Raw genomic sequence first — 72089 nt, 5'->3', positions numbered from 1 at the left:
CTGACTTCAGATGGACATGAGATCATTCTGCATTACACATGAAAGCAAACTCAAGAAAATCAACTGCCCGTGAGATGATGTTAGAAGGGGGAAAAAGACTCGGACCTTCCGAGCAAATTCTGTAAAAATTGACTGAAGACAGAGTTTCAGTATGATTTTGTAAGGGGGGCATATAAAACCTGCATGGGTTTAAAACAGTTCCGCCCTTTCCAATATGGCGGACGCGTTGACGTGTGGGTTTCTATATTAACAGGTGCACATGCGCCCCCTATTGTTTCCTAATAATATAAGTTGATATGGGCATAAATTCATCCATCCATTATCTGTAGCCGCTTTATCCTGTTCTACAGGGTCGCAGGCAAGCTGGAGCCTATCCCAGCTGACTACGGGCGAAAGGCGGGGTACACCCTGGACAAGTCACCAGGTCATCACAGGGCTGATACATAGACACACACAACCATTCACACTCACATTCACACCTACGGTCAATTTAGAGTCACCAGTTAACCTAACCTGCATGTCTTTGGGGGAAACCGGAGCACCCGGAGGAAACCCACGCGGACAGAGGGAGAACATGCAAACTCCACACAGAAAGGCCCTTGTCGGCCGCTGGGCTCGAACCCGGACCTTCTTGCTGTGAGGCAACAGTGCTAACCACTACACCACCGGCATAAATTTTATTTATTGATCTTTTTATTACCACAAGAACTTTATTTAAACATTATTCATTTTTATGTTATTTAATACATATAAAGTATACAAAATATACAGCACCATGTTGTTGCTATTGTTGTTGTTGTTTAAAGATGCAACGTCATGTTTTTAAAACGCGCCATAAATTCAGAACGCATCAGAAGTAAACATAGTGACGGCACCATCTGCACTGTGGATTTACTGCGAAGTATCTGAGTGACAAAAAGTGACTTTTTCATGGACAAAATGTTGGATTTTGCCAGATTTCTTCCGGCCCCGGGCAGCCGCGCTCACTTCGGCGTAGTGATGGGAATTTCGGCTCTTTTTCGGGAGCCGGCTCTTTTGGCTCTTCTTACTATAAGGAGCCGGCTCTTTCGGCTCCCAAACGGCTCCTGAGATTTTATTTTTGATTTAATTGCTGCAATTAACTAGTTAATTAATTACATTATTATTTATATTTTATCAATAGGATGTTTTCCATTTTATTTTTTAGTTTTTGTAGCCATTGTAAAGCTTTGTAAAGTATAGCAGTGTAACAATGTTCTAGCTATAGAAATAAAACTTACTTACCAATTAATAAATTATTTTCTCACAAACATAATGCAAAACTGTGTTATATTACCAGTATAAAATACACAGAAGACATCAACTGTTTATCCTTTATGGCTTTATTTCACACTCGACCTTGAACAAAATGCCACAAAATAAATTATGAAGCATAAATCAGGCCTAAGAAACTATGAAGCAAAGTTGGAAATTATTTTAACAAACACAGAACAATGTGCAACAAAATATTTTATTAAATAAAATATTAAATAAAATATTAAATAAGTATATAAAATAAGTATAAAAAAGTACACTAAGTAACTTTAAAAACGCACATTGATAAAACTTGCTGAATTCGTGCTGAGTTTATCTCAAGAAGAAAAGAAATATATCACAATGGAAAAATAACTTCGTTCCGCCCGAATAAGTTCCAAATCTGTGCTCAAATCAGAATTTAAGGGAGTTGTACTCAATAACGTACAATATGAAATATGACTCGGGTAGTCAATGACATGGACAGGCTTTAATTTTCAAACAAATTTTGCATACACTGTACACACACAATCTTGCCTATAAATACCCGGGGGAAATGATGGGAAAATTGTCATTATTGAAGATGCCACGCCTAAGCCAAAATCAACGTGAACAGGCCATCGGGATGTTGCGTGCCGGAAGTACACAGACAGAGGTCGCCCGGCACTTCGGTGTTCATCATTCGACCATTTCCCGTTTGAGTCAGCGTTACAGACAGACAGGGAGCACCAGGGATCGTCCACGCCCTGGTCAGCCTCGAGTCACGATGCCAGTTCAGGATCGGCACATCAGGCTAGCTCACCTCCGTGACAGATTCCTGACACCCTCAGTCACTGCTGCTGAGACCCCTGGACGACACAGACCCAGAATCTCCAGCATGACGGTCCGAACATGGACCAACTGTCACTTTTTGAATTTTTTTATTGTGAATTAATTCTTGAGTTTGACAATAAATGTCCTTTATCGATGTTTCAAGATGTGTGTGCATTACATACAATATCATAAATTTCAAATATATGCATGGATCTAAAGTGATATCGTGTTGAATTCCATTGTGCATTTTTAAAGTTACTTAGTATATAAAGTACAATGAACAAAGAAGTAAAAATTACAAAGAAGTGTCAATAACAAAAAACTATTTACATTAAGGCTGCACAAACTCCCAGAATAAGTCTTTAGTGGAGATTGGCATTGAGGAAAACCAAGTGTCTCAGCTTGGAAGGGCTGATTCTATTTCTCCTCTCAGTTATAATCTGTCCTGCTTTTGAAAAGATCCTCTCTGAGGGGACAGATGTTGCCACTATACACATCCTCCGTGCCATCACGTGTGTAAGCCGTGGATAGAGTGCAGCCTTGGTCTCCCACCAGCTTAGTGGGTCTGCGTTTCGCTGTAACAGGGGCTCCTCAAGATAGGACCGTACTTCCATTATTGAATCTGCCGTGGGATTCCTGCTTGCAGTGTCTCCACTGGCCCGCTCTTCAAAAAACCTCCACACAGCAGATGCTGGCTTCTCCGGCACATCCTCTGCTGCTTCTTCTCCCTCTTGGCCCCCTTGTAGTGACTGGCCAATTCTTGCAGCTGCTGTGGTTATTCTTTGAAGAGCTTCATCGAGTGCTCTGTTGTCGTTAAACGCCACTTTTTTGTAACGGGGGTCGAGGACGGTGGTTTCAGACAGAACAGTGTTATATTCCATTCTGTGGAACTTTCTGTCCATGGAAGCAGAGAGAGAGACTGCAATAGCTCCTTCACGATCTCTGTGGAAATCCGGGTCTGGTGCTCTGCTGTCACTCTCTGCAAACCCCTGCACAGTATTAACATCTTAGAGGCTGTAACAAACCTGAAATGAAAAAAGAGGTGTCAGGATATTTTTATTTCATTAGCAATATTATTTTCAGTCATTTCTAATCTGCATGTCATCCCAAGAATTATGTTACTCATTTACCAATATTATTCTCAGTCATTTGTAATCATCTTGTCATACTAATAATATACATTTGATTGGTAATAGACAACACAAGCCACTGAATGGTAATAGACAACACAAAGACACAATCGGACAGCAACTTTTTTTGTGAAAGTCTCTCTCTCTCAGGCACCTAAGGACAAAAAACTAATTCGGCTCCCCAACTCGGCTCCCACCGAAGAGCCGGCTCCCGTCGTTCACTTCAAAGAGCCGGCTCTTTGAACCAGATCGTTCGCGACCGACACATCACTACTTCGGCGGGATTTTAAACATATCACAGGCTGAAGAAGAGATGCGATCTTCACCCTGCTGACGGTGAGAAGAGCTCAGTTAGCACTTAGCCTGTGTGTTTCTAATCATCTTACACCTTACAAAGAGTGTGTGTCCGGAAGTGAATCCGAGTCCAGAAGACAAACAAAATAAAAGCCGCTGTGTGGTTTAGCTAACAGAGCTAGCCGTAGAGCTAAAGCACAAAGCCGAGCTAACATTAGCCCGCAATGCTACATGACTCATAACAAGAGGATTTAAAGTGTAAAAGTGATTGAGTGAGAAATAAAGCACTTCGAGTCACAACATAATGACTTTTAGACTTTAAATCCTCTTGTTATGAGCCATGTAGCATCGCGGGCTAACATTAGCTCAGCTACAGTGGTGCTTGAAAGTTTGTGAACCCTTTAGAATTTTCTATATTTCTGCATAAATATGACCAAAAACAACATCAGGTTTTCACACAAGTCCGAAAAGTAGATAAAGAGAACCCGGTTAAACAAATGAGACAAAAATATTATACTTAGTCATTTATTTATTGAGGAAAATGATCCAATATTACATGCCTGTGAGTGGCAAAAGTATGTGAACCTTTGCTTTCAGTATCTGGTGTGACCCCCTTGTGCAGCAATAACTGCAGCTAAACGTTTCCGGTAACTGTTGATCAGTCCTGCACACCGGCTTGGAGGAATTTTAGCCCATTCCTCCATACAGAACAGCTTCAACTCTGGGATGTTGGTGGGTTTCCTCACATGAACTGCTCGCTTCAGGTCCTTTCACAACATTTCAGTTGGATTAAGGTGAGGACTTTGACTTGGCCATTCCAAAACATTAACTTTATTCTTCTTTAACCATTCTTTGGTAGAACGACTTGTGTGCTTAGGGTCGTTGTCTTGCTGCATGACCCACCTTCTCTTGAGATTCAGTTCATGGACAGATGTCCTGACATTTTCCTTTAGAATTCGCTGGTATAATTCAGGATTCATTGTTCCATCAATGATGGCAAGCCGTCCTGGCCCAGATGCAGCAAAACAGGCCCAAACCATGATACTACCACCACCATGTTTCACAGATAGGATAAGGTTCTTATGCTGGAATGCAGTGTTTTCCTTTCTCCAAACATAACGCTTCTCATTTAAACCAAAAAGTTCTATTTTGGTCTGATCCGTCCACAAAACATTTTTCCAATAGCCTTCTGGCTTGTCCATGCGATCTTTAGCAAACTGCAAATGAGCAGCAATGTTCGTTTTGGAGAGCAGTGGCTTTCTCCTTGCAACCCTGCCATGCACACCATTGTTGTTCAGTGTTCTCCTGATGGTGGACTCATGAACATTAACATTAGCCAATGTGAGAGCGGTCTTCAGTTGCTTAGAAGTTACCCTGGGGTCCTTTGTGACCTCGCCGACTATTACGCGCCTTGCTCTTGGAGTGATCTTTGTTGGTCGGCCACTCCTGGGGAGGGTAACAATGGTCTTGAATTTCCTCCATTTGTATACAATCTGTCTGACTGTGGATTGGTGGAGTCCAAACTCTTTAGAGATGGTTTTGTAACCTTTTCCAGCCTGTTGAGCATCAACAACGCTTTTTCTGAGGTCCTCAGAAATCTCCTTTGTTCGTGCCATGATACACTTCCACAAACGTGTTGTGAAGATCAGACTTTGATAGATCCCTGTTCTTTAAATAAAACAGGGTGCCCACTCACACCTGATTGTCATTCCATTGATTGAAAACACCTGACTCTAATTTCACCTTCAAATTAACTGCTACACTGGTATGCAAAAGTTTGGGCACCCTTACTGAAAATGTCTGTTACTATGAATAGTTAAGTGAGCAGAAGATGAACTGATCACCAAAAGGCATAAAGGTAAAGATGATACATTTCTTTTCAGCATTTTCTGCAAGATTTGTGTATTATTTTTGTTTTGTACAATTGGAGAGTAAAAAAAAAAGGAACACCATGCGAAAGTTTGGGCACCCCAATACTTTTGAGTTCTCAGGTAACTTTTACCAAGGTTCCAGACCTTAATTAGCTTATTGAGCTGTGGCTTGTTCAAATTCTTCGTTAGGAAAGGTCAGATGATGCAGATTTCAAAGCTGTATAAATTCTCTGACTCCTCAAACTTGTCCCTAAAATCAACAGCCATGGGCTCCTCTAAGCAACTCCATCACATTCTGAATAATAAAATAATTGATGCTCACAAAGCAGGAGAAGGCTACAAGAATGTAGCAAAGTGTTTTCAGGTACCTGATTCCTCAGATTATAATGTTATTAAGAAATGGCAGTTAACAGAAACAGTGGAGATCAAGGTGAGGTCTGGAAGATGAAGAAAACTTTCTGAAAGAACTGCTCGTTGGATTGCTAGAAAGGCAAATAAAAAAAAACCTGTTTGACTGCAAAAGATCTTCAGAAAGATTTAGCAGACCCTGGAGTGGTGGTGCGTTGTTCTACTATGCAGCGACACCTGAACAAATATGACCTTCATGGGAGAGTCATCAGAAGAAAACCTTTCTTGCATCCTATAGCCACAAAATTCAGCATCTGAAGTTTGCAAATGAACATCTAAATAAGCCTGATGCATTCTGGAAACAAGTCCTGTGGACTGATGAAATCAAAATAGAACTTTTTGGCCACAATGTGCAAAGGTATGTTTGGAGAAAAAAGGGTGCCAAATTCCAGGAAAAGAACACCTCTCCAACTCTGAAGCATGGGTGTGGATCGATCATGCTTTGGGGTTGTGTTGCAGCCAGTGGCACAGGGCACATTTCATCGGTCAAGGGAAGCATGGATTCTAATAAATACCAGCAAACTCTGGAAGCAAACATCACACCATCTGTAAAAAAGTTGAAGTTAAAAAGAGGATGGGTCCTTCAATAAGACGATGATCCAAAACACACCTCAAAATCTACAATGGAATACCTCAAGAGGCAGAAGCTGAAGGTTTTGCCCTGGCCCTCACAGTCCCCTGACCTAAACATCATTGAAAATCTGTGGATAGATCTCAAAAGAGCAGTGCATGCAAGACAGCCCAAGAAACTTGTAGAACTAGAAGCCTTTTGCAAGGACGAATGTGTGAAAATCCCCCAGGTAAGAACTGAAAGATTATTAGCTGGCTACAAAAAGTGTTTACAAGCTGTGATACTTGCCAAAGGGGGTGTTACTAGGTACTAACCGTGCAGGGTGCCCAAACTTTTGCTTTGGGCCCTTTTCCTTTTTTGTCATTCTGAAAATGTAAAAGATGAAAATTAAAAAAATTGTTTTTGCTTAAAATATAAAGGGAATGAGTCATCTTTAACTTTATACCTTTTGGAGATCATTTCATCTTCAACTTGCTTAACTGTTCACAGTAACAGTAATTTTGACCAGGGGTGCCCAAACTTTTGCATACCACTGTAATCCATACTTTTGCCACTCACAGATATGTAATATTGGATCATTTTCCTCAATAAATACATAAATGACCAAGTATAATATTTTTGTCTCATTTGTTTAACTGGGTTCTCTTTATCTACTTTTAGTACTTGTGTGAAAATCTGATGTTGTTTTAGGTCATATTTATGCAGAAATATAGAAAATTCTAAAGGGTTCACAAACTTTCAAGCACCACTGTATGTCTCATCTCATCTCATTATCTCTAGCCGCTTTATCCTTCTACAGGGTCGCAGGCAAGCTGGAGCCTATCCCAGCTGACTACGGGCGAAAGGCGGGGTACACCCTGGACAAGTCGCCAGGTCATCACAGGGCTGACACATAGACACAGACAACCATTCACACTCACATTCACACCTACGGTCAATTTAGAGTCACCAGTTAACCTAACCTGCATGTCTTTGGACTGTGGGGGAAACCGGAGCACCCGGAGGAAACCCACACGGACACGGGGAGAACATGCAAACTCTGCACAGAAAGGCCCTCGCCGGCCCTGGGGCTCGAACCCAGGACCTTCTTGCTGTGAGGCGACAGCGCTAACCACTACACCACCGTGCCACCCCTTATTTAAGTTTTTGTGTTTAAAAAAATATTCGATGTGTTTGGATGAAACTGCTTTGATAAGAAGCAAATTTTAATCTTTGTGCTTTATTCAAGTCACTGAGACAAGCTTCCGGCTCCTTCCTACTGAACAAGACCCTCAGACACCAACTGACGTTCTGGTAATTTTATATTTGTTATTTTTCAGTGTAATGTTTCCCAACCTTTTTATCAGAAGCCTTTCTACCAAAATGATTTGGCTCGAGTCGCCTGGAGATGTTAAGCAGTTTAACATTAAGTGAATGTTTTGCTTCTTGCCAAAGTTTGTGTTAATCTTCTACTGCTGTTTTAATCTACACAGCCTCGCCTCACTTGGTTTTATGGCCAGGTTTCATGTTTTGTTTCCAAGTGTTGTTTGAAGAAGGCTTGATCCTTTCATTAGAAAGCTGCTTTAGACGTAATGTACCACACACTTTGGAAGGGGTTTGGCCTCGTCACTGTCCGTGCATGTCGATCCAAATCTGAAATATTCCTCACTGTACTTACAGCTTTCGCTATCTCGCTTGGATCTTCATCTTCATTGTAATTTTCTTTTACTGACAAACTGTCTGTAAAAGGAGATTTAAAGATGACGCTTGTATCCATGAAGAATGCTTTAGTAAGCTTCACATGCTATGAACTACAATCTCATGACATGAACCGTTCGATCAGCTTCTATCATTTTATCCTTCTGAGGGTCCAGTAGAATGTTATAGTATTTGTAAGTAAAAATAAATATCTCATTATCTCTAGCCGCTTTATCCTGTTCTACAGGGTCGCAGGCAAGCTGGAGCCTATCCCAGCTGACTATGGGTGAGAGGCGGGGTACACCCTGGACAAGTCGCCAGGTCATCACAGGGCTGACACATAGACACAGACAACCATTCACACTCACATTCACATCTACGGTCAATTTAGAGTCACCAGTTAACCTAACCTGCATGTCTTTGGACTGTGGGGGAAACCAGAGAACCCGGAGGAAACCCACGCGGACACAGGGAGAACATGCAAACTCCACACAGAAAGGCCCTCGCCAGCCACGGGGCTCGAACCTGGACCTTCTTGCTGTGAGACGACAGCGCTAACCACTACACCACCATGCCGCCCCAAAAATAAATATATTACAAGTAAATATAACTATATTGTTAATATTTAACTCCTGCAACATTAATAAGGAATTATTAGATGCGTTTATATCAGGCTGCTTTGATAAGAGTGGAATCGCAGTGTAATCTTTATGCTGTAGTTTTCACAGCTCAGTGGCCCATGTGATCTATACAGCACGTGGCAGAACATCCAGTTTCTCTCTGCCGAGTCTTACAGCTTCTTCTCCGAGGTATTTTACTAAATTCAGTGCAGCAGCAGAGACAAAAGCGTGTTTCTGTGGAGGTTCGGAGATATTTCCTGTGTGCAGTGAGAGGTCCAGAGGTGCAGCTGTGGTTTTTCACCACCACAAAGACCAGCCCTGATCATTTGGTAACGGCAGTCTTCATTACGCTTATTAAATGTTCATTATGAACAGATGAGTGTTTGAGTGATGTGTAATTTTCATTGTTGTGATTCGCAGGTCTTTTCCAACTGCACCAGATGTGAAGACAGTTTCACTGTCATACAGGTAAGAGCTGAATTGTTGTCGCACCACAAAGCTTTAGTAAGTACAGCGACTATTCATTCATTCATTCATTATCTCTAGCCGCTTTATCCTTCTACAGGGTCTCAGGCAAGCTGGAGCCTATCCCAGCTGACTACGGGCGAAAGGCGGGGTACACCCTGGACAAGTCACCAGGTCATCACAGGGCTGACACATAGACACAGACAACCATTCACACTCACATTCACACCTACGGTCAATTTAGAGTCACCAGTTAACCTAACCTGCATGTCTTTGGACTGTGGGGGAAACCGGAGCACCCGGAGGAAACCCACGCGGACACGGGGAGAACATGCAAACTCCGCACAGAAAGGCCCTCGCCGGCCCCGGGGCTCGAACCCAGGACCTTCTTGCTGTGAGGCGACAGCGCTAACCACTACACCACCGTGCCGCCCAGTACAGCGACTAAATTTGTAATTTTTCCTCTCTTCAGCGAGTCTCCGGGAGCCATCCTGCCATCGTGCCGAGACGGTCGTCTCCGTGCCACGTGAGAATTGCATGGTAAAGTCGTTACACTGCTCAGTTCGTTGTAAAGTTCACTTGTGGAGTTTGATCTCCGGTCCATTTGTGTGCACTGTCGATGTTTGTGTTCCATTCACAGATAACCATTTGTCAGGTGATCCGCTCTTTCTTGCACGTGGATGTGGACGATCAGGTGGACGCATCCTATCAGGAGGAAGAGACATATTTCACTTTTCCTCGAACTGACTCAGACATTCCGTCAGAATCTGAGGTAATTCAGCATCTCAGGTTTGAGGTCCAATATATCTCCATGTGCTTTGTGGTGTTTAATGATCTCGTGGTGTTTTCTGACTACAGGAAAGTGACTCTTTCTCCAGAGGAGAGGGAGGTGCTGTTTATCAGGTAAGGGCGTCTTCACGTTATAACGGTGTCTCATGTAAAATGAACAAAGACGACTCATTTTCAGTTTGTTTTTTAGCTGCCATCTTGCAGACAGTAGCGTCACAGGCGTTGTCCTGCCATCCGCGAGGCGTTGTCTGTGAGTTACTCCTCTAGTTTCTCTGAAGACCTGCTGTTACTGCATGAGTAGAGTCCACTGTGTTTTGACTCCCATTCTCTTGTGTTCAGAGACTGTTGGCGAGCGTCCAGAATCGGAGCTTCCTGTATGAGATCGGGAAGATGGTTCTGATCCATCTGGCAGCAACCAACAAACAGGTGAGATCTGATTCTCTCGGTTATGTCTCACACACACACTGTGTTAGCATGAGGAGACAAAGCAATAATAAGTTGTTTCCTTTCCAGACAGGAAGTGGTCGGTGTTCAGCTGGCCTACAATGCTGTGATTCTGTTCCTGATAAAACCATCCAATCAGGAACTGATCAGGGCGGAGTTAGCCGAGGTTCAGGTAAGCTTGGAGATAAGTGTGTAAAATTACACATCAATAACTATAAAGCGTGTGAGAGTTCGTCTTTAACGTGTAAATCTAATCGGAATTCTCCCCTCTGCAGCTGCACCATGTCAACTTCCTGGATGTGTTCTTTGAGCTGATCGTGTTCGGCTGCTTCATTCACAGCTCGCCTCCTGCAGCCGTAAGTGTCTCAGCAGCAGTTTGTAAATGGAAATCTTTATGACTCTGGCAGCAAAACTTGGTTCATTGTCGTTAATGTTTCTCTCATTCCTGTGGGAGAAAATAATGTCACGTAACTTCATGGTTCTTGTGTTTCTTCTCTAAAGGCGGATGGAGGATTCTTGCAGCGTCTGTTGGCGATGATCAGCGTGCAGGACGTGAACATCAGGGAGCCTGAAGCAGAGCAGTTCTGTTCACTGCTTTCTGTAAGTGAAGAACGTTTTCTAATACTATGATGCACGTTAAAGATTCTGCTTGAAATCTCAGTGTTTCTGTGATCCATCTCAGTAATTTAATGCTGTGTGTGTGTGTGTGTGTGTGCAGAATAAGCTTACAGTGCTACTTGAGGAACTGTTCTCGCAGCCTCTGGAGCTCTACAGCGACCCAGCAGCTTTAGCCACCATGGTGTTCCACCTCATGATGGAGATGATGGAGCACATCCAGGACTTACTGACAGCCATGGAGGGAGTCTGAGCAACATTTCTAACATACACACACACAACACACGTCTTTCCCAATTGTTTTAAAGAGTGACCAGGACATTTTAGGAAATCTATAGTTTGCTATTCAGTCCTCATTAATAGATTAAACTCTGCACATTTGGCCATTGGTTCTGTAGAGCTGCTTTTGCCTTCCATTCTGTTTTCTGATGGTTTACTCAGAATTAATTCATAACATTAAGCAACCGGCCAAAGTTTAATAAACCAATAAATGTCCTGGTCATACTTTAAACCCTTTAAGTCCCTTTTGCTCGAGCTCTCCACAGGTAATTAAATAAATAAATACTTATTTAAGTGTTTGCTTCTGTGCCGATTTATAATCTGTTTTGTGTTTCTTCCCCTCATGAGCAGCTGTAGACGTCATCGCCGGAGTACAAGTATGAAGAGCTGACCTCCAACAACAAGACCTTTTGGTGCCCTCTTACAGTGGCTGGGAAGTGCAAAACAAAATTACAAAACGTGAAACACTTTTACCAAGGACAAAACAGATTTACATCTTTTACGAGCACTGAGTCCTGAAACAAATTTACAAACGAAAATCTTCACGGAAAGGGAATGTACTAGTGCTGTCAAAAATGTCGCGTTATTAACGCGTTAACTTGACTCAATTTTAACGGCGATAATTTTTTTATCGCGAGATTAACCCTCTGTGACATGATGCCACGCCCCGCACAGCCAGAGTCCTCTGCCCTCCCCCGAAGAGCCACGGTGCTCGGCTTAGGTTTCGTTTTCCCATCAGCGGCTCCAGCCCCACTTTGCAGTGGCTGTGACAAGACGTGTTATGCTCTGCAATAAAAAAAAAAAATACAAAACATTGGTACAACCAGTGTTCAAACTATGCCGATATTTTCGGGGGGTCCCTTTTTTTCCCTTGGGGGGGTGCTTGCGCTTGTCTCAGAGCGCGGATCTCCATCGCGCGCTCACTTCGGATATGCAAATGCTTCCCGTTACACACGATTGCTATGTCAATAAACATCATTTTGCCAATATTTTAGAGACCCCCCAACATTTCCCAAATCATGTTTTCAAGGGATCTCATGTCTGTTTCAGGGGATCTCGGATCCCCAGAGTACCCCCGTAGCTCGAACGGTGAGCAAGCCCATTCACTTTTTTATGCTGATAAGAGAATTACAATGTTTTTTCATGTGACAAAAATGTGCGATTAAATTGCGATTAATCGCGAGTTAACTATGACAGTCGCGACATTAATCGCGATTAAATATTTTAATCGCTTGACAGCACTAGAATGTACTAAATGCCGCAAGCAACCCGGAAGTATGGTGGCCAGGAAGTGATAGTCAGTGGTCAATTTTGCTTGTTTTGTTCCCTGTGCGCTTGGTCCTTCTGTCTGGTCCGTGTCCTTTAAAGTGCATATTCTGGACCAATTTTGTGTTTTTTTTATATGAAAGTATGTCCCTTAACACACTCATCCAGAAGAGTAATTTTGCATAAGGCTATCTGTCTACAGCAGAAAAAAATAAAATAACAAAATGCGTCTGGAAAAATCCCAAGGGAGTCTGGAGTAGAGGTCTGCGCGGGTCGGATTTTTCAGTCCCGCTCCCGCCCGTGCCCGCAAAGAATTATGATTTTCAGTCCCGCTCCCGCCCGCGCCCACAAAAAAATTATGATTTTCAGTCCCGCTCCCGCCCGCGCCTGCCATATTTTGTCCCGATCCCGCCCGCAAATCCCACATGATGCAGACGTTCGCGTTATTTCTCAGGAAAGTTCTTGTCTTGACACAGCGTGATGGTGCCCCGCCCCCTACTTTGAGTGGATTTGAGCATAAATATCTACAGCTCACGTTCACGTTTGTTATTATTTACCTTGTTTCTGAATTCAGCATGTAGTGTCTCTAATAATAATTAGTGCTGTCAAGCGATTAAAATATTTAATCGCGAATCGCACATTTTTATCACATGAGAAACCATTGTAATTCTCTGATCAGCATAAAAAAGTGAATGGGCTTGCTTCGTACCAATGGTGTTTTTTTTTTTTATTGCAAAGCAGAGCTAGCAAGAGGAGTGAACTTCACTCTTTTTCCACTTCACTCAGTGAAGTGATTTACTGCTTGAGTTAGTCTACAACTTTAATCAGAGAGACAGGTTACACAGTGACGGTAGGCTTGACATGCTTGATTATAATATAAAGTACACTATTATATTAAGTTTAAGTTGTTCGTTGATAAATATTGCATTGAATCTGATCTTTACTGTTTCATCTCACTTAACACATTTCGTACTTTTACACTTTTTCTGCCTGTTGATGCGTCACGCTGTCCAATCAGAGGCGGCCAAATTTGCATATTACAGGAAGGATTTCTGGGATAGCATTGAGTTTACAGACGCTGTCTTCTTAAAACTGAATAAATATTTAAAAAGAGCCAAATGAGCCAGTCTTTTGAATGGCTCTTTTCAAAGAACGGATCACAAAGATGCGGATCCCATCAAAGAGCCATAAATCCCATCGCTACTAGTTTCAAAAGCTTATGAAAAACCTACATCATGTCACAGAGCGTTAATCTCGCGATAAAAAAAATTATCGCCGTTAAAATTGAGTCAAGTTAACGCAATAATAACGTCACATTTTTTACAGCACTAATAATAATAATAATAATAATAATAATAATAATAATAATAAAAGACAGGCGAGCACGTAATTCCAAGTGGAAATTTGGTATATTTATTGTTCAGCCATACAAAACATTAGGCTAACCCAGTTTACATTTGTTAAGCATTTCTAACTAGAATATCCTATAGAATACCCTATAAGCATAACATATATAAATGTTATAACAAAACACAGTCCTAGCCTACAATAAAAAAAAATCGACAGTATAGGCTACTGTAGACATTATAGGGCTATGGTTGCACATTTCTAAAACTATTTGGGCTTGAGCCTCCGTGCAAGTGTTAAACTCAATATAACATAGCTGACCTTGTTTGAATGTGAATAAGAAAAACGAGAAAATCAAACGCAGGTAAATGAAACAACTAAGCCTATTGCTTAGGATATCGGGTTCTTTGAACAGCTATGGAGAAACAGCAAATTGTTCACTGTTGAGGGCTTCAACATATTGCGCCTTTCCTCCAGTATGCGACCACATATGCGCTCGGATGGTGCGCTGGAACCTGGAATGGCCAGTACATGCCGTGCCAGTTTGGCAAGTGTGGGAAAGTCATAGCAGTGATTTTTCCACCACAGCAGGATATCTTTAGATTGGTGTGATTCGGATCCAATGAGTTTCACTTTCAGATAATCATCAATCTCAGAGTTTACAGACTTGGATTCAGCACCCGTAGCACCGACATCCTCCCATTCCTCAAACTCACGAAAATTGACCTTTTTAGGTGGAGGTGGCTCCGCGCTTTCATCAGTTTGGACATCAAACCCCAACTCCTCGGTCATCTCTTTCACAGCTTCTGTCACGTATTGTCTTTCATTTGCATTGATCATCCTAAGATGACGCAGCTTTGGAGTAAGGAAAGTTGCTACTTTATACAGCATGTCAATTCCATTTGGGACAAGGTGACTTGGTGACAGCAGTGCGTCTAGGCGTTGTGCACACGCAGATGCGATGACAGGTCTGATGTACCTGATTTATGGCCGTTGTATGTCAGAACCTTTTGGTTTTGGTTTTGAAGCACTGTGAGATTCAGTAAAGGAGCTCTGCTCTTCTGCCATGATCGGAGATCTCAAACACGGAAGAGGAAAAGAATCGAGAAACGAACGAGAGATATTTATCCTCTCCTGGATCAGAATCAGAATTCTGATGACCAGCTCATCTAAGGTGTCATTGAGGCATCATGTTAGTGTGGGTCACTGGAGGCTGGGTGTGAACGGCGAGTCATTAGAGTGATCAAAGGATTTCCCGTTAGGGTGATCAATGGCAAATTTAAGATGCCATTCCTCACTCAATCTGGCAATCTGACTCTCTCTGCAAATTTAGGCATCTTAAAATGTTTTTATTAATGCCAAATAAAATATCCAGCACAAATTATATATGATAGACATAAATTAATAATTTATAAATTTTATTTCAAACACGTTTTTAGTTAGCGGGACTGCAGCTTATCACCGCTCCCGCCCGCGCCGCATATGTGCACTCCCGCTCCTGCCCACACGCGCATATGTGCACTTCCGGTCCCGCCCGCGCCTGCAATGAGCTTTCAAAATTTGTCCTGCGCCGCACTGCTTTGCGGCGGGTCCCGCGGGACTCCCGCGGGAGTGCAGGGCTCTAGTCTGGAGCCAGATTCGTGACGTTACCTGCGGAAGCGCCAGCAGGCTGCGTGAGCTTTGCACGGTTTCAGTGCACAGCCTGTGTAGACCAAGAGCTCCCATTTCTCTCTCATTGTCCGGTCTTTTGGAAAACGATGAGTACTAATCTCATCAACTGGTGTTGCTACACCCTCCTACGATACATCTGTTAACCATTTTAATAATTACGTGATAACGTTGAAGAAATTTGCAGAAAACCACCAGGTCGTTTTCTCATAAACAAACCAGCACTGACTTAGGATTCAGAAGGAGGCGTCCCGCACACGACGTCACGAAAATCAATGTTTGCCGGGAAATCCAAATGCCAAGTTTTTTCAGAGGCGGACCAATTCGTCTCAAATGGCTTGATTTCAACTGAATTTTTCTGGTATTACGCAAGGTAAAAAAATTGCAGAGAATGCAGAATGTTACAGATATTTGACCAAAGTTTAATATAAAATAGGAGAATTACACTGATCTTGCTCCTGAATTTACCAATGATATGCACTTTAAAAATTCTAGAGACCGCAAAAGGGGCAAAACATCATTCGGTCACAGTCGACATTCCATCACCATAAACTCCATAGAAGATGACACGAATTGACTGCTCACTCTATCACTTCCGGGTCGCTTGCAGCATTTGGTACATTCCCCTTCCGTGATGATTTTCATTTGTAAATTTCTTTCAGGACTGGTAAAAGTGTTCCGCCACTTGTAAATTTGTCTCGGCGCTCGTAAAAGTGTTTCGCGTCTTGTCAATTTGTTTTCGAAGATCTAAATTTGTTTTGTCCTCGGTAAAAGTGTTTTGCTAATATTATTTTGTTTTATAAAATGTAAAAGTGTTTTTCATATTTTGTAATTTTGTTTTGCACTTCCCGGCCACCGTACCCTCTGACCCACAGACGACCTCAACATCTGTACCACCGTCAACATCACCTTCAGTTCGTCTATACAGCATTAGTCAAAATTACGTTAACACTAATGGAATATTTTTCTCCTGAATGCATGGTGCACCGTGACTGCTGCTGACGTAATCGGGCCCTACTTTTTTGACACCCCAACAGTAACATCAGATCTTTACTTACAGATGGTGCAGCAGCACGCCATTGATGAACTTCCACTACAGATCCGATAGGTTTCTACCGTTTGTGTTTACATAATTTTGACAAACTGTGCATATTGTACATATGTAATGTTTTATACATTTTTATAATAAGCTTAAATTCTTATGTAGTTAACTTTTTTTATTAGATATTTAACTTTTAAAATACAGTCAGTTTTGTATGAGAGGTTTATTGTATTATACTTTTAACAATTTATTAGATTTTCAAGTTGATTGGACTTTATTTATCATTTAACATTTTATTATATTGTTCATTATAATAAAAAATTTTGTACATAATGTTTTATTTTAGGGCGGCACGGTGGTGTAGTGGTTAGCGCTGTCGCCTCACAGCAAGAAGGTCCTGGGTTCGAGCCCCGGGGCCGGCGAGGGCCTTTCTGTGTGGAGTTTGCATGTTCTCCCCGTGTCCGCATGGGTTTCCTCCGGGTGCTCCGGTTTCCCCCACAGTCCAAAGACATGCAGGTTAGGTTAACTGGTGACTCTAAATTGACCGTAGGTGTGAATGGTTGTCTGTGTCTATGTGTCAGCCCTGTGATGACCTGGCGACTTGTCCAGGGTGTACCCCGCCTTTCGCCCGTAGTCAGCTGGGATAGGCTCCAGCTTGCCTGCGAGCCTGTAGAAGGATAAAGCGGCTAGAGATAATGAGATGAGATGACATAAATGTATACTTTTTAAGAAGAGGTCTGAAGTAGCTCGCAACAGAGGGAAAACAAGATGGCTAATGTGAACAACTCTTGCATATCATGTGAAAGAGTAGGTTTTTGTCACCACCGTCAGACGTCACCACCGTCAGGTTTTCTGTCTGATGGTGGTGATGCACAGTCTGATGGTGGTGACAAAAACCTCCAAATGGCCCTCAACGGAGGCTAGAACAGTAATTGTGCATGTGGACTTTTCTGAGGCATGGAAATGCAAGTATAGTTCTGAGGTACAGTCATGCCACTTTGGTCAGAACCTCCCACAGCTCAACCTGCACACTGGCATGTACAAAAGAACAAAAGACAGGCTTTTGCACAGTATCAGAATCCAAGCGACAAGATGCGTCTGCCATTTGGACTCACATGGAAGCCCTAACAGATATTCGTTTTGAAGTTTCCAAAAGTTGATACTATTCACTTTTGGTCAGATGGCCCCAGCAAGCAGTACAAGAACAAGAAGAACTTTTCTCTCCTTTGCAGTGTCCCTCCAAGTCTTGGTTTCAAGAGAACAACCTGGAACTTCTTCCCCACCTCACATGGGAAGGGAGCCCCAGACAGCATTGGAGGAACTGTGAAAAGGACTGCAGACAGCCTTATACTGCAGGGAAATGACATTGTGAATGGGAATATCTTCCATGAGATGGTTGGCAGAAGCCTCAGCAGCACTAAGCTCTACATCATTATGGAAGCTGACATGCAGCCATATGATGCACTCCTTTCTCAACCACTAAAACCTGTTCCTGCAACAAGGAAACTCCATCAGGTCATACCAACACACCGAAACGATTCTGAGATCTATTGCAGATCACTGTCCTGTTTCTGCAGTGAGCCACAGATGTGCGAGTGTTTCAGCCCAACAATATTCCAGTTGACTGCCAACACATCCAAGGTACAGGTTGAGAATGACTATCCTATACCAATGCAAAAGAGGAAGAGTCCTTTGGCAATGTTGATGGAGGAAATGGAACGGGAGGAAAGTGAGCAGGAGGAAATGGAATGGGAGGAAAGTGAGCATGAGCCAATGGAGCAAGAACCACTGACCAAGAGTGGTCCTGACAGGACTGTGACAGATCTATCTGCTGATGTAGTTCATCATGGAGATTGGCTTGTAGTCATTTATGACCAGAACTGGTGGTTAGCAAAGGCTGTCACTGTGGACACTGATCATCAGGATGCGGAAGTGGAATTTTTCCACCCTCATGGGCCCAACACACAATTTTATCCCAAAAAAGGTGGAAAGGATATGTGCTTCATACCATTTGACCATATTCTGCTCAAACTTGTGGAACCATCATCACCAGGTCGTGCAAGCAGGACGAGGGAGATATACAACCTGTCAGCTGAAGTCATGGACTTCATAGAGGAGAGACATATACACCATATGCTTCTTAATAAAGGCAAATGAGTGGTGGAGTGATGTAAAACAGTCAGGGAATACTCAAAGGAGTTCACATATGAATTATTATTTTTATTATTGTGCCAGATGTGTTTTGTGGTATTTACACAGAATTTTTTATTGAATGTTTGCTCACAATAATTTAGTTATTTTTTAGTTTTTAGTTAATAACAGATATAGTTTGTTTTGTTCTTGTTTTTGTTGTTTTGTTATCTGTTCACATCCAATACAGTTTACAGTCCAGTTTACAGAAGAATCTAATGTATTATTTTATGAGTAGGGGGCACTAGATGACAGTTTAAGATGTTAGTGATGCATTGTACATTATTCCCACTGGTAATAACATTATTTCTTACTATGATGATTTGATATTTGATAATATGGGGATGGAGTACTTTTAAAAATGATATTGCTTAATTGTACCTTAGGCCTATATTCCTTGAAAAAATGTTATTACATTGCTCAGGATTGTTATTTTTTTTGGACCAAATAGTTAAATAAAGTTGTTAAGCAAAAAGCCATTGACTTTGGAATTGAAATTTGGAATTATATGTTGTAATGAGGCCACTGTCACCACCGTCAGTTCTAAAGTCACCACCGTCAGAGGGAGTTTTATTTGTTTTAAATGAATATGCTTACAACATGTTTTTTCAGTGCTGTTGAGTTATGAAAGTAATAGTCTCTTTTAATGCAAAAATAAGTTTGTTAAATAGAAATTCATTACTTTGTCTCATTAGGCTGAAAGTAAATATTGTATAATATTAGATCTTTAAAAGAGTGCACGTGAAACTGTATAAAAATTGAATAAAAGTGAATATTCAACTTTTAACAGTGTATGTGTGCTAAGAATGCCAGATAATGATTTAAAAACTCTAAATACATATTAGACCAAACATACAGGGCTCGAAATTAACTTTTTTTCTTTGTGTCCCCCAGTGGTCCCGAATTCTGTGTTGTATTGTCCCGAATGGAAGCAATAGTGTCCCCATTTTTTTCCTCTCTGAAATAACCAGTGGTTAATATTATCATATGAAGTTACTATTATATTTGTAACTATGCGATTTTGAACCCTTTATATCATTTTTACAATAAATCACAAGACACAAGCGACACATGTCCAATACATCATCTACTTCAAAATTACAGTTATTGCATTTTCAGTTTATTAAACTTTGGCGATCTCACTGTATGAATAGATACCCGTTTATTTAAAGGGGCCAACTAGCTCATTCAGAAAATGTTTCAACTCCCTACATCTGCAGTACACTTTAGTTGAAAATAAGACCCCTTTTATGTTCATTTCATCTACTTATACCTTGAATATCTGTTGGCACTTATAAGGCCAACTTATCATTTTCACCATTACCGTTATCCATTTTTATGAACTTTCCGTTATCCATTTTATGAACTTTCGCTGCCGGGTGCAAATGTTAGCAACATCAGCATAGTGCCAGCAGGTCCGAGCCTAGTTGTGCTGCTGACTGACTAAACTTTCTGAACTAGAAAGACACCAAGAAAACTCACTTATTCTGTTGAACGGTATCTTCCGTCAATATCATCCACATCATTCCTGTTGTATTTTATAACGTGTCTAACAGTGTTCATTAAGTTCATTCAGTTGCTCGCGTTGCCTGCAGACCAGGCGATGACACTTTGGATCCTGAAGGTCCCGGAGACATTATGTCTGGGCTTTCAGTTTCTTCCCCGCGGTCGGTCCGCTTCAACCACTTCAGCGTTTTTGTTCTGGCAAGAGTCGGCGCAGCGTGTGCGGTAGCAATTCCATTCCAAGTCCATATAATGCGGACTCCGGCCGAAGATTCTAGAACAGAATGCGCTGCTCTGTAGCCTACGGATGCAGGTGCATCGAAAGTGTAGCTACTATGCATTTTTCGCTGTTAACGTTTTAAAATTAAAATTGACAAATTAGGTGAATGTCTACATATGTGTTACGGCTTTGTAAATAATATTAATGTAGAACATTTTTTCTAGATCTATTTTTTCCCATTGTCCCGGGATTGTCCCAGATATGATAATTTTGTGTCCCGATGACATATTTTATGGTCCCCGGGACGTCGGGACACCGTTGGTTTCATATACAAAAACATATACAAAATAAATTGCTTTTTATTGTGTCTGACGGTGTTGACAAAAACAAAGTAATAGCTGAAAAAATGCCTATTTTATGAAAAAAATACAAAATGAGGAGCTTGTACCGGTACATTGCTGAACAGCCAAGGCCTTGTCCTATAATGATATACCTTTAGATTTTGTAATTTAAGTAACTTTTTATTTTCAAAATTAAAACCTGTTTTATCCAAAATCCCAAGAATCAGTGATATACACATCACTTTTGTGCCTGCTTCTACGCAAGGCTCCATTTCCCAGAATTCATAGCAGCCTTCAAATACGGCCACCACAGACTAAAACAACCATCCTGCAACCTCATCACTCACGGTCTCCTGAGTCCTAATGACTCATACCTAAGCTCAATAATTTTACAGTCGTACAGCCACACTACAAAAGGGCATTCAGCCAACTCGCTCTTTGTGAAATATATGCTTTGTTCCTTGTAGTCGACTTTATCAAGCTGTTCATTTATTGCATTGCTTATCTGGTTAGATTTTGTTCATACTTTGGATTTTGCTCCTTTGCCTCTGTTACCCTGTAAATTCCCGACATCCTGCGTAGGGTTTCACATGTTCTCCTACTGTTCAAAAAGAAAAAAAATGCTAATTGGTGGATTGACATCATAAATAGCCTCTAAGTGTGGTGTGCTGCAATAAACTAGCGTACTATCCGAATTCCCCTGCCTGACTTGTAATTTGCAGATCTACCGTGACCGTGACCAGGATAAAGCAACTGCTGAATATGAATAAATGATATTAATCACTGGCTTTGTATCTATCCATATCTCACTTATCGTTCTCCAACTGTAGATCAGTGACGCAAACCTCGTATTAGGGCGTGTAAGTACATTACTCAGGTAGAGGAGGTAACAGATTACAGGTATTTGGAATGCAAGAAGGAAAGGTTTTAGAAATTTAGAGACATAGGGCGTTAAGAGACAGAAGACTACCTGAAGTCAGACGAGACGCAAGATCATGGAGATTTATTTGTGGAAAGTTGTGTGTGTTGTTTGTGCTCTACTACTTAATGCTACAGGTAGGTTCAAAGAAAACATTGGTTTTGATGAAGTTACCATTCATATATATATATATATATATATATATATATATATATATATATATATATATAATGAGTCAAAATTTGCTAATGGGTAATAATGGTGAGACACGTATAAAAAATCATCTCTATCCACTATTTTAAACATAAATTGGATATTTTTTGGTTTAAATAAAATAATATTGCTCTAAGAAATAATGTTGACAACTTCAGATATCACAAGCTATATTTTCCCAATAAAATCATGAATAAATTTTTTGAAGTTGGTGAATTTTAGACACCCGACCGAAACAGTTCTGACTAACCAACTTCGACAAGGTTTGATTGCTATACAACTTATTGTCGGAATTAAATCAACTACACTCCATAAAACAGGTTTACTGAAGTGTTTAAAAAACCACATACAATGGGCCTGCACATTTTCTAAACACGAAAAAATCATTTAAAAAAAAGACGCTTATGCACGTTACTGTGTCCGTCAGAAGTCAACATCAACTTGTGAATAAGAATATTCCAACTAAAAACATTAATATAGAACAATATATGTAATCAATCACTTTAATATAAAAGCACCAATTGATTTATAATTAATTCTCGCCTTGGAATCTGCCTGTTTTCAAAATACATCGATGGTAAAATCAAAGGATCGCTGTCTGTCAGAAAATAACGTACACAAGACTGTATCGTATATCTCCGACCGGCATAGCACCGCATGATACACAAACCTCCAGGAAATCCACACTACCACAAGTTTTGATGACATCATCGCTTTCCGAGAAGATGGAGAAACTGGCCGCCTGAGCAGCGTGTGTTTGCAGTCTGTCAAGAAAGCTAACGTGCATAATACGTAACGCACGCAAGTATAGATTTGTTCTTCACTCACTAAAAATGAACCGTAGCGATCGGGGAACTGGCTGAAATACTTCATAATGGATGTAAACAAAAATTGACGCCAGTGCAACTGAAAGAATTTGCCGGGAGGGAATGATCGTGTGGAATGTGTTGGTCCCTGACGGAAGCAGGAAGTCGCACGTTACAATCTGACGGACATTTCTTATGCACGTTATATTTTGACGTCCCCCAATTGAAGATAAATAAAATTTGTTTTGGGTGTACTTGTCACCATGTCAGACAGGTCAGACAGGTCTCCTTCTGGAGTCAGAGAGCTTTAAGTGGACTTGTTGGAAAAAGGAAGAGATTGATGGCCCAGAAATATGTTTCCATGGCTGTAATCCAAATTTTAAGTCTCATTTATTACTTTATGGTGCATGCATATTATCAGACAGTTCCGGCTGTGTGCAATACTCATGTTGTAGTCTTCATTTATGAATTTTACTATATAATTTTAGTCTTAGATTTCTCCTGTTACTTAAATATTCATATTCCCCTTTCCCTAGTCAGATCTTATAGTGCAATTAGAGTACATTTCAATGAATTCATCTTTGGTAATTTATGTCCGTCAAAAGTAACATGCATAAGTATACTAACCCACATGTGTTTAATATTGTATTGTTCCACAGAGTCCTGTTTCCAATCCTTAATGTTAATAGTAAGTTACTACTGTTATGTTATGAGGATTTCTTCACAATGAATTCTTGTGTTATGTCGGTTCATAAGTGATAACAGAAAAGTTATTACCTTGGCTCTTGGTCGTGAATCTTTTCACCTGTTTCTTGAATAATTATATTCTCATTTTCTGGAAAGATCTTTATTTTCCATTAAGTATTGTAAAAGCCTGATTATTTCATTCTTATATGCATGGAGTTTTGTAAAATAAGGAGAAAAAAAACTAAAAATACTTCATTTTTTTCCGTCAAAAAATAACATGCATAAGCGTAGATTTGATAACTTCGCAGATGATTTTTTTTGAAAATCCAGTGTGATTACTATCTTTTCAATTGTTAATATGTTTAATAAAATAATAAAAGTTTAATATGATGTAGTTTAATTTTTCAATAAAAGAATATGAATTTTGACATGATTTGTTACATATTATTACCCATTAGCAGATTTTCATCCATATATATATATATATATATATATATATATATATATATATATATATATATATATATATATATGTGTGTGTGTGTATGTGTGTGTGTATTTATTTATTTTCTCCCAACTCATACCTAATTCTATTTAATATGACAAAAGATCAGCCGAATTGAAACTACACTGTGTGCCGTACTTTGTAAGCACAATGTCATAAATGAAGATTTTTTTTTTTTAAACTGATAATGCACATTATAGAACTAAGATATTGGCTGAACCAGTAACATCCTTGTTGAGAGGTTCTTCACAAAATTGTCAGTCAATCTCATAAATACAGTTATCGCAAGAATATCATTATGGTCTATACAATTGAGTGAAACAGTACACCTTTACGTCTGACTTTTACAATTGGGAAAAAAAAAATGGACGTACAGACATAAGGCAAAATCAACACAGAATCAACCTTTTTTTTTATTCAGGTCTGATCCCCTGAAAGTTATGTCTGGCAAAGTTAGATCAAAAATAGAGTGTATAAAGAAAAGTGGGAAATTATTTGCTAAGCAAGTTAGAAGTTTGGCTCGAAACCCAAATCATACTGTATATTCACAGTCTTCCTTTGCCTGAGGTTTACGAGGCTGTAGACATTTAACATGGGACTAAATACTCACAATGAGCAATTCCTGTTTTGGCGAGACCACATATAGTTTGTATTTAAAATGGATACCAACTTTAATAGTGAGACTATTACATCATTGACTGAATTGTTTCATTATTCAAGCTAAGTTTCTTGCACTCTATCTTGGTTATACAGAAGAGGATTAGGGCCACTGTGAGGGAAAAAAAGTGAGTTCTGACTTTTTTCACAGAATTCTGACTTTTTTCTCAGAATTCTGAGTTTAAAGTCAGAATTCTTTAAAGTCAGAACTCACTTTTTTTTTCTTCTCACAGTGGCCCTAATCCTCTTCTGTATTACAGCAAATTTGGTGTGTGTATGGGGTATGGGTATATATATATATATATATATATATATATATATATATATATATATATATATATATATATATATATATATATATATATATAGTTTAGACAACGTGCTTCTAAATAGGGAAGCGTACTGGATGTCGCAATTGTTTACTTTAGCCCCTTATGGGTTAAACAAGCGAAAAGAATATAAATCTAAAAATCACATTTTTTTAAGCAATATTTAATTATTAAATTTTGTAATTAATAGTTTATTTTTGTCTTTGCCCTTTATTTAAAATTTTAAAGATTTTAAAGAATTTTATGTAGAGAGCATGCACACTAGACAGCGTTTATGTAGAGAGCATGCACACTAGACAGCGTTTATGTAGAGAGCATGCACACTAGACAGCGTTTATGTAGAGAGCATGCACACTAGACAGCGTTTATGTAGAGAGCATGCACACTAGACAGCGTTTATGTAGAGAGCATGCACACTAGACAGCGTTTATGTAGAGAGCATACAGATGAGAGCGTTTATGTAGAGAGCATGCACACTAGACAGCGTTTATGTAGAGAGCATGCACACTAGACAGCGTTTATGTAGAGAGCATACAGATGAGAGCGTTTATGTAGAGAGCATACAGATGAGAGCGTTTATGTAGAGAGCATGCACACTAGACAGCGTTTATGTAGAGAGCATGCACACTAGACAGCGTTTATGTAGAGAGCATGCACACTAGACAGCGTTTATGTAGAGAGCATACACACTAGACAGCGTTTATGTAGAGAGCATGCACACTAGACAGCGTTTATGTAGAGAGCATGCACACTAGACAGCGTTTATGTAGAGAGCATGCACACTAGACAGCGTTTATGTAGAGAGCATGCACACTAGACAGCGTTTATGTAGAGAGCATGCACACTAGACAGCGTTTATGTAGAGAGCATGCACACTAGACAGCGTTTATGTAGAGAGCATGCACACTAGACAGCGTTTATGTAGAGAGCATGCACACTAGACAGCGTTTATGTAGAGAGCATGCACACTAGACAGCGTTTATGTAGAGAGCATGCACACTAGACAGCGTTTATGTAGAGAGCATGCACACTAGACAGCGTTTATGTAGAGAGCATACAGATGAGAGCGTTTATGTAGAGAGCATGCACACTAGACAGCGTTTATGTAGAGAGCATGCACACTAGACAGTGTTTATGTAGAGAGCATGCACACTAGACAGCGTTTATGTAGAGAGCATACAGATGAGAGCGTTTATGTAGAGAGCATGCACACTAGACAGCGTTTATGTAGAGAGCATGCACACTAGACAGCGTTTATGTAGAGAGCATGCACACTAGACAGCGTTTATGTAGAGAGCATGCACACTAGACAGCGTTTATGTAGAGAGCATGCACACTAGACAGCGTTTATGTAGAGAGCATGCACACTAGACAGCGTTTATGTAGAGAGCATACACACTAGACAGCGTTTATGTAGAGAGCATGCACACTAGACAGCGTTTATGTAGAGAGCATGCACACTAGACAGCGTTTATGTAGAGAGCATGCACACTAGACAGCGTTTATGTAGAGAGCATGCACACTAGACAGCGTTTATGTAGAGAGCATGCACACTAGACAGCGTTTATGTAGAGAGCATGCACACTAGACAGCGTTTATGTAGAGAGCATGCACACTAGACAGCGTTTATGTAGAGAGCATGCACACTAGACAGCGTTTATGTAGAGAGCATGCACACTAGACAGCGTTTATGTAGAGAGCATGCACACTAGACAGCGTTTATGTAGAGAGCATACAGATGAGAGCGTTTATGTAGAGAGCATGCACACTAGACAGCGTTTATGTAGAGAGCATGCACACTAGACAGTGTTTATGTAGAGAGCATGCACACTAGACAGCGTTTATGTAGAGAGCATACAGATGAGAGCGTTTATGTAGAGAGCATGCACACTAGACAGCGTTTATGTAGAGAGCATGCACACTAGACAGCGTTTATGTAGAGAGCATGCACACTAGACAGCGTTTATGTAGAGAGCATGCACACTAGACAGCGTTTATGTAGAGAGCATGCACACTAGACAGCGTTTATGTAGAGAGCATGCACACTAGACAGCGTTTATGTAGAGAGCATGCACACTAGACAGCGTTTATGTAGAGAGCATGCACACTAGACAGCGTTTATGTAGAGAGCATGCACACTAGGCAGCGTTTATGTAGAGAGCATGCACACTAGGCAGCGTTTATGTAGAGAGAATGTTATGCACAACATGTCAACCTCGATTACAATTTCCTATCTCTGTATTGGCCTAATTTAATGTTTTAAAGTAATTTTTTTTTACTAAAATGAATGACTAAAACTGGACTAAAACCCTTTTAGTTTTCGTCGACTAAAACTAGACCAAAACTATCAAGGATGGAATTGACTAAAATGTGACTAAAACTAATAAGCATTTCGTCCAAAAGACTAAGACTAAAACTAAATCAAAAATGGCTGCCAAAACCAACACTGCTCTATTGATATCGCTGACATAGCCCTTCGGTGGTTCAGGTTGTATCTTATAAACAGATAACAGTTTATCAGTCTTGGCTCACACAAGTTCACCACCTCTCCTGTTAAGTGTGGGGTCCCTCAGAGATAAATTCTTAGGCCTCTTCTCTATTTAAGAAAAAAAAAACATCCTTCCTCTTGGTCAGATCATTCATAGCCATGGCCTTAACTTTTACTGCTTTGCGTTACATTACAAACATTTAGCAGACACTCTTATCCAGAGCTACAGCAGGTTCAACAATTCTTGCCTAATCTGCATGTCTTTGAAGTGGAACGAAACCCACACAGATATGCGGAGAACATGCAAACTTCAAACAGAAAGACCCCTGTCGGCCATGAGGTTTGAACCCAGAACCTTCTTGATGTGAGGTGACAGTGCTACCCACTGCACCACTAGCATTAACATTATGTAATGTAAAAAAATAAAATATCACTGATTCTTGAAACTTTGGCAAAAACGTGTCCCACTAAGAAAAGTGCTAAGTTTGTTGGAAATTAATAACATTTTCATAAATAAAAAAATTAAAGTTATAATCAGGGGGTTCTTTGCACATATGTAAGGTTCTTTTATAGGATTGTTTTTATTTTTTATTAATTTAATCATTATATGCTGGCCACTGCCTACAAAATCAGTTGTCCTCGGATAGGAGCTAATCATTTCAACTTGATTAAAAAAACAAAAAGTAATAATTTAATTGAATAATACCTTTACTACATGAAAGAATACATTGTTTTATGTATTTAAAACTGCAAACAGTGAGTTTTGAACGATGTTTACTATTATTTTGTGGTTGCTCAAAATGTGTCCCATATATTCGTCACCACCGTCAGATGTTTACAAAAAGCAATAAAATCAGGCAACTACAAGGTCAACTATATTCCTTAGGACCCTCTTTTCAAACCTTCAGCTCTACTGCATGCTTCAAGATTACTCAAGGTCCTGTAAGTTTGGTATTTTCTCTTAAACTTGTTCATATTTTTTAAATTTTGAAATTAATAGTTTATTTTTGTCTTTGCCCTTTATTTAAAATTTTAAAGAACTCACAATTTTGTATATATAAGACCAAGCCCATAGCACTATGTAGTTTTTTATGACACTGAAGAAGGCCGAAAAGTTTGTCGAGAATAAATTTTTAATAATGTTCAGAAGTTGGGTGTCAGAGTGAAATTTTTCTATTCTACATTACCTATATCTACACTGCTGGGACCCGTGGTATCCTCTGGATCCTTTTGGACAGACTGGTTGTTGACTGACAGAGATTTTTTACTCTACTTATATATATATATATATATATATATATATATATATATATATATATGTGTGTGTGTGTGATTTTTCCCCCTCATTATGAATATTTTATCCTGGTCAGGGTCGCAATGGTTTAAATAACTAAATGTGTTTCTATTTAATTTAAATAAAAGCTGCCTGCATGTGCACATGACAATATCTGAGTTATTAGAGAGAATTTATAGGCTTATTGTGTTCAAAAAAAGACAAACATATTTTTTTCTGGAATAATTTGTTAAATAGAATATTTTCCAATTTTTGCCACTTGTAGCTAATAAAGTACACTACACACAAACCTACTGTAATACACGAAATGTCATGTTGAAATTAACTTCTTCTCTATTTGGTCCTAAGGGGATACATACTTTTGCACCCAACTGTAATTAGAAAGCCAGACTCTCTTGTACTGTTGTACAAAGCGTTAACTGTGCTCTCTCTTCCTTCTCCATTAGGGTCATTTTCCCAGCTAGATGGTAAGTTTTGGATTAATATAACACAAACATGCAAGGGATACGCAAATTAAGGATGGTTTTTTTGTTTGTTTGTTTTTCAAGAAGTGGATTTATCATTATTTGACAAAGCATAACAAAGCAAAAGATCTTCCATAATTGTATTTAGCGCTGTGTATTTGTTTTCATGTCATATTGAAAAATTGCCAACCTTACATTAGACCAGGGGTCGGCAACCTTTGAGACATCGAGTGCCAATTTCAAATTTTCTAGTCAATGAGTGTGCCACTATCAACAATAATGGTAAAATGACACAAACTACAGGAAAATTTCCAACAAATTTGGAATTTTATTATACATAGGCATGCATATGAGTATTCCATACAGATAAATAGATTGTTGTGCTCAGACACAATTTCACATTTTGCTTGCAGGCCTATAATCTGCTCCAAAATCAAGGTAAAAAAACCAAAACAAAACAGTTAACAGCAAAAAATACATCTACCAAAGACTATGATAACCCGAAATAGAACTGATAGTTGGATTTGTATTTTTTTTCTCTGAATGTTTCAACTTCTCTGTCTCTGTTTTCTCCTCTGTGATGCTGAGGAGGACCCTCATGCACCCGTGTGTGTGTGTGTGTGTGTCATTATACATAGAATCTTACTGTATTAATCTTCTTATAAAATTCTTCTTCTTATAAACACATCTTATAAACATCTTATGAATCAACAATTAAAGAAACCTCTCATAAATAATTTTAACAAAGGCCAGTGACGCATAAAAATGCATCACAAACGAAACGGCCACAACATTTTATATAAGCAAACAGCAACATATTTGACTAATCAGTGTGGGCTGAGGCTAAAATGAATCATAGGCTATGCCTCAATTAATATATCTTGCCTAGCAGTCAGTGTGATCCCTGTCCTTGCTTTTCTTGGCTGAGCTTTTTTATCTGGGGTTCGTAGTTTGTCACTTTTAATTGTAAACATGGTAAACAAAAGGTAACTTTGATTTTGATGCACGCTAAGCTAATTGTACACATGGGTCTCTGGGAAAGTGGGCGGGAGCTGGGTGGAGAGCGCTGTGGAGTGAATGCGGTTGGAAGATCGTGCTGTCACTCAGAGATTTTTTTTTTTTTTTGCTGATACTGGTCCAGTGTTGTGCGTGCCAGTGATTATGCCGCCGCGTGCCAGCAGTGGTACGCGTGCCATAAGTTGCCGACCCCTGCATTAGACAAAAGGGCAGCACGGTGGTGTAGTGGTTAGTGCTGTCGCCTCACAGCAAGAAGGTCCGGGTTCGAGCCCCGTGGCCGGCGAGGGCCTTTCTGTGCGGAGTTTGCATGTTCTCCCCGTGTCCGCGTGGGTTTCCTCCGGGTGCTCCGGTTTCCCCCACAGTCCAAAGACATGCAGGTTAGGTTAACTGGTGACTCTAAATTGACCGTAGGTGTGAATGTGAGTGTGAATGGTTGTCTGTGTCTATGTGTCAGCCCTGTGATGACCTGGCGACTTGTCCAGGGTGTACCCCGCCTTTCGCTCGTAGTCAGCTGGGATAGGCTCCAGCTTGCCTGCGACCCTGTAGAACAGGATAAAGCAGCTACAGATAATGGATGGATAGATGGATGGAGGGCATGAGACAAAAAAAGTACATGTATACCTGTTGTTATTATTCTATTCACATTCACTGGATATGAGCAATCTTGTGCTCTGATTGGTTACTCTACTACTAGGCTATCACCTCATATACCGTGAGTAGAGAAAAACAAAATGGCAGAGCATTTTGCTGAACCAACCGAGGACTAACTAAAAGCTCTACTTGAAAACAAAACCCCACAAAATTTAAAAAAAAGCCACAAAATACAGAATGAAAGTATTTGATGGTAAGAACATATCTTTTTTTTATTTTTCAAGAATTATTATCATCACATTTTTTCACAAATTGCTAGTCATTTCGCCAATTTGTTTACGTCCTTCATCTTTAAGCATTAAAATTACACACGTATGCAATTTGTCATGTGTCCGCTAAGCAGAAATTATTTTGTCGGACGTTTTGCATAAAGTTTTTATTTATCGAATTTGCAAAAATAAAAATAAAAATGTTCTGTTTTTCAAAATCCAGTCAATGTGAATAGAATAAAACAGTTATTCCACTCAATCTCATCGTACATGGCTTATAGCTGACTCGTCGTTACACGCCTCATCGGGTATCAGCTCATGTACGACTCGATTTCATAGAATAACTGTTAACTATAATTTACTCATGTATTCAACTATGTATGTCAATGTATTTATGGGGTTAATTATCAGACACTATATCAGAAACAATGGTAGGCATTCAAAAGGAAATTTTATTTTAAAAAGATAGTTGTAGGCATGCTCTATATTTTAAAAACAGCTTTATTCCAAATGTTTGAATCGGATGCTCTTTGTCAAGGGAAAATATCAGTGGAAAGAAAAAAAAAAACCTTGCTCCAAACCAAAGCACTCCTTAGGTTACATTATATTACATTACAGGCATTTAGCAGACGCTCTTATCCTGAGTGACGTACAGTATACCCAGAGCAGCCTGGGAAGCAGTTGGGGGTTAGATGTCTTGCTCAGCCATTCCTGCTGGTCCAGGGAATCGAAATGGCGACCTTTTGGTCCTAAAGCTGCTTCTCTAACCTTAGGCCATGGTTTTTCATAAAACATCCATCCATTATCTCATCTCATCTCATTATCTCTAGCCGCTTTATCCTTCTACAGGGTCGCAGGCAAGCTGGAGCCTATCCCAGCTGACTACGGGCGAAAGGCGGGGTACACCCTGGACAAGTCACCAGGTCATCACAGGGCTGACACATAGACACAGACAACCATTCACACTCACATTCACACCTACGGTCAATTCAGAGTCACCAGTTAACCTAACCTGCATGTCTTTGGACTGTGGGGGAAACCGGAGCACCCGGAGGAAACCCACGCGGACACGGGGAGAACATGCAAACTCCGCACAGAAAGGCCCTCGCCGGCCACAGGGCTCGAACCCGGACCTTCTTGCTGTGAGGCGACAGCGCTAACCACTACACATCTTAACGCTGTGGTTAACCTTTGGATTAAGATGTTTTATGGGAACATGTTTTATACTGGATGGCACCCAACATAAAATATGTTCCAAGAAAACATTTTACCTAAGGATTACCTTGATTTGGAGGGAGGTTTTTCTTTTATATTTTTTTTCCAAGGAAAAATGTGTGTATATATATATATATATATATATATATATATATATATATATATATATATATATAATGTGTGTGTGTGTTTTCTTCCTTGCTTTCTTTCTTTCTACCAGTGTGTGGTCAGCCTCCCTTGAACCCAAAGATTGTAGGTGGTGGAAATGCTGCTCCTGGTGCTTGGCCTTGGCAGGTCAGCATTCAGTTCAGAGGTAGCCATTTCTGTGGTGGCAGCCTGATCAACAACATGTGGGTCTTATCAGCTGCTCACTGTTTCGAAAGGTGTGGCTTGGAAAACTCTAAAATAACCATACAATTATAATGTGGATGCTCACATCCGGGTGCTCCGGTTTCCCCCACAGTCCAAAGACATGCAGGTTAGGTTAACTGGTGACTCTAAATTGACCGTAGGTGTGAATGTGAGTGTGAATGGTTGTCTGTGTCTATGTGTCAGCCCTGTGATGACCTGGCGACTTGTCCAGGGTGCACCCTGCCTCTCGCCCATAGTCAGCTGGGATAGGCTCCAGCTTGCCTGCCACCCTGTAGAACAGGATAAGCAGCTAGAGATAATGGATGGATGGATGGATGGATGGATGCTCACATTTTAGGCACCTGTAACATTTCACCTACATTATCCCATGATTTACTGGAAGTAAAATCTTGCACAACAGTTTATTGCAAGTATAAATGTTGGCAAGAGAAGGGATGTGAGATTATATGGCAGATAATAGCAGCTCAAAGTTTTCAGTGAGATTCTGTCTGACTCAAACTTGACTTTGATTTTCAGTTATGTCCTAAAGGATTTGACAGTCAATCTAGGCCTGGAAAATCTGCGGGGGCCAAATCCTGAACAGCAGCAAAGAAATATTGGAAGAATAATCAATCACCCAAGCTATATCTCTGTAACTGACGGTAATGACATTACACTACTCCAGCTCACTAACCCGGTGACTTTTAACAACTATGTCATGCCGGTGTGCCTGGCAGCAACTCGCAGTGATGTTCGCCCTGCAACGAATGTCTGGGTGACAGGATGGGGTGACATTAGGCCTAATGGTGAGTGCTTCACTACCGGTGAACTGCATGTTTATTTTAGTTTTAATCTATAAGGTTGATCTGTTAAAACATTTTGGTAAATGTTCATCATGGATCTCCACAGTGCCTCTGCCACCTCCACAAACCCTGCAAGAGGTGCTAGTGCCGACTGTCAGTAACAGTGACTGTGCAGAAGTTTACAGTGTCATCACAAACAACATGATCTGCGCAGGTCTCGCTGAGGGGGGCAAGGACTCATGCCAGGCAAGAAACCATCCCCATTATATTATGTCTGGTCACAGTACTGTGTCGCATGGTAGAAAAACAGACATGTAGATAACAGCTTGTTGTCCATGCAGGGTGATTCTGGAGGTCCAATGGTGGTCAAGTCCAATGGATATTGGGTTCAGGTTGGGATTGTGAGTTTTGGCACTGGCTGCGCTTTACCTAATGTTCCTGGTGTATACACCAGAGTGTCTCAGTACGAAGCCTGGATTAGGAGCTGGATCAGCAGCAACCAACCAGGATTTGTTCCAGCCTCAAGTGGCAATCATGATTCCCCCAACCTCTTCTTCCTGTTCCTTTCTTTCTCCATCATCCCCTTCTTCCTCTCCCTCTCTATCTCCTAGTGATGTTAAGGAACCAGAAAGAGTTTTTTCAAAAAAAGTTGTACTGTACTTCCATGTTTTTATTCATTGAAATTATTCATTCAACTAATGATTGCTGAATCACGTGCTCCAAGATAAAGAATGTATGAATCATGTGCTCCAAGATAAAGAATGTATGAATCATGTGCATAAGCTGTTTGTGAAATATCTCCAGTCATTTGAGATTTTACCCAGAAATACAATATATTAAGTGGAACAGCAATCACATCACCTCGCATGATAAAATCTGGGACAAGGAAATACCGGAATGGTCGAGCACTATCTACATGCATAAAGTTTTGTCATTTCCCCCCTGAACTTTTCTCCTGCTGAAGGAGCTGTGGTGTGCTGTATATAACTTGGAACCTCAACCAGACATAACATTTACATATTTGGCAGGAATGAGACATACCGGCCCCTTACTGTGCCACACCTGAAACAAACAGGATGTTCACCACAGCTTTCACACAACTTGTATCAGTGTAACCTATGACAATGTATGATTTTTCATGTTCATGGTTATATTAAAAAAAAATAAAAAAATAACTAGATAGAACTCGACGGCGATGCCTCCGCCTGGTAGACTACACGCCTTATTAAGTTGGGATTTGGGGATGGACATTTGACCTCACAGTAATCTTAACCTGGTGAAATTACGTGTGTCAGCCTTGGAGATATTGTGTTCACAAGGTTTTTGGACAGACATTTGACCTCACAGTGACCTTGACCTTAGACCTTTTGATCTCAAAATCTAATCAGTTCATGTTTGTCCCAAAGCGCACAAATGGTGAAAGTTTGGTGAAATTCCTTTCATTAGCCTTTGAGATATCGTGTTCACAAGGTTTCGGGACGGACGGACGCACGCACACACGGACGGACAACCCGAAAACATAATGCCTCCTGCACCTTACGGTGGCGGAGGCATAATAAAAATCACTATGTATTAATGTAATACCATAATCAGTTAAAAAAATAAATTATAAATAAATTAAAGAGGGGGGAGGGAGTACAAATAATTGTTTATTTCAAAAAATTGAATAAAGGAACATTAATATATAAAAGTAGTACATTGAAATATTAATCATAGCAAAACACAGTAACAAACTTAGAAATTTAGTCTGAAATGCTTGAACAATACATTATGAACATTTGTCTGGTGAGAAATCTGCCTAGTTGCTGTCTGCGTCATCGCTGATGATCCCCTGCAGGTTGCTCCAGTCTGTGTTTCTCTTGCGCCGCCTGTTAGCGTTTTCCTCTTCACTGTCGGAGTCAGAGTTCACCACACGTTTGTAGGCTGATGGTGCAGGTGAACTGCTCGGAAGATTCGTCCACGGTGCTGCAGCTCGCCGTTTAGGACGACCTAAAATCCAGAGATGAACTTACACAGTTGGTAAAAGAACAGGATAGAAGGAAGAAACCCACAAGGATTCCTTGTTTTGTTTTTTCTTTTAGATACATACGTGGCAAATGTTGTAGTCGAGTCACTAAACCTCGAGTCCGAGTCATTAAAGAAAATTTCGAGTCGATTCCGAGAACAAGACTCCATCTGCACCATTTGACGGTGCCTGTTGCTGCCTTTATGTGAAACCGTCTGTTACTGTGTTGGACTAATGTTCCTGCCCGACTGCCCCATTTTAGTTAACAGGCTACAGATAAAAAGCTTGCTCATCGCTCAGCAAGCCCCGCCCACTATCAACAGGGCAAATAACATGAGAGAGGGTTAACACTAGCTAGTTCATCGCTCAGCAAGCACCGCTATCTACAGAGTAATAAACATAACGTGTCACTTCCTTCTCTAGGTGGAGTCTCAACAAATGATGATTGAAGTTCGAGGTTGTCCCCGTCGTCTCCTCGATAGTTCTTTTACATATGGAACACATCGCAGTGCATTTTTTCCGACTGCACGAGAAGTCTGTATAAGCAAAGCAGACAATTCTAGGGACGTTCTCTCCAGGCATTTTAGCGCTGTTAATGTTAGTTTGTTCCTGAACATGACACATGAACAGGTGAATGTGTATTCTCTTGCATGAAATTAGTATAAAAATGTATGTAGATATAAACATCTTATGTAGTGGTTAGGGGCGGCACGGTGGTGTAGTGGTTAGCGCTGTCGCCTCACAGCAAGAAGGTCCTGGGTTCGAGCCCCGTGGCTGGCGACGGCCTTTCTGTGCGGAGTTTGCATGTTCTCCCCGTGTCCGCGCGGGTTTCCTCCGGGTGCTCCGGTTTCCCCCACAGTCCAAAGACATGCAGGTTAGGTTAACTGGTGACTCTAAATTTACCGTAGGTGTGAATGTGAGTGTGAATGGTTGTCTGTGTCTATGTGTCAGCCCTGTGATGACCTGGCGACTTGTCCAGGGTGTACCCTGCCTTTCGCCCGTAGTCAGCTGGGATAGGCTCCAGCTTGCCTGCGACCCTGTAGAAGGATGAAGCGGCTAGAGATAATGAGATGAGATGAGATGTAGTGGTTAGCACTGTCGCCTCACAGCAAGAAGGTCCGGGTTCGAGCCCCATGGCTGGCGACGGCCTTTCTGTGCGGAGTTTGCATGTTCTCCCCGTGTCCGCGCGGGTTTCCTCCGGGTGCTCCGGTTTCCCCCACAGTCCAAAGACATGCAGGTTAGGTTAACTGGTGACTCTAAATTGACCGTAGGTGTGAGTGTGAATGGTTGTCTGTGTCTATGTGTCAGCCCTGTGATGACCTGGCGACTTGTCCAGGGTGTACCCCGCCTTTCGCCCGTAGTCAGCTGGGATAGGCTCCAGCTTGCCTGCGACCCTGTAGAACAGGATAAAGCGGCTAGAGATAATGAGATGAGATGTTACCAAAAAAAAAAAATCAAGAAAAAATCCGAGTCCTTGTCTCCAATTTGCGAGTCCAAATCCAAGTCTAGTCTATTTCTATTCTCTGTTTATCCTGTAATGATGCTACTGGAATTTTAATTTCCCTGAGGGAAACCCACCCATAGGGATTAATAAAGTTCAATCTAATCTAATCTAAGTCATCAGTGCTCAAGTCCAAGTCAATCATGTGTCCTTAAAATTAGGGCACGAGTCGGACTCGAGTACTACAAGCCTGATACATGATCGTGCATTTGATATCTGTACTCCATAAAACTTCAAGAACTCATAACTGTTTTATAGATAGTCCAGTTGCAGAAGACCATAAGTTACTGAGCAAGTGATCGAACTTAAATATACGCATTAGGTATTCAGCCTTAAATTTTCATTCCTAAGGCATCAAACAATGCTGGATATCTTTCCTTGTTGTGAGCTGCCAGGACAGAGACACTGCCAGCTTTGAGTTGATGAGGTCTGGATCTCAATTTATAGTTCATCCTGATGTTCCCATACTGTACATGGCCACACCCCCACATTTCACAGATAAGATGACATGACATCATAAGCGGTTCCTTTATCTTCCATGTTTTTCTTATTCCAGCTCTCTGGCACAGGTTTCGTTAGCATTACATTACAGGCATTGAGCAGACGCTCTTATCCACAGCAACGTATAACATACCCAGAGCAGCCTGGGGAACAGCTGGGGGTTAGGTGCCTTGCTCAAGAGCACTTTAGCTATTCCTGCTCGTCCAGGGAATCAAACCAGCGACCTTTTAGTCCCAAAGCTGCTTCTGTAATCATTAGGTTTCCCTTGTTTTAATAGGTTAATCTCGTCACAAGGCCGTCTCCCGAAATTCTGCTCCATTAGCTAATATGATGTGCTTAACAGACTATCCTTTAGTCATCTACTACTATTGCTTCGTAACCACAGAACAGTTCGTTCTGATAATCTAAAGTTCATTCTTAATCTATGCTTCATGGATTTATTCTCAAAATTGTGACAAAATTTCATGTCAACCATGACTATGAAGATCGTTCTAAAATGGGTCAGTATAGCAGTGATGTACCCTGAGTGGTGATTATGTTGCTGACGTCCAGTCCTGCCAGCTCCTGAGCTTCCTCCCTCTTAATTCTGGCCTTCTTACATTTCTCTATGGATGGCTGACCTAAAGTAATGACAAGTGATATCAATATACATACTCATTACACTCCACACACAATAATAAAGAGAAATATACTAGTATCCGAGTTAAAGGAGAACTGAAGTCATTTTTAGACTTGCTTTATTTCTTAATTAAAGTGTTATTCAATTACACTACCGTTCAAAAGTTTGGGGTCACCCAGACAATTTTGTGTTTTCCATGAAAAGTCACACTTTTATTTACCACCATAAGTTGTAAAATGAATAGAAAATATAGTCAAGACATTTTTCTGGCCATTTTGAGCATTTAATCGACCCCACAAATGTGATGCTCCAGAAACTCAATCTGCTCAAAGGAAGGTCAGTTTTATAGCTTCTCTAAAGAGCTAAACTGTTTTCAGCTGCGCTAACATGATTGTACAAGGGTTTTCTAATCATCCATTAGCCTTCTGAGGCAATGAGCAAACACATTGTACCATTAGAACACTGGAGTGAGAGTTGCTGGAAATGGGCCTCTATACACCTATGGAGATATTGCACCAAAAACCAGACATTTGCAGCTAGAATAGTCATTTACCATATTAGCAATGTATAGAGTGGATTTCTGATTAGTTTAAAGTGATCTTCATTGAAAAGAACAGTGCTTTTCTTTCAAAAATAAGGACATTTCAAAGTGACCCCAAACTTTTGAACAGTAGTGTACGTTTTCGGTTTCAGTAACCTTATATCGTGACTCGTATTGGCAACTAATTGCAATTAAATATTATACTTATCGGCCTATTCGGTTTTTAGCCATGTTGAATGTAGTTCGTTTGGTCCACGGCAGGCGTCGCTTATCCGCGCGATCTTCACGAGACTTGTGCGAGACTTCGAAACGTGAAGTGTCAGCGCTGCCATTTTGAAAACTGTTTTCCAAACGACATATTGCACAAAAACGAGTTTAAATGACGATTACTGCCTACTTTTTTCAAACTTTCCTGATTGCTATCAAAACAAACAACTTCCGGCTTGATTACATCAGCATTCAAAAGACGGCGCGCGCGTCTTTTGACAACGTTGGCAGATGTCGGTCACTTTGATTTCCGCTGTATGTTTCACTTCCGTCCTACGATGTCTCGCACAGGTCTCAATGAATCTCGTTTACAGCCGTTGCTTTGACATATGGACTGATACAACCCTGATTCCAAAAAAGTTGGGACAAAGTACAAATTGTAAATAAAAACGGAATGCAATGATGTGGAAGTTTCAAAATTCCATATTTTATTCAGAATAGTACATAGATGACATATCAAATGTTTAAACTGAGAAAATGTATCATTTAAAGAGAAAAATTAGGTGATTTTAAATTTCATGACAACAACACATCTCAAAAAAGTTGGGACAAGGCCATGTTTACCACTGTGAGACATCCCCTTTTCTCTTTACAACAGTCTGTAAACGTCTGGGGACTGAGGAGACAAGTTGCTCAAGTTTAGGGAGATGAATGTTAACCCATTCTTGTCTAATGTAGGATTCTAGCTGCTCAACTGTCTTTAGGTCTTTTTTGTCGTATCTTCTGTTTTATGATGCGCCAAATGGTTTTCTATGGGTGAAAGATCTGGACTGCAGGCTGGCCAGTTCAGTACCCGGACCCTTCTTCTATGCAGCCATGATGCTGTAATTGATGCAGTATGTGGTTTGGCATCGTCATGTTGGAAAATGCAAGGTCTTCCCTGAAAGAGACGTCGTCTGGATGGGAGCATATGTTAATCTAGAATCTGGATATACCTTTCAGCATTGATGGTGTCTTTCCAGATGTGTAAGCTACCCATGCCACACGCACTAATGCAACCCCATACCATCAGAGATGCAGGCTTCTGAACTGAGCGCTGATAACAACTTGGGTGGTCCTTCTCCTCTTTAGTCCGAATGACACGGCGTCCCTGATTTCCATAAAGAACTTCAAATTTTGATTCGTCTGACCACAGAACAGTTTTCCACTTTGCCACAGTCCATTTTAAATGAGCCTTGGTCCAGAGAAGACGTCTGCGCTTCTGGATCATGTTTAGATACGGCTTCTTCTTTGAACTATAGAGTTTTAGCTGGCAACGGCGGATGGCACAGTGAATTGTGTTCACAGATAATGTTCTCTGGAAATATTCCTGAGCCCATTTTGTGATTTCCAATACAGAAGCATGCCTGTATGTGATGCAGTGCCGTCTAAGGGCCCGAAGATCACGGGCACCCAGTATGGTTTTCCGGCCTTGACCCTTACGCATAGAGATTCTTCCAGATTCTCTGAATCTTTTGATGATATTATGCACTGTAGATGATGATATGTTCAAACTCTTTGCAATTTTACACTGTCAAACTCCTTTCTGATATTGCTCCACTATTTGTCGGCGCAGAATTAGGGGGATTGGTGATCCTCTTCCCATCTTTACTTCTGAGAGCCGCTGCCACTCCAAGATGCTCTTTTTATACCCAGTCATGTTAATGGCCTATTGCCAATTGACCTAATGAGTTGCAATTTGGTCCTCCATCTGGTCCTTTTTTGTACCTTTAACTTTTCCAGCCTCTTATTGCCCCTGTCCCAACTTTTTTGAGATGTGTTGCTGTCATGAAATTTCAAATGAGCCGATATTTGGCATGAAATTTCAAAATGTTTCACTTTCGACATTTGATATGTTGTCTATGTTCTATTGTGAATACAATATCAGTTTTTGAGATTTGTAAATTATTGCATTCCGTTTTTATTTACAATTTGTACTTTGTCCCAACTTTTTTGGAATCGGGGTTGTGTATTACATAGCATATTTCAAACACTCGTAACTTGCGATAGCAATGACAAAGTAGCTATCAAAAATGCATTCCTATATTTAATAAAATTAGATCAATAGAATTTTGATAAAAAAAAAAATTTGCCTTCGGTTCTCCTTTAAGTTTTACTGACCTTCCACTCCCAGCTCTCTCAGTTCGTTCTTCAGCACAGTCACTTTGGCCTTCACCGAGCGACAGCCCTCGAACAGCTTCTTATAGTTACGCCATACACCACAGAGGGCGATGTAGCGCTTAAGTCTCGACACAGCTTTATCCTCCTCATCCTGTAGGTCACACCATAGAGCAGTCAGCATGCTGAAAACATACCTGATCATATCCCTTCGAACCTGGCTCTCGAGATTTAGCACATTCAGAAAAACTTTCAAAATGTCACCAAAATATTATTTGTCCAACAGTGCTGCTGGAGTCTTAATTCTGATTGGTCACGAGGTGTTGATTAACTTTTCTATGGACCCTTTTCACGTGACGTCACGACAAACGCAGCCGCCATTTTGGACATGTACTACCAGTAGTTTACCACAGCCAGCATTGAGGAACGGCAGCAAAAAGAGTGTTTATTTTCAGCAAGACTTCCATCATGCCACTATATTGTTGTGCACCTGGATGTAGTAACCATCAACACACAAGGCAAGGGTTATCATTTTATCGGAGAAGATGGATAGCGGCCATTAAAAAAAATTAACAGATTGGCAGCCCTCGGCATACCAGCGCTTGTGTAGTGACCACTTTGTTGGAGGTAAGACGAATAAAATTAGCCAGAAAAGGCATTACATTGCTGTTAACATTCTGTGGCGGCGAGTGTGTAACCAAATAGGCTAAAATAACCCATTGTAACCTCTTTGTTCTTCTGTAGTAGCTATTAGCTAACGACATTAGCTAGCGTTGTGTTCCTTTGCTGTTGGTAGACTGTAGGACAGATCAGAGGCAGTGTCCTACAAACAGCGATTAATTTGAGGGGGAGCAAGCCGGAGCGCGCTCCGGAACCTCGGGCGTTGGCTCCGGCAGCTATTTACACTGGATCCGGTGATCCGACACCTCTTTTGACTATGTAACAAAAAAAAAAAAAAAAACCAAATAATTAAATAAAAAAAAATGCAAGTTTATTTAGTGTTAATGTCTGATTTTGATATCTGCCTTGTTGGTGATTTCTCTCATGAAACGACATCCACAAAATATCTGCAGATGAACTTAATTTGCAGTGTTATTACAAAACATGCCCAGAAGCGCAGCGCAGCGCCCCGCCCCCTTTTTTTCCGCACCGGAGCCGCTCATCCTCTGCGCTCCGGGACCTCCCACTTTACAAATTAAAGCACTGCCTACAAATAAGTGTTCAAAACAATAGGAGCATATATTTGTCTCTTAAATCCAGGCCGTTCCCTGTAATCTGTAACACTGGGTTGGAGAAAGTAATGGCAAATAGTGAGTGCACAAGCCATAGAAGGTGAACTGTACACAGCGCCAGGGCAGTGTGATGGTATGTCTACTTTTAGATTGTGTTAGCTTATCAATGAACACACTCGTCACTTGATGAGTTTCACGTCTTTACGACGGATACTTAAATGTGTGTTAGGTATTATTGTTGCAGTCTAAGCAGTCATTGTAGCAGCTAGATCAGCGAGAACCAAAAGGGTCTGTGCCATAAACCGTTATTTCTGTACGGCGTTGCTAATGTGTCGTTACTGTTGTTATTTCTCCCTCTGCTCGCCCTGCAAATGCCCTACGTCGCTGGATAGCGAAGGTGTTTTCTGCATCTCGCTCCTTTTTCTTGTATGTTCTCCGTTTGTCGCCTTCCTCGCATTCAAACCAATTCGAGCCGAAGTCCGCTACATGTCCAAAATGGTGGTCGCGTTTAAGAAGGTCACGTGACTGAAAAGGGTCTATAGCAGCATGACTAAGACAGTAGCACTGGCTGGAATTCACTTGATAGCTTTATCTTAACGCGCCTGTTCTAATGTGTTAACGTTTCCATAGTAGCAACATATTCAAATTCACAACACATTTAAATAATACTTGCTAGCTTTTTTTTCATGGTATATCAGATATATTCCATTCAGCTTGTATGATACGAGTTCAGTATCATGCTAGCTGAATGGAATATATCTGATATACCACAAAAAAGCCAGCCAACATTATTATTATTATTATTATTATTATAATAACGCATACACATTCCTTTCGGGTATTCGGTGCGTCTTTCTCTTTCAAAATTCTCTCAAAATCTTCCGTATTTAACAAAGCAAACTTAGCGGCCATGTTTGTTTACAAATTGTCACAGTCGCTCGCTAGCATGGAAGTTTTACGTCTCCGATATGTGGCGTCATGTTGTCTTGACAACCATGCAATATTGTAAACCGTATTCAACGCTCATTCTCCATTGCATGGATGCAAACGGCGCGCCTTTTGGCGGATGCCGCCTTTTTCACGGCTGTCTGGGGGACTTGGGTGAATCGCGCAGATCCGATGAGGTTTTTTTTTTTTGGGGGGGGGGGGCGTTGGAGTGTCTGATTAAAATTACTAAATAAGCAAATGCCGTTACAGTCCATGAAACACAGGAAGTACAAGTATGAGAAGAAAACAGTAAATCAGAAAGCTGCGCCCCATTATCTGCTGCTGGCTGCACTTCACTGCACGCGCAAGGATTTCCATCAGTCCAACGCAAGTTACGTAATTGGCTTTACGTGCACAGCTTTCTGATTTACTGTTTTCTTCTCATACTTATACTTCCTATGTTTCATGGACTGTAACGGCATTTGCTTATTTAGTAATTTTAATACAGAATTTACTTTGATGAAATTATAATCAGACACTCCAACGCCCCCCCTAAAAAAAAAACTAATCGGATCTGCGCGATTCAAACAAGTCCCCCAGACAGCCGTGAAAAAGGTGGCATCCGCCAATAGGCGCACCGTTTGCATCCAGGCCATTGGGTAGAGTGATGTAATACACATAGGATAAGCGATACGCTAACAATATTGCATGCCGTCAAACCAAATGAATGAAACCCGCTAGAAGGGAATAGAACACATTTTTATTCCACTGAAAAAAAGTGTCCTGTATGTATAATAACAACATTTATGTCAGCCCTTTGTAATGGTCAAATCATAAAAAAACAAAAAAAAAAAAAAACAAAAAAAAACTCATAGACCTGTCCAAATTAATACATCATAAAATTATAAAGCTGGAAAAATTACTATGGTATAAATGAAAGAGAATATAATCAACTGCAACTCCGCTTTGAATCAGGCTACATTGCACCATCTCATACTTTAACGGGTTCCTAAAAGAGCATTAGGCCAAAAAAAAAAAAAAAAAAAAAAAGTGTGTTTCCGGTAACATGAAATACTAAAATAAGGTCGGTAGGTATGAAAGGTTTTTTTTTTCTTAATTTTTTTTTTATTTTGTTCGAAAAAATTCATCTCATCTCATTATCTCTAGCCGCTTTATCCTTCTACAGGGTCGCAGGCAAGCTGGAGCCTATCCCAGCTGACTACGGGCGAAAGGCGGGGTACACCCTGGACAAGTCGCCAGGTCATCACAGGGCTGACACATAGACACAGACAACCATTCACACTCACATTCACACCTACGGTCAATTTAGAGTCACCAGTTAACCTAACCTGCATGTCTTTGGACTGTGGGGGAAACCGGAGCACCCGGAGGAAACCCACGCGGACACGGGGAGAACATGCAAACTCCACACAGAAAGGCCCTCGCCGGCCCCGGGGCTCGAACCCAGGACCTTCTTGCTGTGAGGCGACAGCGCTAACCACTACACCACCGTGCCGCCCGTTCGAAAAAATGAACACAAGTAAACATCTTACAAAATAGTATTTTGGCACAGAATCCTTTATACCACACATCATAATAAAATAAGTGTTTTAAATCTTTAAACGAATAAAAAAAAAAAAATATCGCGAGAGTTCGAGTTAAGATCTACGGAAGTGGGGCATCGTGGCTCAGGTGGCTAGGGCGCCATGCCATGGGTCCGGGGCCCCGGTTTCGGTTCCGGCCCGGGGTCATTTCCCGATCCCTCCCCGTCTCTCTCTCCTGCTCATTTCCTGTCTCTACACTGTCCTATCCAATAAAGGTGCAAAAAGCCCCAAAAAATATCTTTAAAAAAAAAAAAAAAGCTCTACGGAAGTGATATTTCATGATATTTTCATGTAATAACGTGAAAACACCTTATCAAGAAATAACGTGAAAATAACGTCCTAGGCTAGGCTACTCCCATTAAAAGCAGACGGCCTAGCCTAGCCTACTGTAGAACTTGGGTCGAGCAAAAACATGGCTGAATCCTGAATGACTCCTATTTGTATAAATAGGGGACTACATAGGCGGCAAAATGTAGTGTTTTTCCCTGCCATGGAAGTGCACTTGTATACTGAAGAGGAAGCAATTTGCATTACAGCCTTGAATGAGGATTCAAAATGGCGGCTCGGCTCAGTTTTCCCTTCCTCCTTCAGTATACAAGTGCGCTTCCATGTTTATGCAGGAGGGCTGATAGAAGTGGCGAAACATTTTACTTTTTATTGTTTCTTTCACAACTTGAATGCGTTGAAACAAAAAATTATGACAAACTAACGCCGCTTACACTAAAAGATCGAGGGAAATTTGTAATAAAAACTTTACGGTCGGCAATTTTGACGCGGAAATTCTCGATCGGTTGGGTTACCGGAAACACACTATTTTTTTTTTTTGGCCTTATGGTTTAATTCCTTGCTGAAAAACACAATAGCTATGAAATTCACTATGTGTATAGTATGTGGGCTTTTCTAGGCGTCTTTTCTTTCTTTCGATTATTTAGCCTGTTTCAGAGTTATACTGATGATTAACAGATATTCAACAAAATCGAGTCGTACATGAGCTGACAACCAATGAGGCGTGTAGCTCTGAGCTGTCTATAAGCCATGTACGATGAGATTGAGTGGAATAACTGTTATTCTATCCACATTAACTGGATTTTGAGAAACAGGGCATTTTTATTTTATGCAAATTCGATAAATAAAAACTTCATACAAAACGTCTGACAAAATCATTTCCGCTTAGAATGTAAACAAACCGGCGAAATGACAGGAGCAATTTGTCAAAAATGCTATAATAATAATTCTAGAAAAAAAAAATGATGTATCCTTACCATCAAATACTTTCATTCCATATTTTGTTGCTTTTTTTTGGGGGGTTTTGTTTTTGAGCAGGTTTTATTTTGTCCTCGCTTGGTTCAGCAACACGCGCCGCCATTTTGTTCTTCTCCTTTAGGTTTTTTTTTTGCCGGTTTAACTTAAAGGTGCATTATGGCCACGGACTAGGTTGGAGTGTAGAACGGGAGATACTCTTGGGAGGGAACGACCAAACAAAAAACTATTTTCTTTTAACAGCTGACTTGATGCGCTCCAACATTTTGTTTTTCTCTTCTCACGGTATATGAGCTGATAGCCTCAGTAGCCAATCAGAGCACACGATTGCTCGTATCCAGTGAATGTGGATTAAATAATGTCTGTTATATTGAAATGACATGACTGGAAAGTGGGAAACAGGTCTGGGTGAAATATCTAAGTAATTCTTATGTTTCTCATTGAAATCTGACAGGACAGATACAGATCATGAAGTACACACAGTACAGTACTGTGCAAAAGTATTAGGCCCCCTATTTTTTTTTTTCACACAATCTTTGGGATAGATTTCTATTTGATGACTTCTACATTATCGAGTCAGTACAAAAAACATTTTAGGAGTACAAATGTTCGTTTTCCAGCACAAAATTAAATCTCATCTCATTATCTCTAGCCGCTTTATCCTGTTCTACAGGGTCGCAGGCAAGCTGGAGCCTATCCCAGCTGACTACAGGCGAAAGGCGGGGTACACCCTGGACAAGTCGCCAGGTCATCACAGGGCTGACACATAGACACAGACAACCATTCACACTCACATTCACACCTACGGTCAATTTAGAGTCACCAGTTAACCTAACCTGCATGTCTTTGGACTGTGGGGGAAACCGGAGCACCCAGAGGAAACCCATGTGGACACGGGGAGAACATGCAAACTCTGCACAGAAAGACCCTCGTCGGCTACGGGGCTCGAACCCGGACCTTCTCGCTGTGAGGCGACAGCGCTAACCACTACACCACCATGCCGACAAAATTAAATGTTACAGAAAAATAGTTTGTATCTGAGCAGCATATTACATAAGAGAGCACTTTTCAGATTAAAAAAGAAAACATAATGAAGGCTGCTGGGTTTTGGTGCAAAATGAAGAAGCGAGTGCGACAGTCAAAGTGTCCAGAAGAACTGGGGCTGGTTCTGTAAGACGCTCAGTAAAACCTACAGCTCATTTCCTTATCAAACTGCACTCACTGTACCTCAGACTACCATTTTATTTTAAAGCAAAGGGTCGTCTCGTACCAAATATTGACTTTGATTTATCATGGCTTACTGATTACGGTTTATAGTATTTTTGAGCCATTTTTGGTCTACAGCATTTCTTTTTATGTGCCCAAGACTTTTGCGCAGTATTATACATTTCAGCAAAATCATAACACTGAAAATCTACTGGACTGAATGTGGTACATCAAGCTATTTCCTTCTCATGATCTTTATGCAGGCACATTTTTAAGAATGTCAAGTAAATCCAAACGGTGGTGAAGCTGGCAGCGTCACTATTCACCTTTCCTCTTTTGGCCTTGCTCCTGCTCATGTCAGTATGTTTTTTCTTTGACGCACTCTTTTTCGTCTCTTCTTCCTGTTTCGGCTTTACCCTCCCTGCTTCTTCGTCCTCCTCCAGAGAGGGCAAGGAAGAAGAGGAGGAAGAGTCTGAATCGTCTGCCCCTTCCCTGTCTTTCTCTTTTGCTTTCACTGGGGAAGAATAAAAGTGATGAATGTGAGAAGACATTAACACCAAGAAAGGCTTTGGAGGATAAAAGGCAGCACCTGTACCTGTTTCTTTCACTTCTTCATCAGAGGACACTTCATCAACATCCTTCTTTTTGCTCGTTTCCTTATCGCTCTCATCATCACTGCTCTCACTCATTCGGTTCCTTTCTGTTTTCATCGCCTCGTTTTCTTCACTTTCAGAGCTACTCCCAAACACTTCCTTCTGCACTTTTCTCACAGCCTCACTCTCTGGTGACTGTGGCCCTTTTTCGTCCTCTTTTCTTTTCCTCTTCTTCTGAGCTGCTGCTTTGCTTCTTTGTCCAACCTTTATCTCACCTTTGTTTTGCATCTCGTCACCACTCACCTCCTCCGAGCTGTCTGAACTCGCACCTTGTTTTCTCTTTCCACCTCTGGCTTGTTCCTTCTTTTGATTTTCTTTGTCCTCATCTTTCATCTCTTCATTGCTCACCTCCTCCTCGCTGTCAGAGCTTGTGCTTTGCTTCATCTTTCCACCTCTGGCTTTGTCTTGCTGATTTTCTTTGTCTTCATCTGAACTGCTGAAGCTGATTTGATCATCTTCCTCACTATCTAAAACCTCCCCCTTCCTTCCCTTATTTTTCTTCTCCTCCTCATCACTTTCTGAGCTCATTTCCTCCTTCCTGTTCTTTTTCACATGATGCTGTTCTTTAGTCTTCCTCCTTTGAACCTTTGTGTTCTGCTCTTCTTCGCTCTCTTCTTCCATGTCCTCCTCCTCCTCCTCCTCATCATCATCTTTAAGCTGTTTCTCATTTGCTGCTTTCTCTATTCCAGAGTCTGGAGAATCTGAAACAAATGGTGACAGTGAGGTTACACACACACACACCTGAAGATTCATAGTTCAGACTTAAAGGAGAACTGAAGGCAAATTTATTATCAAAATTCTATTTCTCATTTTATTAAATATAGGAATGCATTTTTGATCGCTATTTTGTCACTGCTATAGCAAGTTATGAGTGTTTGAATTATGCTCTGTAATATCAGTCCGTATGTCAAAGCAACGGCCGTAAACGAGACGCGTTGAGACCTGTGCGAGACATCGTAGGACGGAAGTAAAACGTACAGCGGAAATCAAAGTCACCGACATCTGCCAACGTTATCAAAAGACGCGCGCGCCCTCTTTCGAATGCTGACGTAATCAAGCCGGAAGTTGTGTTTGTTTTGATAGCAAATCAGGAAAGTTTGAAAAAAGTAGGCAGTAATCGTCATTTAAACTCGTTTTTGTGCAATACTTCGTTTGGAAAACAGCTTTCAAAATGGCGGCACTGACACCTGGCTGACACTTCACGTTTCGAAGTCTTGCACAAGTCTCGTGAAGATCGCGCGGATAAGCGACGCCCGCCGTGGACCAAACGAACTAAATTCAACATGGCTAAAAACCGAATAGGCCGATGAGTATAATATTTAATTGCGATTAGTTGCCAATACAAGTCACGATATAAGGTTACTAAAACTGAAAACGTAATTGAATAACACGTTAATTAAGAAATAAAGCAAGTTTAAAAATGACTTCAGTTCTCCTTTAATGTTGGTTTGCTTTTCATAAGATTGCTACATTAACCCCAAAGCTCAGCACTCTCGGAGAGATGATCAGATAAGTGATCAGTAAAGACAGAGCTGTTCACTTCACCTCCTCGTGTCTCAAAGAGCTTGGATGGACATTTCAAAAGCATTCTTTGGTCAATGAACCATGTTTGTGTGGATATGGACATGTTTTGGGTCAGTCTTCCTCAGGGCTGTGTTGAAAAAAATCGATTTTCCGATTCTGAATCGATTTGCATATTATTTCCTGAAGATCGATTCGTACGTCCAAAGATCGTTTTTTTTAAATTACATTTTTCCCGGTGAACTTTAACCCCACTCGTCACGTCACTGAATTCGCGCAGGCGGTCTGGATGCAAACGGCGCGCCTTTTGGCGGCTGACGCCTTTTCCACGGCTGAATCGTGCAGATCCGATTTTTTTTTGGGGGGGGGGGGGGGGGGGGGGGGGTTGGAGTGTCGGAAGAAAACAGTAAATCAGAAAGCTGCGCACGTTTGCGCGAAAGCTGCGCAAACGTGCGCAGCTTTCTGATTTACTGTTTTCTTCTCATACTTATACTTCCTATGTTTCATGGACTGTAACGGCATTTGCTTATTTAGTAATTTTAATACAGAATTTACTTTGATGAAATTATAATCAGACACTCCAACGCCCCCCCCCAAAAAAAACGGATCTGCACGATTCAGCCGTGAAAAAGGCGGCATCCGCCAAAAGGCGCGCCGTTTGCATCCCAACCGCAGGCAACATCATTACTGCAAAAAGAAGCCGCCTAAAGGCCTCTGCATGCTCTTGCGACAAGGCTTTCGCAGATAGCTTTTCGCAGACAGCTGTAATTTATCGTTGAGCGGGGAGTAATAGGCGTGCGCGATGTTATTCACTGCCACAACGCAAGGGGGCGCGAAGTCGCGAAATCGCTAGGAGTAGTTGCTGGGTGTGGTTAGTGGAGTGTTTATCCTCCGGTTACTTATAATGACTAGAACTGGAGTCGTATAGATGTACGTACTTCCTCACTTCCTCGATCAACCGCTCTTCGTGCTGCTCCATCTTTGCTCGTGTTTTTAAAAATGGCGGTAGTGAAAACAAAACAAACCGGGAAAGTAGGGAAGCGGAAGTGCGTGTACAGCGGATGTAGAGTGGACCAATCAGAGCCCTCTTGTCTGCGACGCTGTCTGCGAGGCTTCTGCGGTGGTCACAATTTTTGGGAGGTGCGCGCAGAGCGTCTGCGAAGGTGGGGGGGCTACGCAGACACTGTCTGCGACGCCATCTGCGAGGACTGGGTTGTCAGCATAAATTGGCCTTTACTCCTGGGCATGTAAATGAGCTCCTTTTTCTGCAGAAGAATCTTTTTGTACCCAAGTGATGGCAGTTGATGGACAGTTTACCCAGTCTGTCTCAGGTCAAGTTTAAGGTCCAGTCAGAATTTTTGTGTGCACTTTAACAGGAAACAGCGTTTTTATTTACAGTCTGAAGTTGAAATTTAAGGTTTATTATTTATTTAAGTTTAAAATTTAAGGTAAATTTAAAGTTTAAATGTCCTGTTTACATGTTCGCACTTTAAAGGCAATTAAATGTTTTATACTTTTTATATTTTACACAAAACTGAGAGACACTTATGTTTCCTAAGGTGCTGTATCTTTGGTTCTTATTTACAAACGGTATAATGACCGTTAGGTTACTTTGAAGCCAGTAACCAGCAATCTGTTTACATTTACACTGGCTAAGAATCTCTTTTTTCACATTATAAAATAAAAATGTATGTGTGTGCAACAGCAACAGCTTTTGGGTGAATTCTTAATCTTAATAATGCACCAGGTTAGTGTCCCATTTGGACACTATTGTTGCTGGTATGGAGCACTTGCATGTGACGTCACATCCGCTCCAGATTGTAGACAGACGCCATCTTGTTGGTAAAATGCTATATTTCCGCCGTCTTACCGACACTGACTTTCGTTATTTTTCGCCGAAATCTTCAAATATTACCGCGCCACAATGCCGGACAGTTGTATGGCATATAAATGCCACAACAGGAGAGGTCAGAAATCGGGAAGAAAGTTTCATAGGCTGCCACGGGACCCTGACAGCTACCCTAACTGTTATAAGAAATCAGTGATAAAAAACAGTGACCTTTAGACACTTGTCAGTCACCCTCTCATTTTCCCTTTCCACGTTTTGGCTGTGAAGTGTCAAGTGTATCATTACCAATATCTATGACATAGACGAGCACATCTATAATTCTAAGAATTATGATTTATCAGTATTGCTAATTATGGTAAAAGCAAAAGAAATTAAACTGGACAAATACGTTTTCATTTCATAAAGCAGGTATACCAGTAATAGTGATAGCCTACTGATACTTGATCTAACTGATAATATAAAATATTCAACCATAATCGGCTGGTATATCTAGTATCAGTTCTAGTACTCAATACTTAAGTGACTTACTCGTCCAATGAGGATTGTCATTTTCTTGTTTACAAGATGCCACATCTTAGGGGGGGCTGATAAATCCTGAATTTCTGTAAAGATAACTGTCCAGAGATTTATAAGCACGCAGTGCTTCACCACTGAACAGCGAGGGAAAGTTGATGAGGTAATTATACACGTCTGGGTATTCCGCTGGCAGTTCAACATCCACTGACACGGTCGTGAAAACTCCGTCTGGTAAGCCATAAGGGTCACTAATCTGTAGATCGTTTATTTTAGACATATATCTAGTTATCTGTTCATTGGAAAAATGAGTCGTGTAGTCCGTCGGTTGAAATTGATCCATTCTGTACAGGAGTGCAGCAGTATTCAGCTGTGTTTTTTACCGACAAGATGGCGGCTGTGTACTTTCCGGTCACGTGACTGCAAGATAGACCTCTGGCGTCCTCTGCTGTCTTGATTCGCCTTTCTGTGAGGGGGTTTGATCATTATCATTTTCACCAGTCTTACAGCCATCATTAACTACCAATACTTGATTAATTTGCTGTTGAATGTCAATATAATACAAGTATTAATATGTTGCTTAACTACACAGTCAAAAATGGTTCTAATAACACTAACCTGAATCGATATTGGATCGGATCGCATCAAATCGTATAGAGTCGTGATAATCGATTCTGAAGCTTCAGAATCGGAATCGAATCGATTCTTGAAATTTGAATCGATACCCAGCCCTAGTCTTCCTGAAAGATCCGACCACAAACCAGCCACATTTTTCATGGAGTCAATGATGCCATGTATCCTAACAAGGTTCCCTGGGTGTTAGGAGGGAAACAACATAACAGATCCTCCACCAAACTTAAAAGTAGGAAAGAAGTTCTTTTCTGTAGAACCATCCTTTTTATGACAAACCCTCTTTAATGTTTGTTACCAAAGCGCTCCATGTGTGTCGCCATCTGACCCTGTAATCTGGTTTCAGTCACATCTAGTGCAGGAGTTCCCAAAAAAGTAGGGGTTGCGACCCTCTGTGACGTCACTAGATTTCCAAATGGGTTCCCAACAGAAACTCACAATCTCCTCTTTTGTTTCATTCATTTAATTTACAAACTGATATTAGAAGATGGATTTTGTGTATTAACAGTTAGATGATATCGGCTGGCTTTTTTTTTTGGTGGTATATCAGATATATTCCATTCAGCTTGCACGATACTGAACGAGTCAAAGTCGAGTTCAATATCATGCTAGCTGAATGGAACATATCTGATATACCACGAAAAAAAGCCAGCCAGTATTATTATTATTATAATACATACACATTCGATGGAACAAATCTGGCGGCCATGTTTGTTTACAAATTGTCACAGCTGCTTGCTAGCACGGACGTTTTACGTGTAATATGTATCTTACGGCATTTTCAATTCACTGCGACAGTTTCTGCCACGCTCCTGGGGGCCTCACTCCACCAGGACAAGGAACTGTGCAACCTTGTTGGGATGTGGCAGCTTGTTCCTACTTGGTGTCTGCCTGGGTCTGGTGCATGGGAGACCTGTAACCTTCAGGGGGCTTAGGACACCAGGAAGGTACTAATCAGCAGTTCTGCCTAGCATGTCAGTGTGCCAAGAGGTGGGCAGTCCCCACCAGCTGACTAGCCATCGCAGGGCCAATAACCCAGCATGGTGAATCTATCCCCCAGTTGTGGCGCCAACCAGAAGAAATCAGACTGATCTTTCCCGGAATCAGCCCTTGTATGTCTCGCATGGCAGAGGACAGAGCCGGATGGAGGAGTCTGACAAAACTGGTTGGCTCTACGCACTCAGTGCAAGAGGATTAGGAGGAGGAGGTTTACTGTAGGCATCGCCAGCAAACAAAAATGCTTCTGTGCACATGCAGTAGAAAACTCCCTCATTGGATATTCGCATCAGCTCCGACGTGTGACATGTTGTCTTGACAACCATGCAATATCGTAAACCATATTCAACACCTGTTCTCCATTGGGTAGAGTGACGCAATAGAGATCTTGCAGTCACGTGACCGGAAAGTACATAACCGCCATCTTGTTGGTCAAAAACACCGCTGAATACTGCTGCACTCGTGTACAGAATGGATCAATTTCAACCGACGGACTACACGGCTCATTTTTCTAATGAACAGATAACTAGATATATGCCTAAAATAAACGATCTACAGATTAGTGACCCTTATGGCTTTCCGGACGGAGTTTTCACGACCGGATTTTGAACTGCCAGCGGAATACCCGGACGTGTATAATTACCTCATTAACTTTCCCTCGCTGTTCAGTGGTGAAGCACTGCGTGCCTATAAATCTCTGGACAGTTATCTTTACAGAAATTCAGGATCTGTCAGCGACTCAGATGTGGCATCTTGTAAACAAGAATCCTCATTGGATGGGTAAGTCACTTAAGTATTGAGTATAGCACTGACCAGCCGATTATAGAATAGAATAAGGTAATTCCAAATCGTCCGTCTTGTTTACATGGATCTGGCATCGGAGAGGTAGAGGCTTAGCAGTGGAGATTTGAGTGGCTGTTTTCTGAGCTTAGTCAACAGGCCGGCTCTGCCTGCAGCCTCGCTTTTGCTTCCGCTCCCGACGCCGCCTCCTTCACTTTGCTTCCGATAACAATCCACGGAGACCCCGCTGGTCTCACTATCTCGTCCGGAATGTTGTGCATGCGATAGAAATCGCTACAAACCGTCATTTTCTGCTGGAAACCAATGTCCAGTAAGTCCATACGGTTGTAGTGGATATTGAAGTCCGGTACAGACGAACAACACGCAAAAATACACACAAAAAACATAAAAAAACGTGCACAGGTAGGGAGAGCTTGTAGCCGCAGCCGTTGTAGTAGAATTGTATATAGTAGGGTTTTCCAGAAGAAAAGGTAGAAGTAAAAGCAGAAGTAGAAGGCGGAATATGGCGTTTGACCGACAAGATGGCGTCTGTCACAATCTGGATCGGCTGTGACGTCACATGCAAGTGCTCCATACACACAGGATATGCTAACAATATTGCATGCTCATCTCATTATCTGTAGCCGCTTTATCCTGTTCTACAGGGTCGCAGGCAAGCTGGAGCCTATCCCAGCTGACTATGAGGCGGGGTACACCCTGGACAAGTCGCCAGGTCATCACAGGGCTGACACAGACACAGACAACCATTCACACTCACATTCACACCTACGGTCAATTTAGAGTCACCAGTTAACCTAACCTGCATGTCTTTGGACTGTGGGGGAAACCGGAGCACCCAGAGGAAACCCACACGGACACGGGGAGAACATGCAAACTCCACACAGAAAGGCCCTCGCCGGCCACGGGGCTCGAACCCGGACCTTCTTGCTGTGAGGCGACAGTGCTAACCACTACACCACCGTGCCGCCCATATTGCATGCTATCAAACCAAATGAATGAAACCCACTAGAAGGGAATAGAACACGTTTATTATTCCATCAAAAAAAAGTGTCCTGTGTGTATAATAATTTAAAATCTTACTGAAAGTGACAGACAAATCATATTTAAATGAAAAGGTTAATGTTATTTTAGTCATTTTCACTATAATGACAAGTAGCATAAAACAGTAATAAATAGACAAATTTCCTCACCCTCGCTTTCAGCTAAACAAATGTTGTGTCACAAATCGCAGAATTATGTACTGTTCTAGACTGTTAGTACTTTCTAACACTAACTACCTATTAGAGTTAGTGTTTGAATTTAAAAAAAAAAATTCCTTCCATACAGCCTTCCAAACCCAGCAAAAGGTCTGCTTTTGGTGAACACTGGTTTTCTGGACTTTCAAGATTAGTAAACACTTTAGAATGCAAAGTTACAGCTTTCGATTTGAGACACAGCCCATAACAACAATCACCCTGGTGGTGGGACATTTAAGAGAAACACAGACTGTCAGTCTGTTTAACACTGCTGAGCATTTAAAAAATCCCTAAACAACCTGGAAACCTGACGGTCTGAGATGTTTTGCTTGTTGCTGCCCTTTGCTTGTTGTGATAAGTGCCAAAAGGTTCTGACATACAACGGCCATAAATCAGAGAGCTCAGCTAAGCATGTTTAATTCCCCAAGCCAATGACAAGAACTTTCGTGAGAAATAACGCGAACGTCCGCATCATGCGGGATTTGCGGGCGGGAGCGGGACAAAATATGGCAGGCGTGGGCAGGAGCGGGACTGAAAATCATAATTCTTTGCGGGAGCAGGACTGCACAATGCGGGAGCAGGCCTGAAAATTCTGTCCCGCGCAGACCTCTATCATGAACCTTGGAGACCAGGTTGCCTTCCTAACCTTCCTTCTGATTGCGTGTGTGTGTTCAAGGCGGGAATCTTGCGCCTTTATTCTGCCTCACGTTCTGTGTAAAACGTCTACCTGTGGAACAGAGGGTCTGTGTTGTTCCACCTCTGAGCTGGAAGGATCGATAGTGACAGAAGCGGGATCGATGTCTGTGTAAACGAGACAGCCGACATCGCGAAACAGACACGTGAGTTTTGTCAGCGACATTCATTTTTGACATTCTCCTATCTATCTGACACCAGCGCAAATTCAAACGTCTACGGCGTCTAAGCTCTGCATACCTTTCTGCATCAAATGACTTTTTACTTCTCTTCATTTTCTCCTCCAACACATTTCTGATCGCTCAGCAACTTTGCTGGAGCACCCCAACGCTCAGTTCACTTGCCCTTATCGTTTTCAAAGCAACATCTGTATGCTTGTGGTATTCGTAGTTCCGACGCATAGTGTGTTATATTACATGGACACGAGTATTTTACTGCGAAATACACCACTCGTATTTTTCATACAAGCTACATCTGGGACACTTAGAACCAAAACCATGACAAATCTCTATATATGGTCACTCATGAGGAAATCGATGAATTGTTTTGATAAATTTGGGTACTTTGTTTGTGAATGTGTCTATATAATAAAAAGAAAATCACATGTTGGCTTGAAGATATGAAGATTATCTTCTTGTGTTGAAAAACTTGTATTTTTCATATGAAATACATCACAGATCTCGGTTACGTAATTAAATAATATTGGCTGGTGTTGAGTGGTATATCAGATATATTCCATTCAGCTAGCATGATACTGAACGAATCAAAGACGAGGGACACTGAACAGTTATTCCAAGAAATTGAGTCGTACAGGAGCTGATAGCTGATGAGGCGCATAGCACAGAGTTGTCTATAAGCCGTGTACGACGACATTGAGTGGAATAACCGTTTTATTCCATCCACATTCACTGGATTTTAAGAAAGAGTATTTTTGTTTTTTGTTTTTTTGCATATTCAATAAATAAAAACTTTATACAAAACGTCCGACAAAATCACTTCCGCTAAGAATGCAAACAAACCGGCAAAATGACAGTAGCAATTTGTTAAAAATGCGATAATAATAATTCTTGAAAACAGATCCATTCTTACCATCAAATACTTTTATTCCATATTTTTGTTGCTTTTTTGTATTTTTAGGGGTTTTGTTTTCAAGTAGTTTTTATTTCATCCTCGGTTGGTTCAGTAACACTCCGCTATTTTGTTTTTCTCTACTCACAGTATATGAGCTGATATTCTAGTAGTAGAGTAGCCAATCAGAGAGTGTGTGATTGCTCGTATCCAGTGAATGTGGATAGAATAAATAAGAATATTGTGCTAACTGAATGGAATATATCTGATATACCACGAGAAAAAAGCCAGCCAATATTATTATTATACATACACACTTCCAGTTTTTTGAGGTCCATTGGTATGTTTTTCTCTTATAAATATGTCTGAAGAATATCTAATGAACTTTTGGTCGCCTTTCAGGTGCTCAGCACGTCTGTCTCTTTCCCAGCAAACAATGCTTCTGCACATGCTCAGCAGAAAACTCTCATTCAATATTCGCATCAGCTCCGACATGTGACGTCATGCTGTCTTGACAACCATGCAATATCATAAACCGTATTCAACGCTCATTCTCCACTGGGTAGAGTGACGTAATACACGTAGGATAAGTGATATGCTAATAATATTGCATGCTATCAAACCAAATGAATGAAATCTGCTAGAAGGGAATAGAATACATGTGTCATTTACCAGCTGGGAGGTCCATATCGTGAAATACCGTGACCGAGGTCTTGAAAGTACTGAGCGAGGCCCTCTGGGTCGAGGTCAGTATTCAAGGCCGAGGTCACGGCATTTCACCATACGGACCGACCTTAAGCTGGTAAATAATATATTTATTTTTTTCTTTACCAAATTCTAACAGAAAACGAGAGCGCCTGAAAGGGAAAACCGAGCTGAGCTGCCATTTTGAATCTTCATTCACGGCTGTAATGCAAATTGCTTCCAAGTGCACTTCTATGGCAGGAAAAAAAACTACATTTTGCCGCCTATGTAGTTCCCTATTTATACAAAATTGAGTCATTCAGGATTCAGCCATGTTTTTGCTCGGTGTTAGCAAATTACAGGTTTTTAGCTTTCTTCTGAAATGTCTTCTTTTATTTCTTCTTCCTCAGGGTAGTAAAACTCGCTTTCGCTGTGAACACTGTCGTTATCGCTATCCATGCTGTAAAATTAATGCTATTCTCCTGAGAAATGCTGGCAAACATTTATAAGATTTCTGATAATCTTATAAATAAATCTTATTAAAAAAAAAGATAAATGTTGACAAAAAAATGCTACCATGTTTGTTGTTGCTGTGAACAAGCGAGTCGCCAGAGGTCTGTAACTGGGGTCGGTATCGTAGGATACGGACCCGCTCGCCAGCCAATCAGAGTGCAGGATTTGATGGAAACCGGACCACAAAAAAAAAAAAAGTTTTTATTCCACTGAAAAAGTGTCCTGTATGTATAATATTTTCCAATATTTCACTCCGATGAGGTCACTCCCAGTATTTTCCCGCTGACTAGATGCGAACCAGTTCAAAATTACAATTCTTTTCACTAACTTGTGTATTTTTTTGTGTGTGTTTCTAGAATATAAAAAGAGTATGACACGGTGGCACAAAGATATGAAATTTATCTTCTTGTGTTGAAAAATATTTCACTCATTTGCTTTGCTCACTCGTCATATACACAGTCACCACTCGAAGATAAACTTCATATCTTCGTGCCACCGTGTAATATCTTCTGTACATGTCTCCCTAGACACCGAAGCTCTGTTGTATCGCATCACATGGTTGCAGAACACTGACACGCTGTGTAAAAACACACACTGATACGGCTTTATTCGGTACAGTGTAAATCGCAAAACCCAGAACACTGGCCGATTTTCTTCACAGCAATATTGTGGAATATCTGTGTAAAAAGGGCTTAAGTGAGAGGAGACTTTGCTTGAGCGGTAGTGAACGTTTTATTACAGCGTTTTAATTGATATTACATTTGGAAAACATCCAAACTGTGGATGAAAATGAATAAATAAAACCCAAAACCATCCATGGATGCAACCTAAGGGAGTAGAATTGGCTGTGCTCTCTGGGTGAGAGAGAGAGAGATGGCATTCTCTCTCTCTTTCTGTCAATCACAGTGTGGATGTAAAAGATGGAAAATAGCTCTCTCTCCTCCAACTGAGTTACGTTTCCTTATTACACAGCTCAGTCGAATCCCCAATTCTGATTGGTCCATTACTGCATTCTACAGACTTTTATTTCAGAATAACAGACCTTTGCTATGTATAAACAGTCTGTTGCTTTGGACCACATCATTAGTAGAATCAATAAAATCATTTTAAAAAGGGCGTGATAATGTTCACCCTCCCCGGCTGGTACGAGTCATCTCATCTGATCTCATTATCTGTAGCCGCTTTATCCTGTTCTACAGGGTCGCAGGCAAGCTGGAGCGTATCCCAGCTGACTACGGGCGAAAGGCGGGGTACACCCTGGACAAGTCGCCAGGTCATCACAGGGCTGACACATAGACACAGACAACCATTCACACTCACATTCACACCTACGGTCAATTTAGAGTCACCAGTTAACCTAACCTGCATGTCTTTGGACTGTGGGGGAAACCGGAGCACCCGGAGGAAACCCACGGGGACACGGGGAGAACATGCAAACTCCGCACAGAAAGGCCCTCGCCGGCCACGGGGCTCGAACCCGGACCTTCTTGCTGTGAGGCAACAGCGCTAACCACTACACCACCGTGCCGCCCCTGGTACGAGTCATATATTAGGAAAACAAATATAAAAAAGTGGTCATATCCATCAGACAGAATAGTGGGCCAGTTTTTCAAAAGTAGCTAAATTCTATGGGAAAATACCTCAAACCTGGCAACACTGACTATTAGAAAATTCTTGACTAGATGGTTGCAGAGGATGCATCAGGCACCTTAACATCCCTCCTGCCAGTGTTGTAGTCGAGTCACCAAACCTCGAGTCCGAGTCCAGTCTTGAGTCCCCAGTGTTCAAGTCCAAGTCATTAAAGAAAATTTCGAGTCGATTCCGAGAACAAGGCTCCATCCGCATCATTTGACGGTGCCTGTTGCTGCCTTTATGTGAAAGCGCCTCTGTTACTGTGTTGGACTAATGTTCCTGCTCGACTGCCACGTTTTAGTTAACAGGCTACAGACAAAAAGATTGTTCATCGCTCAGCAAGCCCCGCCCACTATCAACAGGGCAAATAACATGAGAGGGTTAACACTAGCTAGTTCATCGCTCAGCAAGCCCCGCCCACTATCAACAGGGCAAATAACATGAGAGGGTTAACACTAGCTAGTTCATCGCTCAGCAAGCCCCGCTATCAACAGAGCAATGACCATAGCGTGTCACTTCCTTCTCTGGGTGGAGTTTTGCCAAATGATGATTGAAGTTCGAGGTTGTCCGCGTCGTCTCCTCGATAGTTCTTCTACATATGGAACACATCGCAGTGCAATTTTTTTTCCCACTGCACGAGAAGTCTGTATAAGCAAAGCAGACAATCCTAGGGGCTTCTCTCCTAGCGCCGTTAACGTTAGTTTGTTCCTGAACACGACGCATGGACAGGTGAATGTGCATTCTCTTGCACGAAACTAGTATAAAAATTAATGTAGATATAAATATCTATGCAGTTAATGCACGAGTCCGAGGTATCAGTGATCAAGTCACGAGTCAGAGTCAAGTACTACAAGCCTGCCTCCTGCATGAGGTACGAGTGAACAGATCACCTAAAACGTGTGTTACAGGAGAACTGAAGGCATTTTTTTTTTATTATCAAAATTCTATTTAATCTTATTTTATTAAATCTAGGAATGCATTTTTGATCGCTATTTTGTCACTGCTATCGCAAGTTATGAGTGTTTGAAATATGCTCTGTAATATATCAGTCCGTATGTCAAAGCAACGGCCGTAAATGAGATTCGTTGAGACCTGTGCGAGACGTCGTAGGACGGAAGTAAAACATACAGCGGAAATCAAAGTGACCAACATCTGCCAACGTTGCCAAAAGACGCGCGCGCCCTCTTTCGAATGCTGACGTAATCAAGCCGGAAGTTTCCCTGTGTCCGAAATCGCTCCCTACTCACTATATAGGGCACTACATAGTGAGGGCGCCATTTTGTAGTGCTGTCTGAAATCTTAGTCAGGATAATGTGGGAAATGCGCTGAGTATAATATGTATTTGTCACAAAAATGCATGCATTTATTATTTTGAAAACCCACCAGCCGCCTGATCTGGCACGTTTTAATTGTGCGACAGTAATGACGTAAATACCAGCGCGGCGGAGTGGTCCTTATCCTGTCGTCTTTCCAACTCTTCTTAGTTGGTTCGAAGTCATATGGAATAATCTCCAGGTCATGTACGCGAGGGAGGTGGATGTATGTGCAGAAGTATACAGTTTAATAAAGTGCAGAATATATACACAGTGAGACGATATATACACAGGTAAACAATCCAAAATGGCAGGCTAGATCAAAAACGAGAATGCAGGCAAAAGGGTCGGTCGAGGTGCAAACAGCACATCAAAGGCTAAGTGAGGACAAGAACGAGAAACAGGAACTCAAGAGAACGGGTAGAAAGGCTCGGTAACACGTGTATGCGTATCCTAATACTTCGCGAAGCAAATGCATCAGCACAGTCCTTAAACAGGCAAACACAGTTACTTAATTGAGCTCAGGCACGCCTTGTTCACGGCGTGCCTTCAGGTGCACGCGCCACGGCGCGCAGGACTGACACTCCATCACTGATTAACCTGGCAAATCTCAAAATTAATCTAAATTGGAATGATATGGCGATCTGGCCGCTGTGTAAACAGTTTTCAAAACGGCGGCGCTGACACTTCATGTTTGAAGTCTCGCGAAGATCGCTCAGATAAGCGACGCCTGCCGTGGATCATACAAACTACATTCACAGGGGTGTAGCTGGGGGGCCCGTGACACCCCCCTTTGTCGGCCCATGCATTTTTTCAATAGCCGCATAAGAATTTCATCTCATTATCTCTAGCCGCTTTATCCTGTTCTACAGGGTCGCAGGCAAGCTGGAGCCTATCCCAGCTGACTACGGGCGAAAGGCGGGGTACACCCTGGACAAGTCGCCAGGTCATCACAGGGCTGACACATAGACACAGACAACCATTCACACTCACATTCACACCTACGCTCAATTTAGAGTCACCAGTTAACCTAACCTGCATGTCTTTGGACTGTGGGGGAAACCGGAGCACCCGGAGGAAACCCACGCGGACACGGGGAGAACATGCAAACTCCGCACAGAAAGGCCCTCGCCGGCCACGGGGCTCGAACCCGGACCTTCTTGCTGTGAGGCGACAGCGCTAACCACTACACCACTGTGCCCCGCATAAGAATATTAGAAAAATTTTCTAACTTTTTTTTAACTAGATTGTTACGTCAGCCTCATTAGGGTTTCTATAACCTTGTATGGACTTCCTGTGGTTTGGGCACGAAAACCCAGTTCTGCGCAAGCGCAACACGATCGCACTAGAAAGCATGTTCAAGCTGCCAGTGTAGCTGCAGTCTTTTTAGTTGTGAATTACGAGTATTTCCTCTTGTGTTAATAATTCGCCATGTCAAAACAAGCGAAACTTTCCTCATTCTTTCGACGTGAAGAGAGGTAAGCAATTCATTATATTCTTTTGTACATCAAAGTTGCATTCTGGTGCTTCGAAGCTAAGTTTTAGTGCCGTTTCTAGAACACATCAGGAAAACGTAGAAGAAACAGCAATAATGGAAGATCCAGTTTCTAAGCTACCTAAAACTAGCAATGGTAATTATTTTTTGTTATATAATGTACTCAGGCTGCCAGTCAGTGTGTGATGCCCCCCTCTGAAAAATCCTAGCTACGCCCGATTCAACATGGCTAAAAACCGAAAAGGCCAATAAGTGTAATATAATGTGCCAATACAAGTCATGATATAAGGTTAATAAAACCAAAAACGTAACTGAATAACACGTTAAGAAATAAAGCAAGTTTAAAAATGACTTCAGTTCTCCTTTAAAGGTCATAGGCAATGGTCGGAGGTGAAATGTAGAAAATCAACTTTATTGTCTAGAAGAACGACCCAAAAAGCGAATTCAGTCTTCCTAGTATCTAATTTGCACCCTAAAATTGAATAAAACGGTTAAAATATACCGTTTTGCCCAATTTCCGAAGGTTTGTTTACATCTCACTTATGCGCACTTCCACCGCCAGGGGACCGTCGTCGTGACGTCATTTAAGCCAAACAGACTGGGAGCAGCTCTGTGTTTACCTGCGAACCGAGCACACGTGTACGGACTTTGGTCGTGAGAGGTTGTGTAAAATGTCTGAAAGCGATGGTGATTTTGAAGTAGGAACTCTCCAAATTGAATATCGAGAGGTGAAACCATATTATATATGAACCTATGGCCGTTGCGAAGCAATCGGTGAATGTGGCTCACTGGTTTGACCGTGCGGCCTCGGAATCGGACAGCAACTCGGCCGACTCTGATCGCGGTGACCCCGCACCTCAACAAGACTCGCACCCAAACGATTTATCCTGGTAGTTATGATAAATTCCTACTTTTGTCGTAATACTAAATAAGAGCCCTTTTGAAGAATAATTAAACCGCCCTCCCTAGTGGATATAGGGAACGATTACTGGACAGTGCGCCGGTAGGCCACATTAGCCTGCCATCCGCAGCATTATACTATTTATAGCCGACTCTGAGTGAGGAAATATCCCTTTGACTCATTTCCACAATGATTGTACAGGATCCCTCAGGATTCTTGACTTGTCAATTGCAAGCAAAAGTAAAAATGTTTACCTCCAATCTTCTCCTTTTTGCTTGAGGGTTGCTGCTCCGTTTCTTCTTTGACTGTTTGATTTTGTTTCACGTGCACAATCCACACTCTCTGCCTCTTCTCCTCTTTCGGAAAAAGCCAACCCTCTGGCTTCATGCGCACAATCCACTCTCTCTGCCTCGTCTCCTCTTCCGGAAAAAAACAACCCTCTGGCTTCACGCGCACAATCCACTCTCTCCACCTCTTCTCCTCTTCCAGAAAAAGCCAACCCTCTCACTCCGCCTCTTCTCCTCTTCCGCAAAAAGCCAATCCACTCGCTCCGCCTCTTCTCCTCTCTCGGAAAAAGGTAAAAACTTCTTCCTGAACCGGTCCCTTTGTTTCAGTTCACTGCACAACAATAAGGCATGGGGTTTTTCTTTGGAAATTCCTGAACGCACGTCTGCACTCAAGCCGAACAGCAATGCAAGTAAACGGAAGTGGACTCAACTCAAGCGGTTTGTTTGGCTTAAATGATGTCACGCGCCGAGTGGTCACGAAAATAGCCGAACAGAAATTCGCCGCGATCTGCACTAACTTATTTTAATTATTACTTATTAACAATACTTCTTGGGACCAGAAGAAAATTACAGAGGGTTTTTTAACATATAAAGATTCAAATATGCATAAAATTAAAACCGTTGCCTATGAGCTTTAATACCTGGAGGAGTATAGGAGCCTGGTGAGGGACTTTGCTGCTTGGTGCAGCAGGAACCATCTGCAGCTCAACACCTCGAAGACCAAGGAGCTGGTCATTGACTTTGGGAGGTCCAGACCAAGGTCATGACCAGTTCTGATCGAGGGAGTCGAGGTGGAGGCTGTGGATTCCTACAAGTACCTCGGGCTGTAACTGGACAGCAAGCTGGACTGGACTTGCAACACCAACCACTCGTACAGGAAGGGACAGAGCAGGCTGTACTTCCTGAGGAGGCTGCAGTCCTTTAACATCTGCAGGAAACTCCTGTGGGTGTTCTATCAGTCTGTGGTCGCCAGTGTCCTGTTTTACACCGTGGTGTGCTGGGGGGGCAGCACATCCAAGAAGGACACATCCAAGCTGGACAAACTGATCAGGCGGGCCAGCTCTGTGGTCGACATGAAGCTGGACTCTCTGGTGACGGTGGCAGAGAAGAGGACTATGGACAAACTATTGAACATCGTGGACGATGCCAGTCACCCTCTGCACACCGTCATCAGCAACCAGAGGAGCCTGTTCAGTGACAGAATGTTCCTTCCCAAGTGCAGGATGAACAGACTTAAAAACTCCTTTGTCCCTCACGCCATCAGACTGTACAACTCCTCTCTGGGGGGGAGGAGGGGGAACAGGAGGACAGAGGACGGGAAGGAGCAGTAGCCTAGCCTAACAATAAGCAATACTGGACAATGTGCAATATCTTTTCTGTTGGCCTTTTTTTTTTTTTTATCTCCCCCTTCTCCTGGGCGGCACGGTGTTGTAGTGGTTAGCACTGTCGCCCCACAGCAAGAAGGTTCTGAGTTCGAACCCAGCGGCCGGCGGGGGCCTTTCCACGTGGAGTTTGCATGTTCTCCCCCTGTCTGCGTGGGTTTCCTCCGGGTGCTCCGGTTTCCCCCACAGCCCAAAGACGTGCGGTTAGGTTAATATGGGACGGCCTTGGGCTGAGGTGCCCCTGAGCGAGGCATCTAACTCCCAACTGCTCCCTGGGCGCTGTTAGCATAGCTGCCCACTGCTCTGGGTATGTGTGTGTGCTCATTGCTCGTACGTGTGTGTTCACTAGGGTGCATCAGTTGCCCCCTAAAAATGAAAAGTTCCTCCGATCATGACGCATTTTTGTTTTTATGTTCCTTTTGGTAAGAAAACACACTGGGTGAAATATTTTGACAAAATTCAAAAGTTTAATGGTGGCACCAGGAGCTCAAAGTTATGGAAAAAGCTGCCATTTTATGACTTTTATGACAAAATTTCAATCACTTTTCATGAAACATTATGGCCCCTTATAGAGTATACCAAAAATCTTAGATACACATTTTTAGTACATATTCTAAATATATTATCAAGCACAGTTTGAGTTTTAGCTGTTCACTGAATCATTGTTCAACTACTTTTAAACAATACAAATGTATTATGAAATCACATTAATGCTTCTCAATCCCTTGCAAAAGTTCTTAGGCCAAAAAAAAAAAAAAAAAAAAAAAGTGTTTCCGGTAACCCGACTGATCGAGAATTTCCGTGTCGAAATTGCCGACCGTAAAGTTTTTATTACAAATTTCCCTCGATATTTTAGTGAGTGTGAATGGTTGTCTGTGTCTATGTGTCAGCCCTGCGATGACCTGGCGACTTGTCCAGGGTGTACCTCGCCTTTCGCCCGTAGTCAGCTGGGATAGGCTCCAGCTTGCCTGCGACCCTGTAGAAGGATAAAGCGGCTAGAGATAATGAGATGAGATAATATAATATAATATAATATAATCCAGTCTTTCTCACCCAGGGTGCCGTCAAAAAAATGATATATTCTAACATTGAAATAAATAAAATGAATTAAAATTCCAAAAAACAATAGTTACACTAATGCAGATCATCACCGCCTCATGCATCATCAAAATGTGTCTCACGGCCCCCTTTCCCATGTCACAACGTCACTGCCGGGGTCAGCATCAAGGATGTGTTATCCTAATGGGCTTCATGGGCAGCTGCCCGGGGCCTCGGAGGTAGCGAGATCGGAAAATATGAAACGATATTTTCAGAAGTTTTGATCATATTGATAACATTTTTGATGCATTTCGACACCCGTAAGGAAGCCCACCTTGTCCCATCGCATAAATCACCCGTCATTGTCAATATGAACACTGTCCACCATGTCTTCACACGCTACACCAGCTTGAGTTCAACGATTTAATTAATGACTTCGCTTTCCAGAAAAGTAGGAAAGTGCCCTTGTAAGTTGACCCATGGCTGTCAAATTGAATGCGCAAAGCTGTGTGCCACTGCTGTTTGGGACATTACGTGTGTGAAAGGATGAAATGTTTCACATAGCCTAACATTTTGAGATTTATTTCTGAGAAGCAAGATATTTTTCTCTTTGTTATCGCTCTTTGTTTTCACAAGTTAAAAGTCGCCTGGATTCCAAAATGAAAACGAACGGTTATATACCAAATGAATGTTCTTGTTCTGAATACTAAAGAAACTGTTGTAGGCCTAGGTTACGTTCTTGACATGTTGTTCATTGACTCACTCATTCAAAGGCTTCTTGAGGCTAAACTTTAGTTAACCAGACTTGTTAACCGTGATGTCTGATGGATTTTTTCACCACGCAATTGCCTATTTCACCATTGCTTTTTCTCGATTAAATAGGTGTTGATGGATATAAAGTTTTATCGTTCAATAGTATTTCTAATTGTGCCACTGTCATTATTTAAGTTTCTGTGTCTAGTTAAGGCCAATTTATGCTGACAACCCAGTCCTCGCAGATGGCGTCGCAGACGGCGTCTGCGTAGCCCCCCCACCTTCGCAGACGCTCTGCACGCACCTCCCAAAAATTCTGACCACCGCAGAAGCGTCGCAGACAAGAGGGCTCCGATTGGTCCACTCTACATCCGCTGTACACGCACTTCCGCTTCCCTACTTTCCCGGTTTGGTTTGTTTTCACGACCGCCATTTTTAAAAACACGAGCGAAGATGGAGCAGCACGAAGAGCGGTTGATCGAGGAAGTACGTACATCTATACGACTCCAGTTCTAGTCATTATAAGTAACCGGAGGATAAACACTCCACTAACCACACCCACCAACTACTCCTAGCGATTTCGCGACTTCGCGCCCCCTTGCGTTGTGGCGGTGAATAACATCGTGCACGCCTATTACTCCCCGCTCAACGATAAATTACAACTATCTGCGAAAGCCTTGTCGCAAGAGCATGCAGAGGCCCTTAGACAGGCACGTCTGAGGGGGTGAATTTGCTGAGCGCAGTTGACAACAGGCAGGGGTGGGACCTCGGGGGGGGTGTCTGCCCAGGGCCGCGTTAACCCTTGCCGAGGACCTGGGTAGACACCCTCCCGAGGTCCCACCCCTGCCTGGGCAAGGGTTAACGCGGCCCTGGGCAGCATGACTGCGTATATTTTATATGGGGTGCCTTGAGAATCTGCATACGTCTGAAGGGTGCCAAAGGTTGAGAAATGCTGATCTAATCTACCAGGTGTAATCAGGGCCAGAGAAAGAGGCTCAAAACACTCATAAGATCAAAACGGTGTAGTACGAATCACCTGGGGGATCTGGAGCAACACGTGATTTCTTCTTTCTGGATACATCTTTGTTTTGTTCCTCCTCCTCCTCTTGCCTTTTCCGTTTATTTTGCTTCTGTGATGAAACCACGTGCTTTATTAAAGGTTCATCGTCACTGCTGTTGTCCTGTAAAGGTTAAAGAGGTGCAGGTGTCAGGGAAAGACTGACAACTGAGAAAAGGGCAAATCAATCAATCACAGAGCTGATCCATACCTGCATCTTTAAAAGTTCCTCTTCTACGATTTGCTTGAGTAACTGTCTGTGTTCTGCAGAAAGCGAGTCCTTACCCACATGCTCCAGATACTTCTTTCGGAGTATGCCAAGTGTTAAAGTGCTGCACACGAACAGATCAGAGCTCAGGACTCACACTCATGCCACTAGCCTGCACGACTGCACTCACTGCTAGCATGAAACACCCACAACACAGCACGCGCTGCTTCCACAACACTGCCTACGTCATGAAAACCCTGACAGGAAGTTTTCACCAAAACCTGAAGTCTTACCTGAAGTCTGAGCACCTCTGCAGCTCTCCAGAGACGAACTTACGAATAGCCGCCGCCTCTGAAACCATCACTAATTAATTCGAAAGCGCCCTCGCTGTCAGAAAACAACACAAAGCTGCCTCACGCACTTCCAGGTTTGGCGCGCTCTCTCTCGGCCGCGCGCACGCAACGTTGCGTCATGACGTACTGGCGATCCGAACTCGCGTTTTTTGTTTTTTTTTTTCTTTCCTTTTTAATTTTTTTTTAAGACAGTCCCGATATATTTCTCCATACTTTTTTTTGTTAGGAAATAATACATCAAAAACGTTTTACAATATCCGAATCTGGTATCCCACACTGTTTCTCATATGCGCATGCCCGAGACAGAAAACTCCTCGTCATGCAGGGGGCGGGGTCGAGTAGTGACGTAATAGCTATCATCCATCCTGTTCTACAGAAGCTGGATCCAGTCCAAGCTGACTATGGACAAGGTTCCAGGTTATCACAGGGCTGACACAGACAACCATTCACAATGTAGAGCCACCAGTTAGCCTAACCTGCATGTCTTTGGATGGTGGGAGAAACCTGAGAACATGCAAACTCCACGCAGAAAGGTCCTCGTCAGCCGCTGGGCTCGAACCCAGGACCTTCTTGCTGTATATCTCATCTCATCTCATTATCTCTAGCCGCTTTATCCTGTTCTACAGGTCGCAGGCAAGCTGGAGCCTATCCTAGCCGACTACGGGCGAAAGGCGGGGTACACCCTGGACAAGTCACCAGGTCATCACAGGGCTGACACAGAGGCACAGACAACCATTCACACTCACGGTCAATTTAGAGTCACCAATTAGCCTAACCTGCATGTCTTTGGATGGTGGGAGAAACCAGAGCAAACCCACACAGACACGGTGAGAACATGCAAACTCCATGCAGAAAGGTCCTCGTCGGCCGCTGGGCTCGAACCCAGGACCTTCTTGCTGTGAGGCGACAGTGCTAACCACGACACCACCGTGCAGCAATTATTACATGATTTTGTGTATTATTAGTAGTATTACTTATGTTCTTGTCCTTCCATCCATCCATTATCTGTAGCCGCTTATCCTGTTCTACAGGGTCGCAGGCAAGCTGGAGCCTATCCCAGCTGACTATGGGTGAGAGGCGGGGTACACCCTGGACAAATCGCCAGGTTATCGCAGGGCTGACACAGACAACCTTTCACACCTACGGTCAATTTAGAGCCACCAGTTAAACTAACCTGCATGTCTTTGGAGTGTCGGGGAAACCGGAGCACCCAGAGGAAACCCACGCAGACACAGGGACAACATGCAAACTCCACGAAGAAAGGCCCTTGTCAGCTGCTGGGCTCAAACCCAGGACCTTCTTGCTGTAAAGCGACAGTGCTAACCACTACACCACCGTGCTGCCCCCTGTATGAACTATAAAGTCCATCTCATCTCATCTCATTATCTCTAGCCGCTTTATCCTGTTCTACAGGGTTGCAGGCAAGCTGGAGCCTATCCCAGCTGACTACGGGCGAAAGGCGGAGTACACCCTGGACAAGTCGCCAGGTCATCACAGGGCTGACACAGAGGCACAGACAACCATTCACACCTACGGTCAATTTAAAGTCACCAGTTAACCTAACCTGCATGTCTTTGGACTGTCGGGGAAACCGGAGCACCCGACGGAAACCCATGCAAAGAACATGCAAACTCTACACAGAAAGGCCCTCATCGGCCACTGGGCTCAAACCCAGGACCTTCTTGCTGTGAGGCGATAGTGCTAACCACTACACCACCGTGCCGCAATTGTTAAACGACAACCAAGATGATTTTGTGTATTATTATTGGTATTACTTATGTTCTTATCTTTCTAATTATTGTATATGTTATCAAGTTTTTTGTTGACCAATGTACTTTGTTAGTGTGCCTTTTGTCATTTTCTTTTTTTAGGATCACAATGGAAATACGTTTACTACTTTTGTGCGTGTTATCCTCAGCAATGTATTGTTTTTTATATACATGTACTTTTATTGCCAATCAAATGAAATCTCAATACATATTGGAATATGTCCATTTTTACCTGTTTGATTAATTACACTCTTTAAACCTTATAATCTCATCTCATTATCTGTAGCCGCTTTATCCTGTTCTACAGGGTCGCAGGCAAGCTGGAGCCTATCCCAGCTGACTACGGGCGAAAGGCGGGGTACACCCTGGATAAGTCGCCAGGTCATCGCAGGGCTGACACATAGACACAGACAACCATTCACACTCACATTCACACCTACGGTCAATTTAGAGTCACCAGTTAACCTAACCTGCATGTCTTTGGACTGTGGGGGAAACCGGAGCACCCGGAGGAAACCCACGCAGACACGGGGAGAACATGCAAACTCCGCACAGAAAGGCCCTCGCCAGCCACAGGGCTCGAACCCAGACCTTCTTGCTGTGAGGCGACAGCGCTAACCACTACACCACCGTGCTGCCCACCTTATAATTTAACCTATAATTATTTATGGAATGCCATTTAAGTCAATATTAAACAAACAAACAAGCAAGCGAATAAATAATTATGTCTATAAAATAAGTCCTGAAATAAATAAATGAGACATTAAATATTATCAGGGGCGGCATGGTGGTGTAGTGGTTAGCACTGTCGCCTCACAGCAAGAAGATTCTGGGTTTGAGCCCAGTGGCTGATGGGGGGCCTTTCTGTGTGGAGTTTGCATGTTCTCCCCGTGTCTCCATGGGTTTCCTCCAGATGCTCCAGTTTCCCCCAAAGACATCCAGGTTCGGCTAATTGGTGGCTCTCAATTGACCGTGAGTGTAAACGGTTGTTTGTCTCTGCATGCCAGCCCTGTGATGATCTGGCAACTTGTCCAGGGTGTACCCCGCCTCTTGCCCATAGTCAGCTGAGATAGGCTCCAGCTTGCCCGCGACCCTGCACAGGATAAGCGGTTACAGATAATGGATGGATTAAATGTATACATAAATATGGGTGGCATGGTGGTGGGTTGTTTTGGTTAGCACTGAAGAAGAAGAAGCCTTTATTTATCACACATACACTCAAGCACAGACTTAAGTACAGTGAAATTCGTCCTCTGCATTTAACCCATCTGAAGCAGTGAACACACACATGCACGCAATGAGTATACATACATACATACATACATACCCAGAGCAGTGGGCAGCTATACTACAGCATCCAGGAAGCAGTTGAGGGTTAGGTACCTTGATCAACGGCACTTCAGCCATGATACAGAGGTTGGGGAAAGCACTACTCATTCACTCAACTCTCCTTACATTTTTCCTGCCAGTCCCGGGAATCAAACCGGCAACCCTTTGGGCTCATGGCTGCCCCCACTATCCCCTCACAGCAAGAAAGTTCTGGGTTCAAACC

The 72089-nt window shown here is 41.9% G+C and overlaps 2 protein-coding genes across 2 annotated transcripts; one reads left to right on the top strand and one right to left on the bottom strand.

Moving 5' to 3' along the window:
* Positions 1-28346: 28346 nt before the first annotated feature.
* Positions 28347-34100, top strand: LOC132869060 (serine protease 33-like). Its single transcript, XM_060902415.1, has 6 exons — positions 28347-28371; positions 29170-29190; positions 32500-32662; positions 33168-33436; positions 33540-33679; positions 33775-34100. The coding sequence occupies exons 1-6, from the start codon at positions 28347-28349 to the stop codon at positions 34042-34044; spliced, it is 888 nt and encodes a 295-aa protein (XP_060758398.1). The 3' UTR covers positions 34045-34100.
* Positions 34101-35069: 969 nt separating this feature from the next.
* hirip3 (HIRA interacting protein 3) lies at positions 35070-68885 on the bottom strand. Its single transcript, XM_060901835.1, has 8 exons — positions 68709-68885; positions 68419-68539; positions 68187-68331; positions 47789-48547; positions 47520-47707; positions 40968-41118; positions 37962-38060; positions 35070-35422 (listed from the first exon to the last, which is right to left on the bottom strand). The coding sequence occupies exons 1-8, from the start codon at positions 68774-68776 to the stop codon at positions 35232-35234; spliced, it is 1722 nt and encodes a 573-aa protein (XP_060757818.1). The 5' UTR covers positions 68777-68885; the 3' UTR covers positions 35070-35231.
* Positions 68886-72089: the final 3204 nt, after the last annotated feature.

Source organism: Neoarius graeffei, chromosome 20 (genome assembly GCF_027579695.1).
Source record: "Neoarius graeffei isolate fNeoGra1 chromosome 20, fNeoGra1.pri, whole genome shotgun sequence".
Lineage (NCBI taxonomy): Eukaryota > Metazoa > Chordata > Actinopteri > Siluriformes > Ariidae > Neoarius > Neoarius graeffei.
Note: the sequence above shows the minus strand (reverse complement) of the source record. Positions and strands in the feature narration are given on the sequence as shown.

What these genes read in the sequence shown, in the direction of transcription:
- hirip3 (XM_060901835.1), bottom strand. Translation starts at nt 68,776, where the DNA reads ATGGTTTCAGAGGCGGCGGCTATTCGTAAGTTCGTCTCTGGAGAGCTG. An exon ending in CAGAGGTGCTCAGACTTCAG is followed by an intron (nt 68,540 to 68,708) that starts GTAAGACTTCAG and finishes GTTCGTGTGCAG; the next exon opens with CACTTTAACACTTGGCATAC. An exon ending in CAACATAATCACCACTCAGG is followed by an intron (nt 35,423 to 37,961) that starts GTACATCACTGC and finishes TCTGGATTTTAG; the next exon opens with GTCGTCCTAAACGGCGAGCT.
- LOC132869060 (XM_060902415.1), top strand. Translation starts at nt 28,347, where the DNA reads ATGCTTCAAGATTACTCAAGGTCCT. An exon ending in GTCATTTTCCCAGCTAGATG is followed by an intron (nt 29,191 to 32,499) that starts GTAAGTTTTGGA and finishes TCTTTCTACCAG; the next exon opens with TGTGTGGTCAGCCTCCCTTG. An exon ending in GGGGCAAGGACTCATGCCAG is followed by an intron (nt 33,680 to 33,774) that starts GCAAGAAACCAT and finishes TTGTCCATGCAG; the next exon opens with GGTGATTCTGGAGGTCCAAT.